Here is a 72,089-nt window from a genome sequence, read left to right as displayed (position 1 = left end):
CTTCAATTTGTTTGTGCAATAAACGAGAAAGAAAATTCGAGTTGGAGTGCAGCATAAAATCTTTCAGATCTCATAAAGAAGATATCATAAAGAAATGCGTGTTAATTTAGTCTCAATGAGGAGTATTAGGATAGCATGCCATGGGAAAAAATGAAACTGCTCTTTTTTAGCGCATAAAAACAGTGGCAGAGAAATGAGTGGTAACAATATTTATATTTTGTTATTGCTGATCCGAAACAAACTTCAATTTGTTTGAGCAATAAACGAGAGAGGAAATTCTAGCTTGAATGCAGCATAACATCTTCCACGATCTCATAAAGAAGATATCATAAAGAAAGGCGTGTTAATTTAGTCTTAATGAGGAGTATTAGGATAGCAATGTAGTCTTTCTTGCCCATCCAGGAATACCCTTCTTGCGGTAATCAATTCAATATGAAATACTGTAAACAGAAATTGAACAATTTCCGTCTAGCTTACATAAATATTTCAATAATGTTGAAATGTTTTATATATATTTTTTAATATATGCCTACTTTAAATCATAATTTTACTGCATAAGAATTATCCCACTCATGACAAATGGTAGAAGCATAACTGGAAATCGCCGAACCGAAAAAATTGTATGGCAATACGCCATTTAGATATATGCTCATAATTGTGTATAGAGTAAAAAATGATTGATAACCCATTTTAGTATCTAATGGATCGTATTTCAAGCAATTCTTCAAATTTCAACTTATATTACGCAACCATTCATTTAAATTTCTGAGTGTGGTCGCCTCAAAGAGAAATAAATCAGTTTGTATGACTCTAAAAGCATTAATTTCTGTATACTCTAAATGGTAACGAAATAAATTGCATCTGAAGAGAGTTGAACCTTCTACTGAAGCTCCAAACGCATGCCAAAGCTCCCTCTCTGTGAGAGGCAGAAGCGTAAACTGGTAAGAGCATTACTGTCTCAGAGCATTGAGGTCCACGTATTTCTAGAAAGCGTGCGTAGGCGGATCCTATACCATTTTCTGGTATTCTGGTATTGATCAAGTTTTGCTATAGGCCTAATTACCGCGGCGACATCAATCGTGCAATTTGGTTGACTCGCGAGCACAAACCTTTGAAGAGAAATTTGATGCCAATGATAACGTTATATTTTGAAGAGCTTCAATTATAGCCAGCAAGATAAAAATTTAAAAAAGGTGTTTATCATATAAATAAGCTGCGTTCACTTACAGTCTTTGAATGAAAGGTAAAATTAACGTAACGGACTGAAAGAAACCTAGCTTCTTCCACTGTTTATTTTTAAACTGTGAAATTCTTTGGTGGTGCAATGAAATAAAATGGCAATTCATTCATTGGAGAGCAGTGCAGTTAAATCCAAAGATGTTGATGAAGCATTACGGTAATAGAGTAAGAAATTATTATGATTGGCAGTACAGTAAAACTCAGAAACATTCTTTAATGTTGCAGAATAGTAAAACAATTTTAATTCTAGCTCCAAAATGAATACGTAAGACGTTCTCTATTACAACAGTGCACCGTAATGCAATAAAAATATATAATAATAAAATAATAATAAAAATAATAGCGCATTTTCTCGTCGACGAAAACATGAAGTCACGGGCGGGTAGACGGACAGACAGACAGATGGACATGGCGAGCACAAAAGTGAATTTTTTTCCATAAATGAGAAAATGCGCTAAAAATTACTTCATGCAGACTTGACCGCTGTAAACAATGAAAGCCTTGTGGCTTGACTCTAAACTACTTATAGACGGCTTTTTGCACGCTGGTGCACCTCTCGGTATTGTGGATTAATAATTACTGAACAATTACAATGAAATGTAAGTTTGCAATAAAGTTACTTCTTTATGATAGACGAGGTTGTGATGTTATTTAATTTTACTGTAATTAACGGGATAATTGGTGTCCGATAGATTAATGTTTCAAATATATTCATCAACAGACAAATTATTGTCATTAATTTATTGTAGTTGACATTGTCAATTTATTTAAAGCATTGATACGGAGAAAAATATCACTCTAATTTACCAGATGAAAATTACGCTTGACCAAAAAAATCACGCAGGAATCTCAATGGGTGACTTGAATAAATAATTATAGGAAACTACGAGTAGAACATTTCAAGACAGCAAGCCGGTATCAGTATTGAAGCTTTTGCTTCATTCTAGAACAGGCCTTAATTTTCTGCTTCGAGTATCCATCAAAGCCTAAATTATTCGTGCGTTTTTTCCGCCTTCCGCGCCGACTAACTGAGATCCGCGTTTCAGGAGAAGGAGGGACAGCTCCGTATGCAAATATGAAGGCCCGGTAATGACTTGAGAACACCGATGGTTGCGTTGCTTAATGAACTGAAAACCATTTGGCGGTGGCCTCAGATGGAAGCGCAAGCTTTTCTCCAAACTTGGTGAGACCGAAGATTCCTTTCAGAGCTCAACGTTGGCTTGAGGCAGAAATTGTACAGGCTGGGCTTGGAATCTGAAATGTATGAACCTTCGTCCCGGTTAAGTTTGATTCCATCGGCTAGGCAAGTGCTACGGAAAGCAGTCCTTCGCGTCAGGGTTAGTCGGGCTCATCGATGTAATCGAACTCATGGAAATATAACATTTCTTCACAAAAGAGCCTGCATGTGTAATTTTAAATGGAGAATGAAAAATAATATTTGCGTTGAATGATCATTCATCGGCTAAGAACTAAGATTTTATGTGAACAACCTGTAGAAAGATTTTTCATTCCAAAGAAACGCACGCTGTCAATATTAAAGAAGGAGATTCTGCATCCTAATAGTAAATAATTACATGCGTTATCATTGAGTAGTAGTGAATGAAATTCCGAATAGAATAGGACCTAAGATTAAAATCGCGTCCGGTAAAGCCTTATCATACAAACCAATTATTTTCAAATCATTCTGTCAGCAACAGCATTATTCTGTTGACTAAATATTTCAATTTCCTTTTATTGGAGATATTCTTCACAACACTGCATTTGACAGAATTTAATTCTTTATTCAGTCCTAGCTAGGAATGGAAATTCAGCCGCATAATGGCTTCGGATGCATTGCGCAGGTGTATCTTTGTTTTACTGCGGTCCGATTGCATGAAAGGATTTGGTGGCGACACTAAGAGGATTTGCTGCCGCGATTCATTCCTGATTCCAGCCCATGAGAGCTGGTGCAATCCATTCCTGATTCCAAATCATGAGAGCTGGTGTAATAACTTGTCGCTTCTGTAGAATAAATCAAGATCATGGAGGAATCTCACTTTACATAACCTGCTAAATGCTGCAGGGCGAATTTCTTTCCTGATCTACAGTCCATGGAAGAGGCAGTGTAATCATAATATGAATTAATGTTCTACCTCCAGAACGTCACGCATTACGTTACATAACCATTAATTAGAGTGGAATAGAAGTCTAAAACTTGTTGTAAATTTAGCTTGCACTCAAGTTCTAACTTGCCATCCAATAGATACTGGCCAATATGTAATTGAAAGTATAGAAAATTTCGGAAGCCTTAGTTAATAATGAATTACCAAGGAAATTTGTGAAGTTACGTGATAAATTCTAGAGACAATTTGTTTCGGTGGAAAATGCAGGAGAGAATATAATTATTACCTGTTGTAATAGGGTTTAACATTTTAGAGCTTAACATTTCATGTAGCGGTTATTGAGTGAGTAATTTACTGAATTACAATTAATCGGACAATTAATGTCTTAATAAATTACTGATTGCGTAAATAAATAATAACAATGAGATGATGATAATAATCAATGATAATAATCGAAAATGTGAATAAGTCCTTCTTGAGTCATATTATGTCTTATCCTGCGTATAATACACACATCACAAATCCATTATTTATCATCGTTTTATAGATGTTGAAATCAGCAACATAGTTCTCACTATTAGGTTAGGGTTACGATGTATATAACGCCAAATAATCACAGTTCTCATATATGCCTCAATTTTACGAACAATTTTGAATGGGCATTGAAATTTATTTGCAGGTTCTTCGTTCGAAAACAACAGCGATTTCAGAAGCAACTCTTCTTTTATTCGGAATAATATTTTTTGTGGCTCAGTGCAATCCAACTTTTAGATTGATTCAGCCTCGCTGTTTTTATGTCGAGCGATCGTAGTGAACTGCGTTGCCACAACACGCAAAAGTGCTACGGGATTGCACTCCTAGCGTGCGCTATTGCCTATGTATTCTTCCAATCTAGCCTAATTTTTCATGGGAACTCTGACATACTACGTCCATGAAAGTTCAACAATACACCATAATAAAAAATTTTTTGAGCAGTACTACTACAAATCATGAATTCTACATTTTTCACTGCATTTCCAAAGTATTATCCCGATCTATTGCATACATATATGTCACGGCAAATTATGATGTATATGACGTGATGAAATAGAGACCATCAGTATTAAATTGATAAATTATATATTATTCGATTCATATTATTTGTTTCAACCCAGTTAAACATATTTGCTATGATTCGCAAACACACACTTCGCTAACACACGCTAACACTTCGACTACGGTGAATTTCAACTATAATTATAGAATATTGAAACCGTGACGCAAACAACAATCAGTAACAAACATTACCAAAACTTTGCAAATAAATCGGCTGCTCTCTCGGACAATTTGTTTGTCCTTGGAATATACGTCACATTATAGTCTGCTGCGTTCTCATAATAATAATGGCCTACTAACTATTATATTATTATTAATAATAATAATTGTTATTACATGACTAAAATAATTAGAAATTTACGATTTGATCTGATTCCTAGCAAACGTAGTTCACATAAAAATTTGACAAGCACAAAATTCATTCAAACTGTTTAAAAAATTTACATGGCCGAGTAGTTAATAACCTTATTTGTAGCACGGTTATATATTTTGAATTAATATTTTTATTATGTAATTTCAAACTATTTCCTTTGAACAATTGTTGCCGTTTTATTGTCTAATAGACTACATTAAATAAAAGATGAAGCAAATACTTAAATTATTAATCAATATTTCAATATTAATCAAATATTATAATCAATGTTTCAATATTAATCACTTGGCGTGGCTGACAATTTTGGAAAATCTGCTTTAACGTATTTTAATGAATGGTGAAAAACAACCGATTAAGCAAAAATTCCTAAATACAAATTTCCACTCAGAAATTCACGATGTGTATAACATAGCCAAGCTTTGTTAACTAATTTCTAACCTATGAGAGAGCATATTTGCCCTCAGCTTTATTGGAAAAATGAACGTATCATTTTAATACACAGTTCAATTCAGTAATTCGGACAGAATTTGGAAGCATTCCTTTTGACAAGTTTAGTATTTTAAGTACAAAATTAGATCGTGCGTTCCAAAAAGTCTCGCATAACACGGTCACTGGTGTGAAAGTTGAGCTAAGTTATAGAGAAACTTGAGCTTTAATCTGCAAGAAAACATTCAACGACAACATCTTAATCCAAAGATTTTTTATTAATTTAAGACTTGGAGGAGGCTTTTGCCGTCACTTCATTGCAATGCAGCCCGCGTTCAAGCTCTCTCAAACTACTTAAGAAAGGCAATACACGGTCGACTTCGAAACTTCCGAAACTCCGCCGCAGTCGCGGCAAACACATCGCATCCGAAAAAAATGTCACTTTTTTACCTTCAAATACGCCTTCTCGCCCCTGCTTGTATAATGCATGCTTCTAAGGCACTGCACGCGCAATTTCCATGTAGGAGCAAAAAATCAAACCATTAATACTCTTCATTCCATCCAGTATGCGTTTTTGGCTCATATATGTGAAATGCTGCCAAGCTACTGCATGCACAATTTCCCTGTAGGAAAAAAATCGACCGCTTTTCTCTTTCATATTTTGAAATACTTGTTTTCGTTCCTGCTTGTATAATACAATTTAATGCATTACATTGAAGTATTGTACGCGCAATTTCTTTTTAGGACCAAGAAATCAAACTTTAATGTCATCCATAGTTTTTAAAAGGATTTATATTTAATTTATCATATTATATATATTCTTTTTCCTCGCAATATCTTGCAATACGATTTTTTAGCTGCTTCCATAAAATTCACTCTATTAGGGAACGCGGGCAACTGCGCGGACAACTTCTGTATGCATGGAAGCGAAAAGTCGACCCATAATTCTTCCTATGATTAAACGTTTTATATTCATCCTCATACAAAGCCAGTTGTTAAGGTATAACATTCGCGAATTTTAAATAAAAACAAATAATTGAGTTAAAATTTACATCTGCTGAGCCACGTCAACTGTGTAGACTGAATTTTATCAACATGGATTCTAAAAATTAACAATTACGAGTGATATGATTTAATTGTTATGGCTATTTTACAGGGATTCGTCTGATGACATTTGTAATTAGGCAGGTTGTGTTGAACTAAAACCAGCTTGAATGGCTAACAATCTGAAATTGAAGAAATTTTTGTGCATGCTGTCTTTTTGAGAATATGTGCCGAGTTTTTGTAATATAAGTGATAATTTTATGTACGGAGACACGTCACAAATTGCAGCGGGACTGAAATTAGAGAGGTAGTAAAATTTCAAAAATGCACCGTTATCTCAAGCTATCATGTACAAAAGTGAGAGGCAGCAAGCAAGAAAACAAAGTTGTTAGGTGATGCAGTGCAATAGTGTTTTATAAAAGTTTGACATTCTGATTAGTGGTTTTTAATAACCTCTGATGTGACCTCGTACAGATACGCTCTGCACTTGTACATTGCTGTGTGATCCACCACGGAGGAAGGTGTTACTATGTCATTTACATGGTCTGTTTATTTTGTAATAATTTTCTGTTTCAATTCAGTGTGTAGAAATATACGAAACGTTCGTACTAAACTAACTAGCTTCAATAATCAGGCGTTCTTGAATGTAGACTGCATTCAGCGTTGCAACGTAAACTTGCATGCCTATCATTCTACTCAAATCTACTGCCAATCTTGCATTTCGTTTCTATTCCCTCCTGAACCATGAATTTCAGTGGCGCCAGCACGCTTCAGAACCTGCATTACTTTAGAGTGATGACATTTTGAGGGGTTCATGATTATGATTATCAGTCTATTATTTATTATCTTATTTGTAAATATTCTGCTTATCTTGATAAATTATTGCTAGTTCTAATAGATGTCTTTGGTTAGAAAAGTGAGCTTTTAGGAAACTCTTTCATGCAGTCTTAGTATCCCAACTCGTGGCTTTGATGTCCGTGCGAAGGGCAGTGGGTTTAGGGAGATCATTGGTGTCTATATTGACTTCATATAGCGCGAGTGTCTTCAACAACGAGCTTCTTTAAAAGGGGCTTTCCATAAACGATGCTCAATATAATCACACATCGTCTCCGCATAAAAGCAGCGATATTCCAGTTTAATGGCTTTGAAAGCTGCCGGGGATTAAATTCTTTTCATCTTCATGAAGGACAAAGGTAATGCCGACGCATGCATCGCATTTAATTTATCTTAAAGTGTGCTTATACCTTTCTTGAGAAGATTTTTTAAGATTATGCTTTTATAAAAAGATAATTCCCTGACCGCCAGCTTTTACCAACTGATAAAGTTCAGTTGCAAGATGAAAATCATACATGAACAACCCTGTAATTTTGATAAAAAAAAGTTGTTGTTGTTGTGCTATCTCATCTGATTATCGGTTTTCCTACACTGCACAGTTAGTGCGATTGAAATTATTCATCTGAAAACACTGCCAATTGTTCAATAACAAAATATTATTTGGCAGAAAAAGCAGCAATAGAAATTCTTGAAGCAAACTCGTCTAGTTTCTAAACATTCTCGGTCCTCTTGGCTCCTAAATTTTTGCGAGTGTCCGTGTCGTTAACTTTTCTAAAACTCAAGTATCTTATGAAATAGTTCCTGAGAGGCCTCTGTTGTTGGCAATATTATGAACTTTGTTCAAAAGTTGTCGTCCTTCCGTAAGACCAAGGCTTGAATGAGGCCACATGTTGCCGTGGCATTTGACATCATAACTACACCCTGCCCTCGTTATGCTGAAACACAAGAGTTCATAAAATGTACAATAGTCTTCTCTTAATTTTCTCAAATGACTAAAATGTTCATAATTCTTCTCTTAATTTTCTCAAATGACTAAAATGTACAAAAGACTTCTCTTAATTTTCTCAAATGACTCAGTTTTTCGTGTGTCTCAATTGCTAGATGGCCGTCATATGCCTGCTTTCTCAATCTTCAAAAATCAGCTTACGTGGATTTTTGATCATTTGATGCCTTGAAACTCCGTGCTGCATTACTGTACCTTACTGTATAGGTAAAAAAATGAAATTTCTTGAATTAATTTCTTGAAATATTTATGTAGGAAAGATTTCCAGCAATTTACCGTTATTTTATTCGTATCTACCGATGGAGGCTTTGTCTCCATAAAATTGATCGAAAGCCGTGAAAATTTCACAGCCAATCATGATTCGCTTTACGGTTTTTGGCGATCCCCTTAAATGTGATTGCATTTGCTAAGGCTTGAAGGTCAACTTTTCATACCCTACCTCTTCATACCTCTAGCTGATCCTCTTTACGCTCTCCGAAGAGGCTTGTAACATAAATGGAAATATGCTGTTGGGTTGGAATTTGCTTGAATTTCTTTAAAATGATTGAATAAATCATTTTAAAAAAACTTAGTTTTCGGCGTAAATAATTTACCAAACTGTGACTGATTCGGCCTGTATTGCAATGCTGCGTTTACGATTTCTGCCATTCGTAATATTTTCTGTTCTTAATGGAACTGATTTTGCTTACTGATGCCTAATTTTATTTTGTGTAGCTTGTTTGTGATAATCTCTACTTTGTATTTATTTATCAGCTACATGAATCAGACGGAATGTTTTTGTTCGATTAGTTCAATTGTCATGACGATTTGCTGACAATTATCTTGTCAAGTTTGTTCTTGAAGTATTCGATCTTTCTCCGCCTGCATATTTTTTAAATATAACAATATATATATATATTTCCTCTTCTTAAAATGTCTCGATCTACTCCGTGTGATTCATTGGCTTATTTTTTTTTAATTCTTCGCTGATGATGCGCAGTCGTGTTTCAGCTATACCCTTCTTCTCATATTAATAAACCCTTCTTCCCTGATATTTCTCCCAAGTGTTATATTCTGATACTTGCACATTTTAGTTCCATGTAACAATTATAATAATAATCATAATTAATGTAAGAAATCACATTTAGTTTCATGTAATAATTATAATAATAATAGTAATAATAACTTGTAGGAAGGTCAGTCAGCTGTTCATTTGTTATATACTCTTCTTTTTCGCAGCTATGGTATTCTAGAACACACGTTCCGACACCAGCAATTTGTTATATACTCTTATTTTTCGCAGCTATGGTACACTGGAACACACGTTCCAACACCAGCAATTTGTTATATACTCTTCTTTTTCGCAGCTATGGTACTCTAGAACACACGTTCCAATACCAGCAATTTGTTATATACTCTTCTTTTTCGCAGCTATGGTACACTGGAACACACGTTCAGACACCAGCAATTACCGGTACAGTGAGAACGATGTTTACTCGAGTCAACACTTCTCTTGATAAAACCAACACCAACGACCTCTGAGTCCAGCCATCGCTACCATGTATCAACTGACAACCCTTTGCACTGTTTCAGAAATACAGACTTTTACGCACTAACTTAAATACTGACATGATTTTACACTCTAACTTTTAAATATAAACAGGCTTTTACGCTCAAAATTAATTACTAATTATATACTAAAACGTTTTACACACTAACATATATACTAAAACGTTTTACACACTAACATATATACTAAAACGTTTTACACACTAACATATATACTGAAACGTTTTACACACTAACATATATACTTACACGTTTTACACACTAACATAAATACTAACACGTTTTTACACACTAACATAAATACTAACACGCTAGCGCTGTTACTTACCAGCCGCGATACTAATAATTTTTTTCGCAGCAGCACCTATTTTTAGCGCATTTTCTCATTTATGGAAAAAAGGCGATATTGTGCTCGTCATGTTCGTCTGTCTGTCTGTCTGTCCGTCCGTGACCTCAAGTTTTCGTCGACGAGAAAATGCGCTCTCTGTCACTCACTGCAGTGAGTACTGAGTTATATATTTTTTTTAAATTCATAGATTGATTCACCTGTGATTTCCATATAATTTTCAGATACGATCACCTCTCCGAGGTCACATTTAAAAATACTGAAACTATCCATAATATATTACGTTGTGCGTTAGACGTCGGATCCAACACACAGGTATTCTAAGTTTAATTTTAAGCGAAAAAAATTACTCTTTATATGACCGTTCTTTATTTACTCTCACTCGCACGTATATTTCCAATCACTTGTTTGTGTTTTTCTTATTTTCCCAGTTATTTAGAGGTCTAGCAAACATTTGTTTCAAATGAACAGAGGGAAAATGGAATTTATTTTAGAAATTTAGTTATAAATTTTTTATTAATATAATTTGACGCTAATTTAACCGTAAATCTAGGAATTTTACGCGGACTATTCTCAACTAACTCATCTTGCATAAATGAAATTTTGGATAATTCCATATGAATACGAATTATTTGTATGTTAATAATAATTTGCGTTAATTCATGAACAAATTACACCTGCTTGGAAGCAATACGATGAATGCTGTGAATTTTCAGAGCGATGTTATCTGGAGAACATTTATCGGGGTAGCGTGACGTTGAGCACACGTTAATGTTCCCTGCGATGAAGGCTGGTAAAAGTGAAATACGGAGGCCATATTGCTGGCCGTATNCGGAGGCCATTTCACTGGCCGTATAGAGGTCACGTAAAGGGGAATACGGAGGCCATTTCACTGGCCGTATAGAGGTCACGTAAAGGGGAATACGGAGGCCATTTCACTGGCCGTATAGAGGTCACGTAAAGGGGAATACGGAGGCCATATCACTGACCGTATAGAGGTCACGTAAAGTGGAATACGGAGGCCATATCCCTGGCCGTATACAGGTCACGTAAAGGGGAATACGGAGGCCATATAACTGGCCGTATAGAGGTCACGTAAAGGGGAATACGGAGGCCATATCACTGGCCGTATTGAGGTCACGTAAAGGGAAATACGGAGGACATATCGCTGGCCGTATAGAGGTCACGTAAAGGGGAATACGGAGGCCATATCACTGGCCGTATAGAGGTCACGTAAAGGGAAATACGGAGGCCATATCACTGGCCGTATAGAGGTCACGTCAGGCATGAAACTCGTAGAATGGAATTCGTATCAACACAGGTTTGCGTAGATCCTTAGAATGAATATTCAGTTAATTTATACGACCATAATAAGGTTTGCTATACATATATATTTTTTGGTCAGTTCGATAAGAAATTATACGGGGGAATTAAGTAAATATTTGAGACTTAAAACAGCCTCAACAAGCATTTAAATATTTAATCAATTTACACATGATTTATTCGATATTATTTAACCCCTAGGACAACATAAGAATGAAAACACGATACTAAATGACGGAGAACGTATCTAGTGAATATTTGCGTAAGTTATTTGCGTCAAATAAAACAAAAGCAAGAATGATGTTGAAATGAACAGCAGCAGCAAAATGAGATATCGCGCGAGAACTGGAAGGCATGTAAACGCCATGGAACACATATGGAAAATATGCCGTTCGGTTCAAGTTTACGGGAATTCCAATAAAATAATCGAATATCATTTGAAATAGATATGACTTCAACGTAATTAATTTGTTTTAACTGTGAATGGTAGGACATGTATTGTAAGGTTACGTTTAAAATTTCTTTATGCTATTAGGAAGCTAATTTTGATAAATTTTTATTTTTTTGTAGCTGGTCTTTGGAAATTTCAAATGTTTATTTATTTACCTGCTTATAACAAGTTTAATTGCCCGTTTTAAACTTAATTAATCGTGATTAGATTAAATAGAATGCAGGTGTATACAATTTACAATCTTATTGGTCTAGTTTCGAATAAAGCCGATAATAGTTTATAGTTTTCAATAAAGCCGAAATTCCTAACATATCGAAACTCAATATGAAACTAAAATTGCTAAATCCTTTTTAATTTGAAATAACATTTGATCCAAACAACGCAGATTCATTTCATATCATACAAAGTGAAAAGAAACACAAAAACCCCAAATTTTGCGTTTTTAGCGCATTTTCTCATTTATGGAAAAAAGCACTATTCTGCTCGCCATGTCCGTCCGTCCGTCTGTCAGTCTGTCTGTCCGTCCGTCTGTCCATGACCTCAAGTTTTCGTCGACGAGAAAATGCGCGCTGTCACTCACTGCAGTGAGTACTGAGTTATAATTTTTTTTCTTTTTGGCTAGACAATGCTGATGCCTTCCAGCAGATTATAATTCCTTGGATAAATTTATGGTTCCTCCGCACACCACAATTCGCCATGGCACACCTACAGTGAGTGTGTTGAAGAAAGTCATGAATTCAGAGAGCAGATATTTGAATGCTGGTTTCAATTCCCGTAGACTATTTGTCAGGTAAAAAGAAAATTGTATGCAAGCCCTAACCATAAATTTTATATGTTGCATGGTGTCTGTACATGCAAGAAATAAAGTGTTAGGGAAACTGTGCGTAAACTTCATGTATTTAAGTTTGACTAGAAATTACCATGTACTGCATTGCATTGCTACTTGTGAAAAATATTCAAATGAATAACGGTGACTTCGAAAGTCTATTTTTCAAAATAGTTTAAAGACATGATTTCAGATTTCGATTTTACCTGAAATTTATTTTAATTTGATGGTGTTCTACATTTTAATTTTCCTGTTAGTTACCGTTTAACTTAGCTTAACTTAACTTAACTTATCTTAGCTTAGTATAATGTAAAATTTAACGCCCGTAACTGCATTTCTACTCTCGTGTATAACGAACAAAAGACGACGAATAAAAATGTATTAAAAAATATGAATTAATTTTTGATGTATAAATGGAGATGCCGCTCTAGGCGAATATAGAAATCAAGAGAAAATTTTTTAATATCAACAACACTCAGAAATTTGGCACACAATTCAGATCTATATTTCCACACCACAGCGCTCGATGTTTGATATAAAAGAAATTATTGCAGACGCGGGTGATTGACGTCGTCGTCAAAGATTTTATGACGGTAAAATTATGTTCTTGCGCAGAATCTTGGGCTACATTATTTTTCTGCTGAAATTCACAAACTCCACAAAAAGCTATCCATGTTTATGAAAAAATTTAGTGAGCGCCTTTTGGCCTTTTAGCTTGCAAAATTTCGTTTGTTAGAGCACGGGTGCAAGGTTTGGAGCCTTAAGCATGGCAGGGCATTTTTAAGGCGATGTTTTGGACGGGACTGCGATTAATCAGGCTCAGAGAGCGGCTCGCTGCCACCCTGTTTCTCGAAAATTTGAACCGGCCTTAGAAATTATCGGAACAATTTGGCCACAAGAATACTAGCCTCGGCACAAAGCTTCAGAATTTCACAGCCATTTGATGTTTCGATGTTTTCTTTATTTGATTAGATCTAATTATAATCAATCAGGATAATCTGAAAAATTTATAAAAGCTGATGAATAATATCTGATTTTGTATAATACATAACTTACATGAATGACTTGCCTTAATCAACCCTTACTTTAATTCAATTCCGAATTTTTCTCATATGGTTCAAAAACTAAATGCTCAAATTGTGCACAGTAAAAGATGTAGAAGGGCCCAGGCAAATACTTTATATAAATAAGCAAGATGATTTTATTTCATGCCAAATTTTACTCATTTCGTTTATGCATTCTATTCATGATGACTATAATTGAAGACGTAAACAATTAACATCAATATTGTTGCTGGTGATTTTGGCTCCCAACAGACGGAGTGTCAGTGAAACTAAGTGTTTCCTGTCAACGCCGACAGAAGAAAACTTGCGTGTCATGTCACTCGCTCCAGAAAACTATGTAATTTTTATCTTGCTGTTCGTGTAGCGTAAGACGGATAACTGTTTAACTTTCATCTTTGTGTTCGTGTGGCATGAGAACTGTTTAGGTTTCATCTTTGTGTTCATGTAGCATGAGAAGGATAACTATTTACATTTCATCTTTGTGTTCATGTTGCATAGGAAGGATAACTGTTTAGCTTTCATCGTTCTGTTCGTGTATCATAAGAAGGATAAATGTTTAGCTTTTGTAGCTTTTCTGTTCTTTTAGCATAAGATAAATAACTGTGTAGCGTTCATCGTTATGTTCGTGTTGTACGAGTTAGGATAACTGCACGATAGTTCAGTGAACGTAACAGAGCGAAGTTGACCGAGGTCTGGATTTTAAAAATAGTATCGAGACCGTCATGAATTCCATGCTAAACCTGAATTCTGTTATCTCTCAGCAGATAACATAATTTCTAAAGCTGTTCAAAGTGATCAGTTGTTTTATTAAAAACAATGCTTTTAGAGGTTAAATAGATAGTAGGGAAGGAAACATCTAAATCGTTTTTTATTACAATAAATGCAGGTCACCTATAATAGACTAATAATGGTGAATTGTTTGACGTTTGACCAAATGTCATAATGAAAATTTAGCTGAGTTCCCGTTCGTCAAATAGTTTGAAGCTTGATTGAGTATTATTTGACTTTGCCTTTGATGTTAGTCCGCCAGTTTAGAACCTTATTTCTACGGAAATTACAACTGGTTTTAAGTTATTTCTCATTTCCAACTCATAGGTTTATTGTTGCTCTATTCCTTTATTAATGGATTCCATTTCTTTTGATACTTTTTTCTTGTATCGTTATTGTAATGATTTTCAAAAACCTTAATTGAAAACCTGTAATTTATGAATCACGGAAACATTCTCTACGATGTGGGTTCTGGTGCAGGTGTTTGCTAAGTGGTGAGTAGGATTTCAAACTTATCATTTTCTTGGATCATTCAAATTCTTGTTGGAATAGGGTCATGTTGGAATAGGGTCATGTTGGAATAGGGTCATAGGGTCATCTACTGGGACCATCGGGTCATGTCTTATAGGGAGAATGGGGTCATGTATCTATAGGTCATGTCTTATAGGGACAATAGGGTCATGTACCTGTAGGTAATGTCTATAGGGACAATAGGGTCATGTATCTATAGGTCATATCTTATTGGCACAATAGGGTCATGTATCTATAGGTCAGGTCTTATAGGGACAATAGGGTCATATATCTATAGGTCATGTCCTATAGGGTCAATAGGGTCATGTATCTCTAGGTCATATCTTATTGGCACAATAGGGTCATGTATCTATATAGGTCATGTCTTATAGGGACAATAGGGTCATGTATCTATAGGTCATATCTTATTGGCACAATGGGGTCATGTATCTATAGGTCATGTCTTATAGGGACAATGGGGTCATGTATCTATAGGTCATGTCTTATAGGGACAATAGGGTCATGTATCTATCATGATGTCCATTGGGCATTTTCAAAGTCAAGTTGTAATATAGAAATTCAGTTTGAAGATTGAACGAACTTCTGGGAATTATTTCATTATTACATAACTCACCACACAAAAGATTCAATGTGCCGTCTATGAATAACTATATCCGAACCTCTAAATTCGTTTTTGTTTCGCATAATATATCTTTTAATGATCGAACAGTGCTCGAATATGAATGAAAATTCCCAATAGAATACAAATCTCACAAATAAAATAGCTGTGAACAATAGACCATTTTAATTAGCCTCATAACTGATGAGACTACAGGCTAACATCGATAAGAAGGTTGGCTTATGTTAACGATTGGCCCCTATAGAGTCAAATTCAATCGCTTTAAAACAGTTGAATTATTTCATCGAAAGTGTTGATGATTATTTATTATTAGAAAGAAGCGATCATAAAGAATGCTTTCCGACGTAACTTATACGCAGCTTATTGCAATGGGTGCTTTCTTGAAATGTTTTCGAATGACAATAAGCTGAAAAACATTTTAAAATATTCAGAGTACCTTTTATTTAAATTTGGGGCTAATTTTGGGGCCAACTTCCTTGTAGAAATTGTTTTAAAATGATTACAATCTGGTATAAAAAACACTAAAAAACGACAGGCATAAAAGAAGAACAATAAGAATAGAAACTTAAAGCAGTAATGAATCGCTACGACGAACTTTCAGTAATTTATGAGCATGAAGATTGTGATAAGAAAAAATATTCTGGTCATTTCTGAAAACAGAAATGTTCGAAATTGCTCCTTGCGTCTCGTGAAAGCAATCAATTCCCTCCTGAACCATGAATTTCAGTCGCTCCAGCACGCTTCAGAACCTGCATTACTTTAGAGTGATGTTATTTTGAGGGGTTCATGATTATGATTATCAGTTTATTATTTATTTATCTTATTCGTAAATATTCTGCTTATCTTGATAAATTATTGCTAGTTCTAAATTCTTGTTTATTTGCAGATTTCAGACTACCTAATCTGGTGTCCAAAGTAAGAACTAGAACAAAGAGAACACACGGTTATATTCTTGTACATATTTGTTTGTAGTTTAAGTTTGACTTTTTTATAGCCTTTTATCTATCATTCAGTGTTTTTCATCCTTCTTTCAATGGCGATAACTTTTATTACACGATTATACGCAAATGTCTGGGGCCACTACCAGCTTTATTTTCGTATTATTCATTTATAATCCACGTTAAAGCCATTTTGAATTTTTGGTATAATATCCCTGGATAATTATCCAGGGATATTATATTATTAGGGGGGATATATCCCTGGGATATTAGGGGGATATATCACTGGATATTAAATCTGGGAATAATCCAGGGATATTATGCCTGGATTATTTGGGATAATTTCCCAGCATAATCTAGGAACGTCATGTCATGGCGTTACCGCAGTCAAAGGTATGAACGCCTTCAAATTTCTTCACGGCGGAGATGTCTTTGGTTAGAAAAGTGAGCTTTTAGGAAACTCTTTCATGCAGTCTTAGTATCCCAACTCGTGGCTTTGATGTCCGTGCGAAGGGCAGTGGGTTTAGGGAGATCATTGGTGTCTATATTGACTTCATATAGCGCGAGTGTCTTCAACAACGAGCTTCTTTAAAAGGGGCTTTCCATAAACGATGCTCAATATAATCACACATCGTCTCCGCATAAAAGCAGCGATATTCCAGTTTAATGGCTTTGAAAGCTGCCGGGGATTAAATTCTTTTCATCTTCATGAAGGACAAAGGTAATGCCGACGCATGCATCGCATTTAATTTATCTTAAAGTGTGCTTATACCTTTCTTGAGAAGATTTTTTAAGATTATGCTTTTATAAAAAGATAATTCCCTGACCGCCAGCTTTTACCAACTGATAAAGTTCAGTTGCAAGATGAAAATCATACATGAACAACCCTGTAATTTTGATAAAAAAAAGTTGTTGTTGTTGTGCTATCTCATCTGATTATCGGTTTTCCTACACTGCACAGTTAGTGCGATTGAAATTATTCATCTGAAAACACTGCCAATTGTTCAATAACAAAATATTATTTGGCAGAAAAAGCAGCAATAGAAATTCTTGAAGCAAACTCGTCTAGTTTCTAAACATTCTCGGTCCTCTTGGCTCCTAAATTTTTGCGAGTGTCCGTGTCGTTAACTTTTCTAAAACTCAAGTATCTTATGAAATAGTTCCTGAGAGGCCTCTGTTGTTGGCAATATTATGAACTTTGTTCAAAAGTTGTCGTCCTTCCGTAAGACCAAGGCTTGAATGAGGCCACATGTTGCCGTGGCATTTGACATCATAACTACACCCTGCCCTCGTTATGCTGAAACACAAGAGTTCATAAAATGTTCCAACTGTAGGACCGATCTTGAACCCCGCGCCTTTATTGAACAACAGAACAAAATTGCAACAAATTTTGGTAGATACTTACAGAGAAGCGGTTACGTTAATAAAGTATGTGCTTCTCCGTACTTTTTGAAATAAGTATTCTCCCATTATGTTAAAGTTAGTACTTTTTCGTAATTCTTAAAGTTAGTACATTTCGAACTTCTTGAAGTGAGTACTTCTCAGAGTAATTTTGTCATCATTTACAGGATGATTTACTCTAGAAAACAGCTAGAATAAGGAAGTTATTCTCCAGAGAAAAAAAGTCATATGAATAGGTTTAGGAATGTTAGGAATAATTTTTTTAAGTTAATAGGCCTCAAACTGATTGGAATTGCTACTTCATTCATTTTAATAATCTAATAATTCTTTAACAAGATAAACTAATTTAATTATATGAAATTTTAAAAATCGTTGAAATCATTTCCTTTCAACAATTCTATTTCTATGAGCATGAAGATTGTGATAAGAAAAAATATTCTGGTCATTTCTGAAAACAGAAATGTTCGAAATTGCTCCTTGCGTCTCGTGAAAGCAATCAAGAAGTTGTTGAAACGCTTTCATCAAATCGAATGTACTGAGTATTACCCGACTCAGAAAAATGTTGAGTAGCAGACGCATGTCATACTCTCATCAAGACCTCAATAAGTTCCTTCTCAAAGTCTCATAAAGTTCCTATACTCTCACGAAGACAAATTTGAGCACACAGACTCGAAGAATATTGCTCCGACTGAAGCTCATTCCTTGAAAGTTGCGACAGAACATTTCACTTGGCTTGCTTTCGGCGTTCACAAGTCAAGCCATTACCGAAGTCCCTTCAGTAATACGGACATGTCCATGCGTTACGTTGGGCTTCGTCACGGAGAAAAATTTCCCCTGACATTGAGTCTCTTGAGGAGCCAAGAAAAGGCTTCCTCTCAGGAGGATGCTGGCTATCAGCCCAGTATGATGACTAAAGTGATGAGGTTCTCCTGTGAGGCACTTCTGAAACCTGGCGCTTTTATTGTTCCTTGTATAAATCCTTTGCGCCAGATTCCACTTGGACGATTATTATAAGGATTGAATTGAGGGCGGTAAATTAGGTATGAGTTATTTGATTTACTGTGTTCTCTGAGTAGAACCATTATTATACAGATTGCATGAGGGCGGTAAATTTAGTTTGAGTTGTTTGATTCACTGTGGTCTTTGAGTAGAATTATTTTAAGGGATTTCTTATGATGAAAATTCTCATTGTTCACTCCTCTGAAGCTGTATTTTAATGTAATTTTTATATTACTCACTCGTGCTATTCATTTCATTGGGACCGAATAAATGCCCCCAAATAATTATTTTAGTTTAAATATCGGATATGTGATGTTCATTTTTCTATAGCATCTCTAATGTTTATATCGTTCTGAACTCTTTAGAAGTACAATATTGGAGGTTCAATAATCGACGAGTGGCATCGAATTTCATAAGCCAACCCTACATTAATATTCATTGTAAGCAACCTATCATTTATCAACATAAGACGTAACGTATATTAAATAAAAAATTATACATAAAAACAATCCTAAATTTGATTCAATTGATTTAGAAAAAAAAATACTATTAGAAGTCAAGCTTTCATGTGACCATTGTATTAAAACTTCTGGCATCAACCTATATAACTGAATGAAATGTGACTTTGTGTTCTCAAGCCTAGCTGCTTTTTTAATAAAAAACATATTTAAGAGTGGCAATCAGAAGGTCGGAAAAAGCTCGAAATTCCGCATCAGTTAAAATTTTTTTAAGATAGTACTCGTATAAAATTAATGCATGAATGTATTTGATATCTGATTGCTGATAATTTAACTTAATGGATATGCCGTCTGAGTCTGACATCCAATGTATTGCATGACATAATTTATTTCTGCGGGTTTTGTGACATTTAAACTGAAGTTGATACTAATGATCGAATACATTAATTTTTAAACGACGATCATATCCCCGAAAGCTGTTGAGAACCAAAATATAATTCATACCTGTAAACAACTCTTTAATAAATGTTTCTTAAGCGTCAAAAATAGATGAATAGCAAAAATATATTTGGAGCAGCATTAATCTACAGGAAACAATTCTATACTAAATGTTTCTTAAGCATCTAAAATAACAGCATCGTAAAAATATGTCAGAAACAGCATTCATCTACTAGATTCTTTACTTGTAAATATCACGGTTCACTTAATAAGCGACAAGGCAGAGCAAGCAGATTAGTATAAAGCTGCCGCCCTCTAAAGCCCCGTCCAAATGCCCTGACTTGAAGGGACAAAAGTGCTGATGTTGCACGATTTTTTAGAAGCTGCTCAGCTTCTGTAAACTTTTGCTGCGCCCAATTTGCCCCTCTAACTCTCGTACCTGAAATGTCGATAAAGAGATCTGCTTCCTTGAGAAATAAGAAGATATTTTCTAGAAATATAAAAGGCCTCTTCTGCTCCAGACGGCAGGCAGCTGCACAGGAATAACTTAAAAAGCTTCTCGGGTAGCCAGCTTCAGAGTGGTTGTGTGATATTGACAGTCTTTAGCTGTTCGAGACCACCTTCTTATGAATCAATTTCATTCACAAATTTTTACCAGGAAGTGACTTCAATGAAAAAATTTCAGGGGATATTTTAAATTCAACAGGATAATTAATAACTGAATTTAACCTTTATTCTTAAAATTTAAAGCCATATTTATCTGTTATTTTTGTGATGCAAAAGAAACATGCTTTTCTAATTCATAAGCACAGATAAAAAGACTTGAATGCTACATACCCAGAAATTATAAGCATTTTATTTATTTTAACTCAAGCGCTGTCAAACGGGCGCCTCAGTGCTACGTGATACTATCTGTATCCACGTGAAAAAATAAATAGTGACACGTAGCGTGTTGCTATAGTGACAAAAAACACGTGTCACTATATAAAATAGTGACCCGTAGTGTTACCAACACTACGTGTTAGTAACAATTAGGAAAATATAAGAAATTAATTATTTTGCCCCCAACTATTAGTATTTGGCTTGCGGCCTAGTGAACCGCGCGGCCCGGAAGCGGCTTATGTCGTGATCGAGCTCCTCTCCATGGAGCAGCTGGCGCAGCAGACGTCCAACTGTAGGACCGATCTTGAACCCCGCGCCTTTATTGAACAAGAGGACAAAATTACAACCAATTTTGGTAGATACTTGCGGAGAAGAACTTAGGTTAAAGTATGTGCTTCTCCGTTCTACTTGAAATAAGTATTCTCCGATCATGTTAAAGTTAATACTTTTTTTACTTGTTAAAGTAAGTACTTCTCCGTACTTCATAAAATAAGTACTTCTCCGTACTTCCTAAATTAAATACTTCTTAAAGTAAGTACTTCTCCGTATTTCTTAAAGTAAGTACTACTCCGTATTTCTTAAATTAGTAGTTATCCGTTTCCTTAGAGTAAGTATTTCGCAAAGTACTTTTGGCATCCCTTACGGGATGACTCACTCTGGAAAATAGCCTGAATTTTAAAGGCAGAGGCCAATTATTTCTCGAAGTTATTAAGAAGAATAAAGAAGTTATTTTCCCCAGAGAAACATGTCACTTAATAATCTAATACTCTATTTCATTCACAAGATAAATTAATTTAGTTGCATGAAATTTCTTTAGATTTAAACAATTCTATTTAGAGGTAGAAATTTTTGTAAAACTTTTATAAATATAATCAATGATGATTCTGAAGCATGTGTGTTGGAAATGAAGAATTTAAATAGTGTAGCATAGATGAGAAGTGAATTTTCATGAAAGTTATCTTAAATTTCAGGGATCAATCATGTATAAGCAAGTAAATCATTCAGATTACTTACAGTGTGAAAATTTACTTTATAAATTTACAAATTATAATTCTCCTAATGGTCATTCCATAATGTTATATAGTAATCAGCATAATTTTGCACGACAAATTTTGAGGGACTCATGAGAAAATTTATTTCAAAATATGTACATTGTTTATGGCACGAATAATATTAAGAAATGCTACAAGTTTTAATTGGACAAGTTACGAGCTCACGCTGCTCAGATTTTGCAAGCCTTAAAATACATCGAATAATTAAGCAAACAAGATCCACTCAAAAAAAAAAAAGTACATTTTATCAAAAATAAAACATGGACTTTTTCCCTTGTGTAAGCCGTCCTGACCCAGTTTTACTCAGCATGATAGCTTATCTGTGCTACGTTCGTTCTTAACTCTAGCTGTTGGTGAGAAATTGAGCAACACTTTGTACAATATAACCCTTTCATTCGTCTGAGCATGGGGCTGTAATTTAGTATGTACGTCGTAGCAAGGTAATAAATAAATTGATACTACAGACTTGTTGTAACTTCCATGCCCGTGAACCGAACGAACCTACAGAACAAGACGTCTTAACAAACCGGGATCGCGGAAATTCTGTAGCTGCTATCCTTAGCCAGTCCGATGTGAATGTATAGTGTAGCGATCGTTGCCTAATGCTCAGCTATCTTTGATTAGATTCAAACTTTTCACAATTCTGAATGATGAACTACCAAAAATAATGGCTTCTCGTTGTGCTTTACTACCATAAAATAAAATGTTATTTGGTCATTTATATAATTCGTTGCCTTTCGCGGAACTTTCGAATGTAAAGAATCCCAGCGACAAATGCCGTCTCCAATGAGTTGAAATTTATTCGCTATAATTCAGACAAGGCGGGTATTTTCCTAGACGTCTTTTTGTTCTACTGCAATTACGATGTGGTTCATGACACACTTCAAAAGGGAATACATTATTGCTGACAAAGATCATTAACATGAGTTCACTATGATATTTCATATTATTTTCAGAACAATATCTTCAGCTTGAACATACTCAAACTGACCATATATCATAAAACTTAGAGTAGACCATATACCATATACCAAAAAATAACATTACCATCAAACAATACTTATTTTCTCCCTAAAACTGGCATTGAAATTACGTTAACCCTTTCATCGTCTTGTTGAAATGAGATTTGGATTTTACAGCGCTGGGTTATCTGGTCACTGCCCGGTAAATCCAGGGCTTACCTGAAAATCCGCAAGCGAATGCAATGTTGGGATGGCCTGGAACGACGTCCAGGATCATTTCTTGATCAGGCGTCAGCTGGCGCATAGGGACATGAGATGGAAACATTGATATATTATATTCAGCTTTGAATTAAGCAATAATTGCATTAAATGTAATTGCATAAACCGTTGAAAACGTTAGCGAATAATTTCGACATCGTGCCAATTTCACAGATCTTTCCACACAGTTTGCGCAATGTTACAATAAAAAAATAAAGCTTCTAACAAGTAAAAATACGTCATATAGCGGATATCATTTTGTTTTCCCTATAAGAATTCTACGATTTAATGATCTATTATAAATGCAAAAAAAAAATAATAAAACTTCTATCAGTAAAATTACGTCATTTAGCAGATATCATTTTGTTTTCCATATAAGAATTCTACGATTTAATGATCTATTATAAATGTACCAAAAAAATAATAAAGCTTCTATCAGTAAAACTACGTCATATAGCAGATGTATTATTTTGTTTTCCATATAAGAATTCTACGATTTAATGATCTATTATAAATGTTACAAAAAATAATAAAGCTTCTATCAGTAATATTACGTAATATAGCAGATATCCTTTGTTTTCCATTAAACAATTCTAAGATTTAATGATCTATTATAAATGTTAAAAAATAATAAAACTTTTATCATTAATATTACGTCATATAGCAGATATCATTTTGTTTTCCATATAGGAATTCGAAGATTTAATGATCTATTATAAATGAAAAAAAATAAAATAAAACTTCTATCAGTAATATTACATCATATAGCAGATATCCTTTGTTTTCCATGTTACAATATTCTACGATTAATTGATCTATTAAAACATATGGTTGTTATAACTCACCGTTATAGAAGAATAGAATAGAATAACTCACAGTCCATAGAAGAATTCTGAGATTTAATGATCTATTATAAATATTACAAAAAAATAATAAAGTTTCTATCAGTAATATTACATCATATAGCAGATAGCATTTTTTTCATGTTACAATTCTACGATTTAATGATCTATTAAAACATATGGTTGTTATAACTCACGGTATACATGCATGCTTCTTTTATAACAGGCTGAGCATGCAAGCACGGGAAGACCTCTGCCACGAACTGCTGTCCCTTCACCAGCAGGGCGTCCGTGGCTACGATGTCACGGTGGTCGGGGTCACAGGGAACGCCCGCGTGAACACACAGCTGGACGAAGAAAAAATTGATGTATGAAGCATTACTGAATCTGTTCGCAATTGAGTCTAGGCTTGTTCATGTGTAAAGTTTAATTAGAAAGTTCTTCAATTATAATAATAAGCATTAAGTAATTAATAATAAATTAAATTATTAAGTAATTAAATTTAAATTAAATTAAATTATATTATTAAGTAATTAAATTAAGTAATAAAAATATGTAATAAGTAATTTCTAATATGTAATTAGAAATTCATTGTAGATGTGTAACATCGGAGTCAATGGCGACTTTAGAAGTATTGTTTTTAAAACATATATTTTATACGCATATTATTTCAAATAATAATGCACTCAAACGAACCGAGTAAAAGAATTATTATTTGAGTTCAAACTCCATTGTAATATTATATTAGATAACTGTCTCACTGCTGTCTCAATACCTTTAAATTAAACTTACTGAAGAATTTCTTTAAAATATTCTTGAATTAATATTTTATAATTCAGAAATAAGTAACACTGTTTTAACATAAAAGAAATACTTGCGTGTGGAGGCTGGGCCTCATGGCTTCAATTTTGCTTTACAAGTCCAATAACCCAAAGAATGTCGGCCAAGAATTAAGAGTGGTATTTTCTCATCAATGGAAAGTTAGAAAGTAAACAAGTTATTGATTAAAACTTGAAACTATGCACCTGATGTTATGTGAAAGAGTTGCAACAGGAATTAGAAACGAATAATTTGTAAATACAACAAATAACAGTTGTAAGTACGTGGATCCAAATACCTTTTATACCTAATACAGTAATACATAGTATATTATAGGTGCCATTCTGTTATCTGAATTCATGTTTAATTACCAAATTAATTATCTGCAATGGCATCTTTTCAGTCATTGAGTTTCCATAAAACTAATAACATTTTTGTAATTGTTTCATTGTTATTGAAACAATTGTTTCAATAACAATGGTTGAAAATAACAGATTAAATCTTGAAACTGTGCTGCTGATGTTTCCTGGAAAGGTTACTAAATGAATTTGAAACGGAATACAACAATAAAAAAACATAACTCAGTACTCACTGCAGTGAGTGACAAAGAGCGCATTTTCTCGTCGACAAAAACGTGAAGTTACGGACGGACGGACGGACAGACGGACATGGCGAGCACAATAGTGCATTTTTTCCATAAATGAGAAAATGCGCTAAAAAGTTGAAAATACGTGGATCCAAATACTTTTTATGCCTATTACAAAATGTAAAGCATCCACTGCGTAATCTAAACTTATATTCAATTACCAAACTAATGATCGACGATGGTATTTCATAAATTTTTGAGTTTGCTTAAAAGAAATAAATACAATTGCTGCCGTTAAATTTCTCTTTTTGTTAAATTATGACAACAACTCTCAACAACAAATTTGCTTCCAGCGCACAATTTTGCTGGAACCTATTATAATAAACTCCAGTTTTTCCATTTGAACTTCAAATGCCGTTATAATACATGCAAGGATGGCCGTATATCGGCAACCGAGCGATCACCAATAATCTTCTTATGATTTGTAAGAGGGTTATGATGCATAATTGACTACCTACCCGGCGCATTACAGCCCCCTGCCAACAAACCCAATCTCCTCAAATTAGAATTCTAATGTCAGACGCACCTGAGTTATGAAATCAATGGATGGTAGAGGATTGATAACAATTGCTGCTCACTTTGATCAGGCCAGGATATTCTACGGAACGTAGGCCGTAGTAGAAGTCATGAGTGGGTACATCAGAGTCCATGTACATGAACGAGTGCCCTTTGAAGTCATCCCGCTTTGGCTTCCAATACCAAACAGATGTGCGCACCGACCTACGATGTGTAGGTATTATTCAATAAAACATGTTTTATTAGAATTTTCTGTATTTTTAAGTTTTGTTTTTGATACGTGTTTTTTGACTGTATTCATACCGTTATAACAGTTATTAAATTCATTAACGAAAACCGAAGATTACAACAAATTCTCCCACGAAGTGGCTTCGAGATCGAGTCACATGACGTTTGTCATCAAGGATCTCTCTGGATTGACAAGGATCTCTCTCTCTCTAGATTGACATTTTTCCCAAATGTATTAAACTCTTCTCTAAGTTGGATACCTTTAAAATAGATTAAAAAATGTAATTAAACAATATTGAGAAGGAGAAGAAGTTAGCCATCCAAGAATCTCAAATATTCATTTTAGCATCGCTTAATGGCAAAAATTTTAGTCGCGCGTATTGTTGCTATGTTTAATTTTAAATTCTTAGGTATTAATTATGATTGTTTATTTGCTGGTAATATTCATGTTAAGCGGTAACACATCTATATGTAATGTGTTACTCACGTTATATTGAGCGTATTGTTGCTATGTTTAATTTTATTTTTTATTTTTGGAAAATAATTCTTTTGGTAATAAATATTTTGGTAAATATTTTTATTTGCTGGTAATATTCATGTTAGGAGGTAACGCATCTATATGTAATGTGTTACTCACGTCAAGGGAAGATCAATACCAAGGCTTTTCATCAACGGGCCCGTCCAAGGGCCGGCGCAAATGGCCACCTTCGAAGCGATTATGTGGCTATCATCTGGCCCGCTTATCTTAACTTTATTGTCCACCAACGGCGTCACGGCGGACACCGGCCACCGGTCGCGGACAGTTCCTCCATAACGGATGAATAACTCCTGCAAAAAGAAGGAACTAATTCGCGATTTACCATGGGTATATTTTTCTAAACTACTATTAAATTGCATTTACGCGTGATTTTAGTGTACACTAATTTTTTACACGTGATTTGAGTTTACACTAATTTTTTACACGTGATTTTAGTTTACACTAATTTTTACACGTGACCTTCAGGTGACACTCAAATTATTCCTTCATTTGGGCTTTATTTAGTGACTAAACAAATGTGATGTGTTAAAATTATTACGTAATAATTCGCATTGACTATGCCATATTAGCAAAATAAGTACCTATTTTTGGTACGCATATACGACACTTAAATAGCCCCTGTAATTTATTCAAACGACTCTGATTACTATTAAATGTCAGGATGAATTAAAAACAAGTCTGTATTTTTATTCAAGTCTTCTTGGTGTTAGTTGTAGATGTTTATTGTCTCGATGCTCTGACGAAGGGCGCAGACTCGAAAGAATTAATTTTTATGCAAAATAAATTATTTTTGTACTGTACTATAGTTTGGTTGTAGTGCAATGTAAGCAATAATTTTGATGCTAATTAGGGAGCAATTTCGCATTAATACTATCGTCCATGTCTTCATTGTGATATGAAAATCTGAATAATATTCATTCATTAAGCAAAACATTCGCCAGCGTCTCTCAAGTTCATCTATGATGTGCATCCTGTACGAAAGTATTATAAGAAGTAATTTGCGGCATCGTAAACCACTGTAAAATGCATCAACGTGATAAAATTTGAGTCAAAAAAGTTAAATTTTTTAATCTTGCTTTTCTTTATCATATTCATATTGATGGAAGTCAATATCGTCGTTAAAATTACGCTTAATGTATTGCAGCGGGAACATATTATGTGAATTATAACTTTTTATATTTTGTAGTAGTGCGGGGTAAGTTATTTCAAGAAACTGTGGTCAGTGCTAAATATTAGTTTTGATGCGCAATTTCAAAGGAAAAAAATGTGTAGTTAATCGTCGCCGACCCGGCAACATTGCAGGGTTCTTTTGAGGCAACAATCGAAGTTACGTCTTGTGTTTCATTTTCATTTACTTGTCATTTTGATTCAATTGTGAAGCTCTTAGCATAAAAAATTATTCGTCAATATTTTTCAGCTTAATGAACTCTTTCAATTTGAAGGTTTGTTGGTAGTCGAAATGATCATTTATCAATCCATTTTTAAAGCCGTTCATCTGAACACCATTTTTTATATCATTATCTATGGCTAGCTCAATTTGAGAATGATGAGTTGAAGCATACTTAACTCATACTAGCATTCTACTTCAGAATTGTTCATTTTATATTTATTTATACTCCAATGCAGTCCAGTCAAATTCTTTGCACAGACAAATTTTGACAATTGTATAAGATCACATCTACTGTATATTAAGACACTCGTTTAAATTAAAAACACTGAACATGGCGCCTGAGACCTACAAAGGTCTTATGAATGCTAAATTAATCGAAAAATTGCATATAAGCTCACCCAAACTGCTGGCGTAGCTCCTGTACAGTCGTGGGCAAAGGCTGACCTCCCGCCTCTACGATGGATCGTCTCATGTTGGCCATTATAGGGTCATGTATCTCTAGGTCAGGTCTTATTGGCACAATAGGGTCATGTATCTATAGGTCATATCTTATTGGCACAATAGGGTCATGTATCTATAGGTCATGTCTTATAGGGGCAATGGGGTCATGTATCTATCAAGATGTCCATTGGGTATTTTCAAAGTCAAGTTGTAATACAGAAGTTCAGTTTGAAGATTGAACGAATTTCTGGGAATTATTTCATTATTATTCAGCTCACCCCACATACTTTCAATGTGCCGTCTATGTACACGTAACTATACTCTATGTCTATGTACATAGTGTATTTGTACATGTATGTATGTACACTATGTAACGTAACTATGTCCAAACCTCTAAATTCGTTTTTGTTTCGCATAATATATCTTTTAATGATCCAACAGTGCTCGAATATGAATAAAATTTCCCAATAGAATACAAATCTCATAAATAAATTAGCTGCGAACAATAGACCATTTTAATTAGCCCCATGACTGATGAGACTACAGGCTAACATCGATAAGAAGGTTGGTTTATGTTAACGATTGGCCCCTATAGAGTCAAATTCAATCGCTTGAAAGCAATTGAATTATTTCATCGAAAGTGTTGATGACTATTTTTTATTAGAAAGAAGCGATCATAAAAGATGCATTCAGACTTAACTTATACGTAGTTTGTAACACTTGGTGCTTTCTTGAAATGTTTTCGAATGACAATACGTTAAAAAACATTTGAAAATATTCAGAGTACGTTTTATTTAAACTTTGAGGCTAATTTTGGGACCAACTTCCTTGTAGAAATTGTTTAAAATGATTACAATCTGGTAACTTTCAGTAATTTATGCATGATGAGCATGAAGATTGTGATAAGAAAAAATATTCTGGTCATTTCTGAAAACAGAAATGTTCGAAATTGCTCCTTGCGTCTCGTGAAAGCAATCAAGAAGTTGTTGAAACGCTTTCATCAAATCGAATGTACTGAGTATTACCCGACTCAGAAAAATGTTAAGTAGCAGACGTATCTCATACTCTCATCAAGACCTCAATAAGNTGATACGTGTTTTTTGACTGTATTCATACCGTTATAACAGTTATTAAATTCATTAACGAAAACCGAAGATTACAACTATTTCTCCCACGAAGTGGCTTCGAGATCGAGTCACATGACGTTTGTCATCAAGGATCTCTCTGGATTGACAAGGATCTCTCTCTCTCTAGATTGACATTTTTCCCAAATGTATTAAACTCTTCTCTAAGTTGGATACCTTTAAAATAGATTAAAAAATGTATTTAAACAATATTGAGAAGGAAAAGAAGTTAGTCATCCAAGACTCTCAAATATTCATTGTAGCATCGCTTAATGACAAAAATTTTAGTCGCGCTTATTGTTGCTATGTTATTTCAAATTCTTAGGTATTAATTATGATTGATTATTTCCTGGTAATATTCATGTTAAGCGGTAAAGCATCTATATGTATGTAATGTGTTACTCACGTTAAGGGAAGATCAATACCAAGGCTTTTCATCAACGGGCCCGTCCAAGGGCCGGCGCAAATGGCCACCTTCGACGCTATTATGTGGCCATCATTTGGCCCGCTTATCTTAACTTTATTGTCCTCCAACGGCGTCACGGTGGACACCGGCCACCGGTCGCGGACAGTTCCTCCATAACGGATGAATAACTCCTGCAAAAAGAAAGAACTTATTCGCGATTTACCATGGGTATATTTTCCTAAACTACTATTAAATTGCATTTACACGTGATTTAAGTATACAATAGTTTTTTACACGTTATTTGAGTTTACACTAATTTTTTACACGTGATTTTAGTTTACACTAATTTTTTACACGTGATTTGAGTTTACACTAATTTTTCACACGTGATTTTAGTTTACACTAATTTTTACATGTGACCTTCAAGTGACACGCGAAATATTCCTTCATTTTGGCGTTATTTTAGTCACCAAACAAATGTGATGTGTTCTAATTGTTATGTAATAATTTGCATTGACTAAAACGTAATAACAAAATACATATTTTTGGTACGCATCTATGACACCTAAACTACCCCTGTTATTTATTAAAACGAATCTGAATACTATTCAAGCTCAGGATGAATTAAAAACACGTCTTCATTTTTATCCTAGTCTTTTGGTGTTAGTTGTGGATGTTTATTATCTCGATGCTCTGTCGACTAGCGCAGACTCGAAAAAATTCATTTTGAATGCAAAATATATGATTTTTCCTAGCACTGTAGTTTGGCTAGGTAAATTGTAAACGAAGTAAGTTACCATGAAACAATGAAATAAATAATTTTGATGCTAATTAGGGAGCAATTACGCATTATTACATCCGTCCATGTCTTCATTGTGATATGAAAATCTGAATAATGTTCATTCATTAAGCAAAATATTTGCCAGCGTCTCTCAAGCTCATCTATGATGAGTAGCCTGTACGAAAGTATTATGAGAAGTAGTTTGCGGAGCATAAATCAAGATCTTAGTTTAAATTAAATATGTATAAAACCTTGAACTTCGCATCGCAAACCACTGTAAAATGCATCACCGTGATGAAATTTGAGTCAAAAAAGTTAAATTTTTTAATCTTGCTTTTCTTTATCATATTCATATTGATGGAAGTCAATATCGTCGTTAAAATTACGCTTAAAATTTATTATTTATGCAAGATGTATGTTTTTAAAATGAAGTTTACTTGATGAACTCGCATTAAAAATGTAAGACCCGTAATGGCTCTATTTAGATCTTAATATTGTTACAACATTGGGTGCTGCTTAATTTTAAATGAGCCTCGAGTCGAAATAAACTTGAACGAGCAAAGCCTTCAACTTTAATGAGTAAATAACTAAAAAATTTAACGGGCGGTGCCCAAATTAACATGGAATAATTTCTTCTTCAATAAATTAAAAATTTAATTTAAATTTTCGCTCACACTTTGTAATCTCAAAGATTAACAAAGTTCCTTCAAAAGGCACGTCTTACTTTGAAAGTTTGGCCCATGTTAAGGAAACTTTATGCGTGAGAATTGCTCCAAAGTTTAATATTCTACCTAAATTAACGCGAACAAAGTCTTGCGTTAGCTCAGAACTTGTTTGAAAAAATATTTTTAACTGGCCATATTTTCGAAGAACTTTACTTAAATGCCGCTTAGTGAACTGCTTTTCTCGCCACATGATTTTTTATGAAATACCAGTGCTCGCCCCATGATTTTATGTGAAAAATACCAGTGCTGGTATTTTTCACAAATCTGGTTTTTCCTTTGGATTTCATTTCTCACTTTTTAGTGCTTGACCTTGGCTATGCTTCTTTCTTTTTAATGTCATTAAAACTGTCACGGTCGCGATCAAAGATATCTTTGCGTGTGGTTTTAAGATATCCATATTTCTGATCTTCTAGCGCAAATAAAAGCTGGGAAGAATTGCATGTGAATTCAAAGCAAATTCATCAAACTAACAAAATTTGTTGAAACTCTATAAAACGAAACGTTGTTTGAATCATCGTTGAAATATTGATATATATTAAATTTCACAAAATGTTTCTGTACCAAAAAAAAATTATTGTAACACTAAAACTATATTTACATATAATGCGCTTCACACACAATTTCGAAAAACGAATTTATTTCTGCACGCAATGCTTGGATTGCATCTTAAATAAACACTACAGTACCTTGAGTGCGAGGATACACTGATCAGCAAGCATCACTGCGGCCTTAGTGTCAAAGAAAGTTTCGAGGTCTGCCGGAAAGTTGTAGCTGAAATGAGATAGAAATTTTATCATTCAGGAAAGTCCACAGCATCTTCTTCTGTCGGAATTGCAAAGTAGGAAACTTCTTCCTGTATCCCATCTAAGTTACTTATAGGCTTCGATTTTAAGCCAAGGGTGTATTGCAGCGGGAGCATATTATGTGAATTATAACTTTTTATATTTTGCAGTAGTGCGGGGTAAGTTATTTCAAGAAACTGTGGTCAGTGCTAAACATTAGCTTTGATGCGAAATTTCAATGGAAATAAATGTGTACTTTTTCGTCGCCGACCTGGCTACATTGCAGGGTTCTTTTGAGATAGCAATTGAAGTTGCCTCTTTTATTTAATTTTAATTACTTGTCGTTGATTTTAATTTAATTATAAAGCACATAACATCGAAAATTATTCTCAATTAAGCACATAACATCGAAAATATTTTTCAGCTCAACTCATCCAATTTGAAGGTTTGTTGGTAGGGGCAATTATCATTTATCAGTCCACTTCTAGAGCTGTTCATCTGAACACCATTTTTTACCGCATTTTCTCATTTATGGAAAAAAGGCGCTATTGTGCTCGTCATGTCCGTCCGTCCGTCCGTCCGTCCGTCTGTCTGTCCGTCTGTTCGTGACTTCACGTTTTCGTCGGCGAGAAAATGCGCTCTCTGTCACTCACTGCAGTGAGTACTGATCTTTATATCATTACCTATGGCTAACTCAATTTAAGAATGATGAGTTTGATCTTACATAACTCTTTATACTAGCATTCTCCTTGAGAAATGTTTATATATTATCTATTTATACTCTAATTTAGTGCAGTCAATTTCGTTGCACAGACAAATTGAGGCAAGTGTTTTGAGATCAACAACTATATGAAGACACTCATTAGAATTAAGAACACCGAGCATGGTGCCAGAGACCTACAAATGTACGATGAATCCTAAGTTATAGCGAGCCTGGCTGTAATATGAATGGAATTATGTGTGGCATGAAATAACTCCAATATCTATTATTTTGTTTGAATTCGGAACCCCAGAAAAAAGACTAAGGACAAGCGGTTACTTTTTTACTTGAAATGATGCGTTTTTCGTTATACTTCAGCCCCAAAATTCGGGCCGCAACTCTAGAGTTATCAGACAATCATATACAAACAGCCATCGATACATTTAATACACCCGCAAAGAGAGGTTTCAACGGAAAGATATTTGTACTTCTTCACATGCAACCCGGCAACATTGCAGGTCGCATATTTGTCAGATAAATTAATACAAACAGTCATCGATACATTTAATACACCCGCAAAGAGAGGTTAAAATTAAAAGCTAATGCATTCAGTTGGCGAAAAATGTATATAAGCTCACCCAAACTGCTGGCGTAGCTCCTGTACAGTCGTGGGCAAAGGCTGACCTCCCGCCTCTACGATGGATCGTCTCATGTTGGCCATGTAGCGCGCGGTGCCCACGCATAACAGCGGGGCTGGGCTGTCATTATTTTCATTATTTCATTATTTACATGGATTTAAATGGAACATTGGAAGAATTTTGCATTTTATTTACTACTATACGATACAATGCTACTCTTAGTACACTATAGTGCTTCCAGGGTAGAATGGTTGTGCTGAAATTATGCGTTTTTCTAAACGAATGTCAACGGTTAAATGATTGCAGAAATTGTATAGGGTTGAACACCTCCATTATTTGAAATAAAGATAAGAGAATGCCTGCACATGAAAGGAAATATACGAATGACCGTAGTATAGAAATGGGAGCTCACGGATTGAGAGAGCCCAAAAAAAAGATGATAATTGTGATATAACAAAATATTTATCAGATTGTTCTTTGTAAAAGCCTAAAGCTATTGCTCACAAAAGAAAGAGAACAGTTTTATGAGGAGCATTTGCGTGACGTACCATTGACCTGCTAGACTAACAAGAGTGCGGCACTCTGCGCAGTTTAGCAATGTTTTGTGTTTGTTTGATATCATGCAGTGAAGAATGCAAGACGATGCCTTTTGTGAAATGTAGTGGTTAAAATTAGAAACCAGGCAATTATTTTTCGGTGTTGTTTTTTGTTTTGTGTAACAATCCGCACTATCAACAGATACGCTACGTACTGATTGAGATTTGAATGTTTCGTTTTCTCAAATCTGATAGTACATTTTTTTTAATAATCACCGAAACCCTCTCACTATAGACCAAATAATGACAAATAAATTCCTTGGAAGGCTTTTCTGCTACTAAAATCATAGGCTTCCTACTGATTTAATCTACTTACCTCTCATTTAACAAATTAATTATGTGTGAATTCCAATCAAGTCATTTTCGTTTTCAATACCAAAAGCTTCTTATTGATTGATATTTAGTAAAATTATTGGAAGAAAGGCAGTCAATGATATTTGCCACTCACATCAAAAGCTCCTTGTTTATTTCTTTCTCGATATTTCTCCAAGCCATATTTCTTTCTTTATGTTTCTCTCTCGATATTTCCCCTAACCATATTTCTTTCTCGATGTTTCTCTCTCGATATTTCTCATATATTTGCCACTCACATCAAAAGCTCCTTGTTTATTTCTTTCTCGATATTTCTCCACGCCTCGAGAGCAGCGGCCATGATGGCATTCATTTCTTGGGCGCCGCAGTTTGCGATCCTAGTGATCCTGCTCTGTCCTGTGCTCGATCCCCGCGTGTGGGGGGATGGAAACTGTCGCAGTGTCACATATATCATAGTTAAAATATTCAATATAATAAATATATAATTGTTGATATATTTCAAATATCATTGTTACTATATTTCATATATAATTTTTGCTATATTTCATATATCATTGTTACTATATACCATATATCATTGATACTATATTTCAAATATCATTGTTACTTTATTTCATATATCATTGTTGCTATATTTCATATATCACTGTAGTTATATTTCATATATTAAATGTTCTTTATACAGAAAATGATCAACCATGATAAGGCGCACTCGATTCTCATAAAATGTCGGTATGTAAACAACAGCAAGGGGACACTTATAATTGTAATTATATTTCATAAAATTTCTGATAAAAATATTTCAGCAATGATAACACGCACTTCATACCCACGCAAATTAGGAATGAAAATTGCAGCAGGTAATTATTTCTCCATATTGAATTAATTTTTAGCAACAAACTCAATTTCAATTGTTTTCTAGCAATATCACAAGTTTTATTTAAATTTCTTTGCTTGTTAAATGTTTTTTCTTCAATTTCATAGTTTTCATTTAAAAAGAGAATATGAGACCTATATTTTCTGCCTATCCTGACATTTGTTAAAATATCATTTCAATTATCCTTTCATAATGCCATCACTTTGGTCAAACAAAAATTTTTTATGAAGTTATAAACTTGTAAGTAACTAATTTTTTTCAGAAGACGTATAAAACTTATCAACTATGTACTATGGAGAAAGATTATTATTCCATTGCTTATTCACAATCGAAACAGCCACGATAATCGTGAACCACATCATCAGAACTGATGTCAATTTATCGTGAGTCGACACACAACCAAGACATATTATTCCGTGAAAGTTTTTACCGTCTGCCAACATTTTGACGATAATAGAACACCGTCGTACAATAATTTTGCCATAGAACATGCACAAGCTTAAAATTACGTCGAAGCAATCTTATAGTTCCAGTAAAAATTTTCATGAATGCATATTTTCAAGAAGATTTTTCGCGAGTTTTTAAATCATATATCTAAAAGTTTAATTAGCCGGACATGTTTAATTAAGACACCTGCTCAAGTAGGACAGTTCGGGCGCCGTGCCGCGCCAGTTCCAGTGCTGTGCTGTAGCCCATTACACCCCCGCCCACCACTGCAGCATCGTACTCCATCTGCATAAAAGAAATGAAATCGGCAATTTCATTCGAGTTGTTGTGATAGTTTGTGAGTAAAGTAGCGCTGAAAATTGACTCTATTGAAATGAAAATTGTTGGACTTTCGTGGTACATTTGCCACATTTGAAATTTGACAAGCATCGTCTTTCATCAAAAAACTTTCACTCATGGTTTAAACATCGTTCTCCAATGCGAAAAAACTCTAAAAGTATATCTAGGTGCCGAATATCATTTGAATATCAACTGTTGTGTCTTGGAACAACTCTTTAAATTATATATTCTAACACCTAATTGTTACACCTCGTACACAATAATAATAAAAAACTTTCTGAATATTAATCCCAACTTAAGCTCATTATTTCAATGGCAACACCGCCTTAATATTAACATGTTTCCCTCGTAGCAGGATAAACTGCATACGACCCCTGGAAATACATTAGTCCGACGAATCACATGCATTTCGCTTCTATCCGCTCTGAATTTTTTTCTCACGAAAACTTCATGGTCAAATGGACCGAACGGAAGCGCCCATATACATATAATACTGCAGCTCCGCTTTCATATTAACCACAAATATATTCCGGGAATTTTGGAATATTGTATCGCAAAATGCGGCACATTCCAACTAGATAATGGAAATTTTTTTATCTGTTCACTCCTTTTATAATTGTGGTATAAATCATGAAAGATCTACAAGAAGTCAATTAAACGCATTCTTTGGATCTTCGGACTAAACCAAATAATGTAAGCTCAATCTTATGCTTACATTAAATATGAGTAAATGTTATGTTTCGATAAATGTAAATTTATTGGAGTATATTGCATCCTGAGAAAGTATAAACAATCGGAAAATCTTTTCATGAAACCATTGTCGTTTGCCACGATCAGATTAATTTCGCATTTCGTGGAACATAACGAACACAATTCCGAACATTAGAATATTCTATCAACGGACATAATGCATTCAAGACCGCTGCCCCTCTCGAGAGTATCTCAGTCGTAAAATAAATCTCCGGCAGCAGCACACCACATTACGCAACAGCACAGGCAGGACCTCACAACATGTTGCGTTAGGCATAGCCTCTGCGTAAAAGCATGTGCAGAACTTTTAACTGGTCGTAGCTGAAAATTTGTTAAACAAGCTAGTTCAGTTGCTCCTTTGATAGAATGAAACTATATTGTTTTCCCATTATATATAGTTCTCACTTATCAGAAAGTCCGAGTGAATATTCTTTTTAGTTTTAGTGTTTTAGTTTTTTTCTTTTTAGTTTTCTTTAGTGTTTAGTTTAGAATTAATTAGATTAGAAAGAGAAATAACTGGAAGGAGATAATTAATTAGAACAATTATGAAACTCGCAAGTGATCCCGCGAAACAAATTCGCTCAACTAAATATATGAGATCACCAATTATGTTGAATTGTCAAGAGTCAAAGTGTTTAAAGCATGATCATTGCTCACCTTCAGTAATTAATTATATATAAGGCACCACGCAGTCTGGAGAAACAAGATCAAAATAAGAACCCAATTAAATATAAATATCTGAGAGTGCTCTCTCACTCCCCGACTACACTGGAGTGTTGTCGCGTTCAAACTAAACAAGGTGTAGCTCAGGTTCGGCTCGAAATATTTACAATCATCGGCAGCAGCAGAGATCTAGTCAGCTATCTGAGATAAGAGATACTGTTAGGACCTGAATTATAATTCCTTAATCATTATGAATTGAAAAATTGTATGCTTCGATTACAGTCGTAGTGAACAAATGAGAGAGATATGTATTTTAGAAGTTACATCAACTTTTGGTTGAGTGATAAGCATCTTATGATATCTGGTTCATTCTTGTTTGGCCGTTGAACAGGTTTATCTTTGACCTTGGATTCAGGTTCTTATAGCCAGTCATGGGGTTGACTTAGAGGCATGCTCGGTAACTCGCTATTGCTATTCCAACTTACAATGATAGTGCTTCTCAGCTACAGTTAATCAAGCATGAATATTAAATACCCATATTACGAATTTTTAATTGTAAAAGATTAGAAATTAATATTTATATAATTTTTTTCAGCGTGATCAAGAATCCATATCGCGTTCAAGTACGCATATTGTCTGCAGGTCAACTGTAACAGTAAGTGAAAAAATTAAACAAAGGCGCGAAAGGAGAATTGATGAATTCCCTCAAAGTCTTATGTTATACGCATTAAAAATATCCAAAATTTGGAGCATGAAGCTGGAAGTCAACTTCCATCGTCTACTGAGGCTAATAGCAGTCAAAAATAGCTTAATTGTTCCCTATTCCCAATCGCAGTAAAATGGATTGTTAACAATTTTCTCACTTGATACCGAAATAGCTTTAGGCTCCAATGCCTATACACTATTTAATCTTTTTGTGTTGATCAGATCTCCATCGTCAATAACAAATATTAAGCCGCGACCTTCCCGAAGTAAAGGAGCATCAGTAGCTATAAGAGACAATATTGATATTTCCAGTAAACAATATCGAATGAAATTTTACTACAAAAGTTTCATTGTCTTTTACTTCTTTTTTTTTGAAAACGAAGTAAACAATGTTTTTTGCAAAAACTTTTTTTGCAAAATGAAGTAAAGAAATTTTGTCCAATTGATGCGTTATGTCATTTGAATCATAAGTTCATTGCGAATTATAAAATGAGAGAAATGCCCTCAAAGAATAGAAAATGGGAGCCTTAGCACAATAGTTTCACATTTGTTAAACTACCGTTATAAGGTATTTGGTTTCCACAACGTTTCCACTAATTTAGTCTGCATCAATATTATAGAATTTTAACGGCCCCCAACTTTTCAAGATCTACAAAAATCGACGGCTATATTTATGTGCTATTGAAGATTTAAAGTATATATTTAGGACCAGAAGACCGCCTTTGCCTAGCCTGGTCAATAAGAACTTCCATTCGCGATTCATAGTTTCACATTTGTTAAACTACCGTTATAAGGTATTTGGTTTCCACAACGTTTCCAATTTAGTCTGCATCAATATTATAGAATTTTAACGGCCCCCAACTCTTCAAGGTCTACAAAAATAGACGGCTATATTTATGTGCTATTGAAGATTTAAAGTATCTATTAAGGACCATATGACCGCCTTTGCCTAGCCTGGTCAATAAGAACTTCCATTCGCGATTCAAAGTGCTGGTGATTAGTCACGCGAACGCGCGAACTGCTCCTTGCGTTGCCCTGAATCGCGACACGGTATTTTGTTGTTAATTGTAAATTGTTGAAATAAAATGTTTAATTGATGACCGTGGAATGCTGAGTGAAAGTTTTAGGGATATATAAATATATTATATGAATATATATATATATATAATTATGGATATGGATATATTTAGTAAATATGTAGTTATGGATATGGATTTAGTTAATATATAGTTAAGGATTAGACACTCCTTCCAAATAAGATGTAGCGCATTTAGCAAATGTGAACTAAACTTAAAGCGAGAAAAACTACTGTAATACGATTGACAGAATATCTAGGAAGCTATTTTATAGTCAATGCACAACAATAGGAACTTGAATAAAATTAGGGGATTTATATATGTATTTCTTAAGCTAAATTAAATAACTCGTATCAATAGACTTCTCCATGACTTTGAATAAAACATTTTAAGAGATCTCGTCTTGTTATAGTTTCATTATCGACTGAGGTCTGGCATTTTTCACCAACATTGTCATTTACAAATTCTCGATCTTTCGTGTATCGCGAATGCCATCTCAAGTTAGAACATTGTATTGTCTATTTTTTAAATATCACTTATAAAAAATATCCCCTCTCACCTGGATGTTCCTCTCACATGAATAATAAAAAATAATAAGTCCCTCTCACCTGAATGTAAAAAATTTCGCACTTAATTTGGATCGACCTTGAATCATTCATAGTCGTATTCATTGTCGCCAACAAGCCGGCCATAGCTGCTGTGTGGTCGTGATGGCGAGCTGTCAATTCTGCTTTTTTCTTTCGCTTGTTTAGGAAAGCGTCGGGCGCCAGCGGCTGACCGCCGGCCGGTCTGGGAGACTAAAGCAATTGTTGGCTTGGCACTCAGCATATCTGATAAACTGGTCTCGTCTAGTGCAATCTGATGGGCAAATGGCCTATGCTGTTGGAATTATGCTCTCATATCGCATGATTTCACATTCATTTAGAATTACTTATTGTGAGTTTTTTAAATCTCTTTATTCTGCCAGTTCTGTCGTCAATGAACTCGAGCAGTCGTAGTCATCTCATATCTCATTGCTATCTCTATGCTGTTGGAATTATGCTCTCGTAACGCATGATTTCACATTCATTTAGAATAACTTATTGTGATTTATTTAAATCTATTTATTCTGCCAGTTCTGTCGTCAATGAACTCGTGCAGTCGTCGTCATCTCATATCTCATTGCTATCTCTATGCTGTTGGAATTATGCTCTCGTAACGCATGATTTTACATTCATTTAGAATAACTTATTGTGAGTTTTAAATCTCTTTATTCTGCCAGTTCTGTCGTCAATGAACTCGTGCAGTCGTCGTCATCTCATATCTCATTGCTATCTCTGAAAGTAGTTAAGGAGTATAAATGTTATTATCTTCACAGAGGCGACGACGCGGTATTTTATCTACGTGCCTATGATGAGCTGAAGTTTCATGTTGCGTCAGCCAACATAACTAACAATATGAATAAATTTTACTTGTAGCTTCATTTAATAGAGGAAAAATGTAATAAACAAAAGATGCGTCGACGGACGGTTTCTCTGCAAATGAGCTTACAAATTTTAAATCTGTGCAAATATAAAATAGAGCTTACAAATTTGAAATCAAATAGAGCTTACAAATTTCTATGATTACCTATGATATGATTGGAACAAATGCGTTACGTGCATAACATGGCCGTAAAAAAAGAAATGGGGACGAAGAAAATGATAATTATTCTCAAGGGACATAAACTAATGTAAATAATAAAAAAAATAAGCAAGTAATAGTCCAACATTTTCAAGACCATTTTTATTTCGTTGTTCACGTCCACTTTCTATCACAAGAAACAAAAATTAATTGAAAAACTGTTATGTTCCGTTTGTTTTTAGAGCACAAAGACTCAAAAATAAAAATAGTGACTCCTGGAATTGAATCCCTGGTAATCCCACAAAATAGAACATTTCGTCCAAAATTTTCAGATATTCGGCAAAAAGTTTTGCTGAACATAGTAAACTTCCGTTATTTTCTATTACGCTGAGGAAACCTATGATAAAACGAAGACATTATGCAAGTGAGGCCAGCACATCGGTTGAACATGAGTGGCCAAAAGTGAGCACATCAGATGGTCATGAGTGGCCAGCCGTAAGCACATCAGATGGTCATGAGTGGCCAGCCGTAAGCACATCAGATGGTCATGAGTGGCCAGCCGTAAGCACATCAGATGGTCACGAGTGGCAAGCCGTAAGTACATCGACCCGCGATGGGTGGCCAGCCGTAAGCACATTGTTCGACCAAGCATGACAGCCGTTAGCACATCGTACGACCCAGCATGGCAGCCGTTAGCACATCGGTTGGCCGTTGGTTGCCCGACGTATGCACATCGGTTGGCACATCGTATGCACATCGGGCGACCAGTCGTAAGCACCTGTCATGTTAGCGACCATCATGAGTCGGGCGGCACAAGTCAGGGGCTAACCGCAGAGCTTGCACCACACATGCCGCGGCTGTGAATCTGTTAACACGTGTAACCTGTGCGGCCCTATAACGGCCCTAACTGTGAAATATTGACACTATTAACGGCAAAAAGTTTAAAGTTTTTTTTTGTAATCACAATTCGACAATCTCATGAATTTTAAATGATTTATTGAAACATATTCATTTTCATCTCAATTTTCAACTTTTCAGTCGTGGAGTACAAGTTCTGGAACGACAGTGGTTGATTGGAAAAAAGTTTTTTCGTGAATTTCTTGAAGTGTCAGCATTGTTAGTGAAATTCCTTTGAAATTTTCTTTCATTATTTACTTTTTTCTTTTCCCCCAAGTTCCACATTTTACGTGCGCAGATAGCGAAAATTTCAATAAACGTCATCAATACTGATCCCTGAAAAACATTTTTTTTAACCTTTGCTAGCTACCCTAAAAATGTGGAAGGCAGTGCACAATGTATCATGTATTGTAGTAATGACATACTTCATGTGTCTCTTGGACACTTTTATAAGCGCATCTCCAAGAAGAAGAGTCACAGTAGACCAAGAAACTCCATTAGAAGATCCAGTAATTATTTACTCCTTGGAGCACCCGAACTCCACGCTTCCTCCATGGGGTGACGTGCCATATGTTGACGTTAATCCTTCTGTCCTGCAATCAGACCTCAAGCAAGTAAAGGAAGACCTCGTATCCAGGATAAGTGAGCTCAAAGAAGATGGTGAGAAACTCCGCACGTCTATAGAAGACTCCAAGGGAGCAACCCAAACTCAAATTACGTCGCTGAAGACTCAGGTCTTTGAAAAAATGAACGAAATGCAGAATGAGGTAAGCATGTATGGTTATAGCTGCTCATCTATTATTTTTTACGCATGTTCGTTGCATAGTTGTGTGGATGTTAAGTTCTCCGGGTAAGAGATTTTCTTAGTTTCTGTGACTCATATTTATTTATGAAGAGTTGTTTGAAGTTTAACATTATGGGGAAAAATTTATTCCTAGAATTTATACGAATTTACGAACCTTATGTACGTACGCGGCAGACATTTGTATGCTCAAAGATTTGAATGAGCTCTATTTTCAACCAAAGTATCAACGAGAAGCGTCCCGTCTTAATTCCAGACACTTCACAATGAACCAGAAACGATTCCATCAAAGCCAAGCACGAACTACAAGTCTAAGAAAGAGAGAGTTCCAAGTTCCTAGCTGTCAGGCCTATCGTTTGTTTTATCCTTTGTTGACTCAGGGAAAAAGTTTCTGGTCTTCCTTGCGAAATTCTACCGCTGTAAAACTTTGCGCTCTGCCGTAATCTCGAGTCTTGCTGAACTTCCGGCAGTGGTGGGGCGTCTTGTCAGGTTGTTCTTCTTTGTCGGCCGCTCCATGGTTTGCTGGAGCAATAACTTTACTCTTTGTTGTAGTGCACGAGAATTCATTTTTAATTTTTACCAGGCTAATTTGAAGCTATTACTTTTGCAAGAATTTTTTGTAGCTACTTATAGTTATATAATAAATTATTACATAAAGATTATTTCTCTTGAGGGATACTAATGAAGAATTAATTTCTAAGTTGATATGAGAAATTTGTAGCAAATTGCCAGATTTCACTTGCAATGATTAGTTTAGAACTTGGCTTCTCTGCATGCAGGTCTCGAGACTGGGTCTCACTGTCATGGCTGAGGACTGTCAAGATCTCTTTGAACTCGGATATAATGCCACAGGTGAGGGGACATTTTTCCATGCATTTGAAACAACTTTGTTCTTTGTGCATATTTATTTTTGGGTGTGATTTTCCTCGATTTTGTAAAATATATTTGGGCGTTATCCCAATTCCATACATTTTTTCGGTATGAATCTAATCATTTTGAGCGAGAATTATGTAGGATAATGTATATCATTATTAATTATTTCTGAGCTCATCCATGTCAAGTTTTTTCTATTTACGTGTATATGTAATTGAAGGAGCTGAAGCGCTTATATATATCCTGCTAGCAAATGCAACAGCTGGTTTCTTACTAATCACCAAGCCGAGCAGATAGATGATAAACTAATTCTATTTCATTAATCATAATAATATGCACACTAATTAATAAAGCGTAAAACAAATGTTGGGGGATTTTTTTCAGGAGTTTACTACCTGCAGAAATTTGGACGACAGGTTCACTGCGACATGGAAATCGACAGCGGCGGCTGGCTGGTGATACAGAGAAGAGTGCGAGTCGATCCTCAGGTAATTAACTAAATTACTAACTACTAATAACTAACATTTCTAAAATACTAATTACATTTGGATAACTCAATATAGACTAATCCACTGATGCCATTAATTCTGAACTCTTTTCAGGTGTTCAGCATTCGAGACTTTAAAAGATGGAATTTTTAGAATTGTATGAATTTATAATTATATTTATAATTATGCATAGAATTATTATATTAATACTTGTTATTATATAGTGAATATAATTTTCGTAGAGAATTTGGTTAAACAGCAATTCGGTAAAAAGAACCAACAGGAGAAATCTAAAACTTACCAGCTGTAACTTAATAACCGAACTCCACTCAATAGGAAATTTTTCTTCCGTATGCAAAAAAAAACATAATAAGATGGGGTTTTCAATTTAAAATAGGAAATTGTTAGTTATAACCTAAAACAATGAAAAATGTTGATTTTTGTATCTGTTGGGATCCATAATATGCTTTGTTGTTTTTCGTATCTATGCGCGATGTTAATTAGGAGCCAAAGTTAATTAGGAGCCAAAAGTGTACCGTTTAAAGGTTATTTTATTGAGGCTACCTTACACTAGATGCTTTATTGAGGCTACCTTACAGAACAAGGAGTTATTGCTGTTCCAAGCCTTCACGTGGCCTCGCTTGATCCTGGCAAATGAGAACAATGATTTTATCGAAGTTCAATCAATCGAAAGTGATGAAATATTATGACTCAATTATTTAGGGTGAAATTTGGTAAAAATGGGCTGCTCTGAAAGGAAATCTTAGTTCATATTTAAACGATATATTCATCGAAATTTCATTCATCAAAAACCATTAAATATCATGTCACATTACTCAAGGATAAAATTTTGTTTAAAAATTGTTACATTGAAAGTTAGTCCTCATTCAAATATACTCGCAATAAATTGTTCTAAATTTGCTAAGCAAACGCAATTATAATTCAATGCACCGTCTATTAATATTTATTCGTGGAAATACCTTAAAATAAATTTTTACTAATTCCGAATCCTTGTTGAACCGAAATAAGAATGCTCGGTTAAATTGATTCATCACATTCAATAAACTACTACACCGTTTAAGAAAAATAGTATAAAATTTTAATATAACGGAGTTGAACGGTGTCGAAAATTGGGCATAGTTGATTAAAATAGCCTCGCTTTAAAATAAACATTTTCATTAATGTTTCAGTTAATGTTTCAGTACAATTAGTACAATTCACATGTACGATATACAGGCTTCCTTTTGGCTGTACTCCTCATAGGACGCGCAAGGTGGTGAAATGGTGCGGGTGAAGAATGACGTGTGGGGGGTGAAGGGTGATGTGTTGGGGGGTGGAGAATGACGTGCTGGGGGTAAGGGGTGAACTGGTGCTATTGGAGAATGACGTGCTGAGGGTGAGGGGTGAAATGGTGCTATTGGAGAATGACGTGCTGGGGGTGAGGGGTGAAATGGTGCGGGTGAGGAATGACGTGTGGGGGTGAAGGGTGAAGTGTTGGGGGGTGAAGAATGACGTGCTTGGGATGAGGGTGAAGTGTTGGGGGGTGGAGAATGACGTGTTGGGGGTAAGGGGTGAAGTGTTGGGGGGTGGAGAATGACGTGTTGGGGGTAAGGGGTGAAGTGTTGGGAGGTGAAGAATGACGTGTTAGGGGTGAGGGGTGAAGTGCTGTGGCGTATGAAGATCATCTCGGCGTCAGAGATAAGCTGCGCCGCGCCAAGGCCGGCATTGTGCGTCGCCAGGGCGTCAGCGTATGAGCGTATGGCGTACGAGTGATCATTGGCCGATGGCGTACGAGTGATCATCGGCGTATGGCGTACGAGTGATCATTGGCCGATGGCGTACGAGTGATCATTGGCCGATGGCGTACGATTGATCATTGGTCGAAGGGCTTGATGCTCGTGCGTTATAACGGCTCCACGTTTGACGCCAAATTTCCTCAAAGTCATTCCCTTGTGGCGTCAAATGTTTCGAGCTATTATTGTCTTTTTTTCTAATATATCGGGATATTTCTGTTAAATCATTCGTGAGAGGTCCGTTGAAGTTTATCCCAATGATACTTGTCGAAGTAAGAACAAAAATTGTGCAGACGATTTTTTTATATTTGGCAGCGATATCATCTAATGTTAACACAAAAATCTTTCAAATAATGTTTCATGTTTTAATAATTCATGATAATTCAAATAAATTCACAGCCAAACACCACTCGGTAGATGGACTCTAAATTATGTATTCGTCCAAGTCAAAAGATTTTAACTGCTATTTGTTACTCGAGGTTTCGATCACCATGAAGCTCCTCTTGCCTCACTGACGATGAGCGACGTTGCCTTTGAGACTGGCATTAAAGGACTAATTGATTATGCGCTTTAATTGACGGCTGACGTCCCCCTTTAATCAGTCATGGTCTCAGGGTTAATATTGAACTTCTAAAAGCGAGATATTATGAAACATTGGCTATCGTGCTCCGCCAATTGGGTGATCTGTTATATCACAGCGTTGCACGCGCAGCTTAATTAAAGTGCTGTAGCAACGTCCCGTCAGGGCGGACACAGAACAGGCTGTTTGACATAAATTCCTGGAATTTATTTTAAAAAATTTTTACTGTCGAATGTGATGTTCTGGTGCGTCGAAGATTGTAGTTATTGATAAATTTTAGCTCTAGCAGCCCGCACAATTGGCTGGTTTAAAATTTCATGCATAACCATTTAATGAACAAGAACGTAGAGCAATACCAGGACAACTACACATTTATACATTATATATTAAATATTAAATGTATTAAAAATCCGGAGAAACAAGTATTGTCATAGTAATATCATCCATTGACTGCTCTTGATTGAAGCCACTTAACGGCCTACTATCCCGATGCTCTTTTTTAAGCTTAATTTTAAGTGGTCTCATGCCATAGTTAAATTAAAATCTATCGTTTCTCTGAAGATTGGATAAAGCTCCACCTCGCCAAGCCGATTTGATCGGATTACGGTGCGGCAAACGAGAGCCTAGCCTTGGCTATCTCTTGTTCATACTCGTGACGCGATCGCGTGATAATATATTATATTTCTTTATAATTTATTCCATAATCACGTCTACTTTATAGCCCTGGTCACTCAACTCTTCCTTTAAGCATATAGACGTTCTATTAACGAAATTGTCCGTCGCCAAATCAAAGCTTTATATGGTTTCTACTATATTATGCCAGAATGAATTATTCTCATCGAGGCAGAGGAAACTTTCATTGCACAGCCTGCTGATTATACTAGATATCGTTACTTTGAAGGAAAGTCGATGATTTTGTATTTGAATATTGAAATTTTTCCAGCAGGAAAATTGAAAAAGTATACCATAATTCCCAACCATAAATATTTTTAGCTTATGAGATCTAGCTTTACGAATGAATATTACTCTCAAATTTTCTCCTGATTCACGTCGTGATTCAGTATTTACCTATATGCATGCAATCGTTACTCAGGTAACTAAGTCAAGATTATCAAATCATCGATCATTCCCCTATTCATGTAATCCTTCCTCTGATATTTATCTGTGTCACGCTTAGATGATTTTTGTCTCAATTTATTATTCCAATATTACGACGTCCAGCGAGAGAGCTTAACATTGCCGTTATAGTGAGCACCAAAAGCACAATTCCTGGACTCGGATATCGACTAAGATTGTGAACAGAGAACACGAAATATATGGGAAGAGCAGAGCGTGTTTGGTGAGACTGCGTGGTGTGTTTGAACAGCTTATATTGGATCCCCAAATTGTGTATACAGCTCTGGGTGGTGGCACGCATCGTTGATGGACTTCAGGCTTATTCGCTACGGCTTGGATGCAGCTTAGATCAAAACTTGCCTTCCATTGTGTCTGCAAGTTAATAGCCTTAGTAGCCTCTCAGACTAATGGGCGGCATTGATTACTGGCAGCTATGCGCATGAAAAACAAACACTCTCCAGAATTTAATAAGTTTACTTATTTAACAAAATATGATGTTTTCATATAGCACATGCATCAAGATGCCTCGTCAATTTTCAGGAAGCAGTTTCAATTTTAGAATTCAACTTCCAATTAGTCGCTTATTTCTTTGATTTATATGGGACTTTCCTTGCAGGTTGTATGTTTTTTTACGACATGTTTCAAAAATTTGCTTTAAACATGTTTTTGCAAATTTTCGATTTTTTGCACTGTAATGTTAAATTATTTTCATGAAACAGGTTAATTTCGACCAATCGTGGCACACGTACAAGAAAGGATTCGGTGACTTGGAATCTGAGTTCTGGATCGGGAACGAATTTCTCCACGTACTCACTAACCAAAAGGCCTACAGACTTGCCGTCGACATGGTGGATTTTGAAAAAGGGGCTTTCGCCGCATCATACAGGTAAGTAAAACCGTTCAGAAACGCCGGTATGGCTGCAAAACTCCTTTACTGTTCATACAGGTAAGTAAAACCGTTCAGAAACACCGGTATGGCTGCAAAAATCCTTTACGGTTCATACAGGTAAGTAAAACCGTTCAGAAACACCGGTATGGCTGCAAAAATCCTTTACGGTTCATACAGGTAAGTAAAACCGTTCAGAAACACCGGTATGGCTGCAAAAATCCTTTACGGTTCATACAGGTAAGTAAAACCGTTCAGAAACACCGGTATGGCTGCAAAAATCCTTTACGATTCATACAGGTAAGTAAAATTCCTACAGGTGAGTGGAACTGTGGAGAAAGTAAAATTCCTACAGGTGAGTAGAACTGTGGAGAAAGTAAAATTCCTACAGGTGAGAATTCATCCCTTCAGAAACATTTGGTATGGCTGCAAAATTTATTTACGGCTCATAAGGGTCAGTAACAGGGCTCAGAAACCTTGGGTACGTCCCTTAAATTCATATACGGCACCGAATATAGAACATTTTTTGCTTCCCATCAGACTCAGGCTACGGGGCATTTTATTTTCAATGTCATTGAGTCATTGGGAAGAGCCAAAGACTTTCCAATGAGTCACTGGGAAGGCCAGTCTATTTCATTTTTAGCTTATCAGTTTCAGGATGTAAGAAATAAAACCTTGCCAAATCATCTGCACCTCAATACACTGCCAGACAGACATCAGTTCTGAACTTGAGACAAGTCAGATCGGAACCTAAAAATAAAGCGAGCTAATGTAATTTCGTCAGACACGTATAGACTGTCGCGTTTGTCACAGACCACTTCTTTATCAGTTCCGTTTCACTGACATAAGCGAATCTAGTGAACTTAAACTCGTGTTTCGTCTAGAGAACTTGAATAAAAAAGTGCCTCTAACGAAAAATGTTTCTATTTATTTTCATTATTTTGCAATAACTTATCTTCGAACTTTTTGAACTCTGTTAAAGGTCTATATAATTCAAGTTGAAATAAAAGCAAGGAGAGGATTGTCAAGTAGATTTTTTTGAACCCTGTACCCTGTACAAATGGTTAAAATCCTAAAGTATTTGAGACCACGATATTCGCTTGCCTGATTTGTTTTGATAAATGCATAGAGTTGGCTTTCGCAAGAGTTCCATTTCACGCTTGTCCAGAGATTGACAGAGAACTATTAGGTCTGAGATATTACTAGAGCTGGTGTGGATTGGTATATTAAGAAAATTATTTAGATCTGAGAGACAGGATGAGCTAGTGGAGCATTATCACGAGAACCTCTCTTACAAAGCTGCCGACGTTATCTACAAGGCACATGCATCAATACTCTTGCCCGGCTCTCAAGCCCCCACACTCTGGGTCCTTGTGACACGGAGCTTCCTGTTGAGGTTGTGCGCCACCAAATCAGCGCGATGGCGGTCCGTCAGAAAGACCGAGCATAGACACCCATATGGAGGTCTTGACTCTGCTTTTGGTGAGGCTTCAGATAATGGCACTGAGCCAGATAAACATCCGTCTCACCTCATACTGATTACAAGTTAAATATAAATCATACATCATTTTTTGAGTCTGCTCGGCCGGATCTTTAAGAATGAATCGATGGTAAAATATAAAGCAGGATGTGAGAAGCAAAGCCAAGGGCGCTGAGGGACAAGCAAGTTGGACAAAGGGCTCACATGTCGGATTGCACGCTTCGTATGAAATTCGTTTCGATTTAAAATAACTAGAAATTTCTTCACGCCCATTTCATAAATGTTCGTTAATAGTGGGCCGAGATTCCCATTTTAATATAATAAAACTACGAAAACGACAAATTTGATTATGAAATGTTTCAACTATGATACGTTTCAGCATTATTGCCTTATCCTTCGTATTAAAATAGCTCAACTATATTTGCTTTGATATCAACATTTCCACCACGTTGCAAACTAATTTGGTCCTGCGAGCAGCTCCTTTCGGGTAGGCAACGAAGCTTCATTCTACGCACTGGACTTGGGCGAATTCAAGGGCAACACAACGGACGCGTTCAGCTACCACCACGGCCGACCCTTTACCTCTAACGACAGAGACAACGACCTTTATGGAGCGGGCAACTGTGCATCTTATTTCAGCGGCGGATGGTGGTATGAGAAGTGAGTGACTTTTTTCTTGTGGATGCCCTAAAGAAAGAAACTCTTGTCGTCAGAGAAAGTATTTGTGCTGTATCAAAAAATTCATTTCGTTTTTAAATTGTAACTCGTGCCGACGATACAGCGATTTTCCGACAAAAAATTCAACCAACAGTGCAAACGATAATACAAGAGATGCTTTTCTCTGAATCTAACGAAAATATTCTTGCATCGATCATTTTGGTTATGTTTTGAAACTATGATAATAAAAATAAAAATAAGTTTTCAAGAATTAAATGATAAATGGCGGGAAATGCAATTCCATCTTCGAAATATCTCAAGCAAATAACTGAAAGATTCATAATCGAGGTAGATAATCTACAAATACATATTGTAATTTGAGCGGGGAGACACTGCATGATTTCATGCAGTGTATTGCAGTATTCATTCTTGTAGTATTCTCTGTACAACCCGCGAGTATTAAATGACCTTTCTGAGATCAAGTTGTATATGACAACATTTTCCTATAACAGTACTGCTTCCCAACTGGTCCCAACGGAACAAAAAAAAAAAAGATTTCCAATCACCCATCAATGGATGCCTTTCTTCCTGTTAAATTCAATAAAAATGTTTTCCTCGTTTTAATGAATATCCTACTTCAGTGCAACTTAATCAGTGATTAATTCAGAAAAACCTACAACCTCATTTTTAAGATTAATCTTAAAATTTGCAATTAAAATTTTCTTGCTAAATACCTATAAGTGCAAAGGCATCTGCTGCCTACAGAATTCTCAGCATTAAATTTCATTGTATTTCGTTCAGCGCATTAATCCATATGATCTTTCATCGCTATCTCTCGCTGTTTCTTATAACTCAGTATATTATATTATACTATATTACTCAACATTATATTTTGTAATATGTATATACATATTTATTATACATACATTATGTATATACATATTAACACGAAGTGTTAATATGTGTACCGAAGTGGTACATATGCGTATACCACGAAATGTATTTCTCCAGGACGTAGTGGTACATAATTCAGGTTGCTTAAAATCGGCCAAATCCGAGAACAAAAAAGACCAAAAAAGGCCGATAACTCAATATATACTAGTTTATTTGTAGGTTTCGCTATGAAAATTCCATTTATTTTCTTTTTGCAGTATTTAAAATTTAACTAGGAAGTACCCCTATCATAAATTTTAGCCGGCGAACGCAATTGAGAAAAACTAAATCACGGAATTTTTCCGGGAAAAATGACCGCTTGGCAACCCTGTTTAAAAATAGTCCAAAAATTGAATAATAGGACAAGATGAAGTAATCGGAGTCAAAGTGTTAAGATATATTGGTTTCTGTCTTGCAGCTGCTACGATGCCCACCTAAACGGTGTGTACCCGGAGCCGCCCGACAGGTTGAACGCTTCGTTCATCACGTGGTGGGCGCTGGAGAACAACACGCGTGTTCCGTTGGTCCTGACCAGCGTAACCGTGCGCGTCAAGCCTTCTCCTTGAGCGTTAAAACGGCAATAATGAATTCTTGGCTGTTAAATTTAGGTCCCTTTAATATTTTTAAAGCTAATTCAAGACTTCAGTGATACTTTGGGCTTCTAGATAAATCACGAGTGTAGTATATAGAGCCAAATGAAAGATACCTGCAAAACTCGGTTAAAAATTCTCGCTGCTAGAAATACGCATTGACTTGCGCTTGGGCTTTGACGTTATAAATTTGATCTGGGAGGAAGTATTCATTCATTCGATTCCAGAAGAACTCGTATAGATAATTTAGGACTTAATTGTACCCATCACATCCCAAATTAATCATTCATAATCATTTAGTTATTTCTGGAATATATGCGCTGTTATATATATGCAACTGAACTTTTCTTTATAATTCAGAGGCAAGAATTTAGTCTCTATTTAAACCTTACCGTGGTAACTCTGGGAATCTTGTATAGGCTGTTCATTCTGACAGCATATTTAGCTTAGTTTTGAAGTTCATCGTCGGGTTAGACATGATCTTGAGATGGTGTGTAACCGAAAAGTGTCAAAGGAGTTTCAAGAGGCTCTCGAATCGATTTTTCTTGGTTTTCTCGTCAAAAGTCGGGACAAGTTCAAAGAAAGTTAGGTAAGAGCTTTCCCGACCCTTGACAAAAAGCACAGCTCCATCTTTGAGCAGTTTTTTAGACTTGTACCGAAGTAACTTTCAGCTTCCTGATTTTAATCTCTATGTAAATATGAAGGCTAGAAGTAAGTGCACGGATTCGGCTAGGTTTCATTTTATTTTTGCGTTGATTTAAAGCTAAGTTCATAGCTTTTCACAATAATCTAAAAATAGCTTTAAAATCAATGTTGTTGAATGGATTTAGATAACAGTGTTTACTTAGTAGCTTATTTTATACAATTAGTCAGCTCGTAACTTATAATCCGTACCAGTCATAAGTCTTATTCGTGAGGAATCGCATAAGCTTATTGTGAAGTGGTTTGTAAAAAAATTCTACCAGTACTTTGAATGCTCCTGCGCTTTTCCAATGTAATGTATTGCACGCTATTCGTAGAGTGAATGAATTGTATATTTCCTGTACAGCTAATCAGTTTTGTAGTGAGTTGAAATTATGCCTCATTTTGAGAACTAAGTATTCTAAACTTATTAAATTTAGTGAAAATTAGTGACAATTTTTTGAAGGGTTCTTGTAGCGTGCATTTATTGTCAGCTTTCGCAATAACTGATATAACTTTCCTTATCCATTAATAAACTGCTTTGTTGAGACCCTAGATGCATTTTTTCAATCGCTTATTTTTCAAAAGATTTTTTTCTTGTTTATTTTTTTTTCAGACATTTAGTGGTCTCGACAAGGAAAAGAGCTATTTAGTGATATAAAATTTTTAACATGATACTAGTTTTATATCCCTCCTAGTGGCAATTGGAATTTCTGGTTAAAATGATATATTCATACACTTTTAATATCAGTTCCCAAAGTGGACTGTACCCCCCCCCCTGGGGGCGGTGTAAAGACCTGGGGGGCGGTGAGGTAGAAAGGGCGGTACGGGGGCAGCAGTCCGAGCTCGAAGTCAGAAGTTCATACGTTTGTTTGACGATTTGTACGCAACACCTGCAGCACATGGCTTCCAGCGATGGGTTTTTCAATCCAGATCTGTTTTTTTTGGTTGTCTCCTGCGTCTCTATAGTAAATTTTTGAAAATATTCGAAATCTGGTGGGCGCTAGAAATTCAAATGTTTCTGTTGGGGGGGGGGCGCTAGAAATTAACTGGAAAGCCAAGGGGGCGCCAGCCTGCAAAAGTTTGAGAACCACTGCTTAAAATAATCGTTCAAAAATCGTTTTCGATTCTTGCATTGCTATTAAAGAAAGGAATTTCGGACTGAAAAAGTAATAATGTAGTGATCGTACTGAACAATTTAGCAAAATCGACTGATGAAGTGAGATTTTAAAAACAAACTTATAATAGAAAATAGGAAAATAAGTACACATAATAAAATAATAGAATAATCTTTGTGTGTATACTATGAGTAAGTTTCTTCAAAATCCAAGACACGGAAGTTACGGATTGTATATACAAGTATGTACATTGTACATTAGATGAAGCCCTGAATAACAGAAATGCTATTTTTGCTCAATTTTTCCAGAGGCCAAGAATTTAACGAGTAAAAATGAACCATATTTTAGAAAAAAATCACTCGACTAAAATTAAGAATTTAAATTTGTAATTACTTGATAGAAATCGTAAGATATGACGTTTATGCCAGAAAATTTGAAATTTAAAAACTTCTGCATAATATTAGAAGCGTGACAATTTTTGAAGCAGATTTTATACAAAACTGATTTCTGTCCTAAAATAAGTCAAAATATAGTCATGAATACAGAAAAAAACTTCTTTTAGCAGATTATGGAATAAAAAATAACATCAGCTCTTGAATTTGAAAAAAATATTATGCATACAGGATTCTCATAAATAATTTAGTTTAACATCAGGGGTGTTACTCATGTTCGTAAGTTGGCGTAACAAAACAATGTTATTCCGTTTAACTTTTCTTCGTGGAAAATCATATTAGTTCGTTGCGGTCATTTCAAGCAAATTCAGCGGCAAACCTTTAACTATTTGTTTGAATTCCTGCAGCCTCAATAAAATTTATCATACTTTAGATGGGACAATTGCCGTTTAATTATTTTCTAGCATCATGATCATACTCTTAAAATTAAAGATAATCTGAGCATCTCATCCATCGCAATACACTCATTCTCATGTTTGCTTTGACATAAACTGGTTTATAAGTAAAGTTAGTGAACGAATTTTTCACATGAAGAAAGTGAAGTCTTAGGAAAATTTCAGACACGACACTTGTATTTGCCAATAAAATCGTATTTTGTCACGCTATATAATAATATAATAATGGAGCAAAAACGTCAATAAACGTGTCGGTCATTAGAATTTATTCTTTTTTAAGAAATTAAATTTAAAAAAGTATAAGTTGTTTCTATCTTTTGGTTTGGAATCTCGTACAGAGGGATGAAACTTATTGTGCATAAGCACAACAGAAAACTTCTGGTACCAACGATTTTCTTCAATCCGGGTCCGGGAAAATGTGTAAACATAAAACGTTCAAAAAAATTACTCAATTGTGCTCAATTTTTTAAATTCAAAAACGTTGCTTTCAATCAAATCTTCACTTTGACATTCACGCCACTTTTCACGTGTCTTAAAAATAAGGAGTGAGGAGAATCTGCTGAGTATCAACGAGAGAAATCAACCTGCTGGAAACGGCATCCCTTGGAAAGGGAACCCGCCGAAGAGTGGAGGTGCTGTCGCGGTCACTGTGGTAGATTCGTAAGTCGTAAGCGTCGTTCGAACCACTTCGGTACTAGTCAAAGTCGTATAAATTGGGCGAGCATTGAAGATGACACGCAGTACTCTTGTTGTAGTCGTAGTTACGTCTGTAGTGATAGTCACAGGTGACGATGTCACAGACACCTGAGGCTGTAGAGCAGCAGGAAAGCCTCCAAAGGCGTATGGGTTCATAAGTTGTAGGTAGGCAAGTTGCTGGAGTTGCTCCGGAGAAAGTTGAGGCGTGGCTTTAGTGACTGACTCTGGTGCTAGAGTCTGACCAGATTGCAGTTGAGGAGTACCCTTGAGTGCCGCAGAAAATTGAGGGTTCAATTTCTCATCTAAAGCATCTGTATCGACTTCATCGCCGACAAGTTCAGCAAGAGATGCATCTTTTTGGCGGAAGCCGGAAGGAGGCTTGATACGAGTTTCGCTGTTCTCATCATACTCTAACTCTCCTGGTAGAAGCGATTCGTCATTTTCAGTGCCCTCAGCTAGCAGTTTGTCATTAAATTCATTCAATGAATTTTCAGGGATGAAATCAAAAGCCTCCACTGGAGGAATGGTTTTGATTGCCGTAACGATCCTTGTAATGAAATATGTCTGAGTGAGGGTGTGTTGCATAGTCAGATGTTCTTTTCGTACTGGTAGCACTGATGTCTTGAGAACTGTTTCGGTTGTACTGAATGACTCTGTAACTGTTTGGAGAATTGCGTTCAAATTACCCTCTCCGATATCGACAGGAGGTAGCGTTGCGAACGATTTAGATGATGCAAGAATATTTTCGAACAGTGGGGAAGACTGAAAATTTTCTTCGAGGTAAGATTTTGTATTGATATCATCCCTTCTGACATTGGATGTTCGGGGATAGAAAGCTGTAGGCTCAACTTCGTGGGTGTATGTTTTGGTAAAGGTCACGAAGCGAGTATTCTTCTTAGCACCCACCTTGAACGTATGCATTGATCTGATGGTGGCTATTTCAATCCACTTATCACCAACTTTACTCTTTTGTACGTTGAGCGTTTCATCACCGTCGTTCTCAGTAGGAGGAAGTGTAGGGGTAGGCTGGACGAGTGGCTCGTTCACAACTTGGGTGGCCTCTTCTTCAACTAGTTCTTCTACTGGTCTGCGATTAGTTATAATTTTAGGGCGATTAACACCATTAGGTCTACGACGTTCGAATGGTCTCTTGCCATTTCGATCTCTCGGAGGAGTAGTTCGGTGAGAGGCAGTTTTAGTATCACCAAATCTAAAAGATGAAGCTGGCGTGAACCGAGGACGGAATGTTGTTGGACTATCATTTTCCTGAACTTTAGGGCGATTGATATTACTTTTAAACGAGGCACCCACTGGCTTAAATACAGGACGGTTATCGGTACCAGATCGCTGCAGGTCATCTTCATCTTCATTCAACCCGTCAACGTACGGGTCATCCTTTGATTCGGTTCGTGGCGGACCTCTTCTCTTGAGGAAGACAGGTTGGTCGTCTAGTCTCCCATCCCGAGAAGCGCTTGAAGCCGTAAAAAGCGCCTCTAAGGGCAGTGCTACGCTGGAGGCGGGATTAATGAACTGAGTTGCAGAACCCTTTATTACAGATTTTACAGTCTCGACACCAGCATCAAACAAACCAGCTGATGTTGATGTCTGGAAGATACGGGATGTACTGAGAAGCACCTGAGCGTACTGGCCTTTGATGTACGTTCCAATTACTGAAGTTTCGTGTACTGTTGTCAATCCTCCGGCGATCAAAGTACCACCAAGTGTAGTTACGAGTCCAGTGGGAGGCAAACCGCTGTCTCCGATGATAGGATCCGGATTGATTTTAAATTCCTGCTGCCGGCTAGGCGAATCCTCATTGTCGTTATTCTTCGTCGGCTTACCACCGATGGCGTTCGTGAATCGGTCAATGATGCTCAAAGATGCAAAGTTTTGTTTCGCTGTAACTACAACTTCAGATGGTGTAACGCGGAGAGTCTGAGCCGCACTGGGCAACGGAACTCTAGTTCCAGTAACTGTGATAGGAGAAATAGTAGATCCTCCTTCAGAATTTGTATTTCTAAAGCCTGAAAAATCTAATCGCCTTCTGTCGCCATTACTTGAATGACGTCGAGGTGGCTTAGGGTCACGTCGTTTAGCGTCCCCGATTTGACCAAACCTAAATGGTCTTGGGCCTGGCTTTTTGGCAGGTTCAGGAATTGCAGTGATCACGTTCGTGGGCTGCGACGACTTCACTACAGATGGACTGGCGATCTCTGTCATGGATGACTGGAGTATCACTGGGGACGCAATGACGGTTTTCTGATTGACGGCTGCGACCACACGCGGCTGTTGAGGGGTCGGAGTTGCTTCGACGATGAATCGACTGGGCGATGGCTTCACTTCCTTTTCACCTTTCGACTCTGAAAAATTCATATACTGTATAGATACAAAATATATTTTCTTAACTAAAAGTTTCTGCTAAAATTTTATTATCTAAAATTTTGGTAGCAGTGGCATTTTTTAAAAATATTATGGGATCACCTTAAATTCCTGCAAAGTGGTAGCAATATCGATAATGTCTGACACCTGAGAGAGACTATTAGCAGCTTGTTGTTATTTCGATATAAAACAAAAAAAAATTAATGTTCCTATGCGATATTCGAAAGCACAAGTACAGATCACGTTTCAAAGCTATGCAATTTGACAATACTTGAAAATAATTACCAACATCAACGAAGATTTGACCCGTTGATACAAATTATCTCTGCATCAGAATATCTGACTATCACTAGCTCGCCTCACCAGATTTCGGTGAGAAGACCATGATAGTAGACCCAACAGTCGTTGTGAAGTCCAGAAACCCGTAGACCGTTTTTGTCACGAATTTACTGGGCCCTCCTGTCTTTAGTTCGCGAGCTTCAGGCTTCGCTTTCTGCTCTTGAGCAGGCGTCGGCTTGTCATCCTTGCTACCGCCGAATGGATTGTAAACAGGTGCCAGCTGAGCTGCTCCCAGCAACGCTGCTCGACATAAAGAGAGATTTTACAAATCGGTTTACGAGACGAGAATTTCGGGGCCGAGTCCTTCCCTTTAGCCACACGTGCCAAAATACGGCAAGTATATATATGTGAAGTTTTCAGTGCGTCAGCTCTCCTCCAATGATAAGATATATCTTTTTGTTTATTGATAATTTACATGAATTTATACGTGAGGGCGGACATAAGTATAGGCGAGAAACAAAACACACAATGAAGACAAAGAGCCAATCCTGGCACCTGTAAACTGGAAATTAGAGGAAGTTGCTAGGGCTAGTCACACGTAATTGAATCGAATTCTGGGTGAAACCTGTTAAATTTTGTATTTCGAATAATGTTAATTAAGAAAACGAGAGCAAATTTTCGTAGACATGAATGCTGGTCAACCTCCTAAATGTCATCTGTGAAATAAATCAGACAAATGCAGAAAAAAATGAAATTTAAGGACGGCGTCACCGCTACCTCTGAAAATTGCGTTAATTCCATCGAAAATACCCATGAAAAATGTCACAAGTTTTTCACTAAGAATGAAGATTTGTTCACATTTTTAATAGACAAAATGGCCCAAAAAATTCTAACGAATTAGTTTAATGACATGCGCAAATATTGATGAACTACGTCATATTTATGAGGCAACAACTCTACAGGAATTTAGGCAAAAAAATCTCAAAATGTACAATATTTCAGCAACCCCATAGCGTTCGAAGGAATCCTAGCAATTTTTAATTTACTCCATGTTGGATTCGATGAGGCGAGCGATGCAAATTTGAGATTCTGGGAAGAAAATCAAATTTTAATTTCATGAATTCGATGCTGAGACCTGCACGCGGGCGTTGAATTTCCAAGTCAAAACTATTTCCATGCAACCCTCGTATGAGACTCCAGCTGTACAGCCCAATCGAATGACCCGTGCCAGGCTGTAGGTATGTATATGAATTGATATTGCATCTTTAACACGTATTCTATATGTGAATTGGGCAGAAAATAGGGAAATTTTAAAATAATACATTGGAAATGGAAGCAGAAGTTGAGAACAAACTGATATAAGTAAAAATATAAGTAAAAACGGTAAGTGTAAATTGGGTTTTCACCGTTATTTTAATTATTCAACATTTTTTTATTTACATAACTCTTTTCGACATTTGCATTATGTGAATTTCGGCTGACGCACTAGAAGCAGAGAGATTAATTTATCTTGTCATCAGGTGCCTCAGAGTCAGAGTTGTGAATAATTGAATCATGTGAATGAACAGACGTGAGTGCTAATTCAGCGTAAACTTGATTGTGTTTATTTCAGATCTTTAGCGAAAGTATTCGTAAATTTCATTCTGGTGTGTTAGCTATTTGCGTGTGAAAATTAATTTGCATTGAAATGAATTCAACTTTTCGACATTCACATTCACACTTCCTACGGAACCTACCCCAGTATTAATAAACATACATGAATTCATTGAGCTCAGAGTGTTTTCAGTTGAGAATTTTCGTTTAAAATATTGAATGCAAGGAATGTATGGGTAATTAAAATTATTAGACAGACATTTTTTATTAAAAATTACCTGTTAACCGATAACTTTCGTCTTGTTGAGCAGCATCGTCGAGGAATCAAGTGAGAAAAACACGCATATTCGAATGGCAATGAAGACGAATTACCTTATAAAAACGTGCATATTTGCAAGACATTTTTGACGCTGATGGCTTACCGGTGCTGTGGTACAGGAGAGCGTCTCCTCTCACCGTATACGTGCTCAGCCTGAACTGAGCTGATGTGACCACGGCTGAAGAGGATCGGTCTGCAATGAGCACCAAGTTCAACGCTCACAATGAGCACCAAGTTCAACGCTCACAATGAGCACCAAGTTCATCGCTCACAATGAGCACCAAGTTCAACGCTCACAATGAAGTCTCAGACAAAAATTCTGCTACTCACTGAACCGTCAAACGCTAAGATTTCCAAATATTAAAAGACCCACGTGAATAAAACTCCGCCAACTTCCCTTTTGTTTGGTGTTGGCGTTCATTTCAAAGACAAACGAACCTTAATGAAAACTCATGAAAAGTTTCACGTCTTTGTCTTCTTTGAAGGCTTTCTTGAGACTAGGAAAGATGTTGTCCTTATAGAACAAACAAGCTTGCATGCCAGTCACTGGCTTGATTAAAGACGTTTCATGCAAATATTTTATCAAATCAGACTTGCCTTTGACGCTTTGGGCCTTAATTTCTTATCAACAATAAATAAATTAAATGCCCGTAAAACTTTAATTCTATAATAATTTCATGCACGTGTGCATCTGAGGATGTTATATGCCCACTGAATTATCATTCAAAAATATATATGAACTATTGATATTCATTATTATAGAATTGATGCATAACGATCTAATATAGCTTAAAAGCTGAAGAACTATGATCATGTTAAATGAGCATATTTGAATTAATATTATTCAGCATTTGAATGATAAATCATCCAACAGCCCACTAAACTTTTCGTATTTATTTATTTAGTCAATGCTTAATTAGTTAACTAATTGGGTATTTCAGTTTTGACTGATATTTAATAATAAATAGAATTTTATGATTGTAAATTAATCAATTAAATATTTCATGCCGCAAGTTAGAATAACTTTTATGAAAGAATTCCGAAACTAAACTATATAAAATTTACAATTAATACCAAATTAGTTTTCCAAACGCTAAATATTAAAACAAACACTGCGCAGGTTAATGAAAAATGCACAAAACTCATAACATTCATCAAACAAAAACTAAACAACGAGTTAGAATTTTCTGACAAGCGAATTCAGTCAAATTTCTTAATTTAACAGAAAATAAACGTTGCGAACAATTAAAAAATACTTCAGTTAAGAATAGTATTCTATTCATTGGCCAAATGTGTCATACTGATTAATAAATTAATAAGTATTTTTTACCCAAGCATCATTTTCACAGGCATGTGAAGGACGTCAAACTTGCACGTGCTGTTCAATGCAAAATCAGTCAGTGTCTGTAATTCAGTTCTTGTATTTTATTTTGTCACATTATGAGGAACAGTCGGAAAAAAGTACGTGAAAGTCAAATTTGAGCAATAATAGGATTTATAAACGAAAATGGGCCTTACATTCGGTGCTGCACCCTACGCTAATTTTACTAATTATTAATAATAATTAAGGATAGGATAATTACTTAGGAAGGTTAATTACTTAACTTGAGTTACTCCTTTACTTAACTCAGATTCGATGTTCAAAATTTATTTCTACGTGTGTGGAAACCTGAATAAAGAAGTACTAACAAAAAATATAATATCTTGAGATTATATTTTTACGTGTTGCATATTTACTTATGAATCCAATTCATCCATGACATAGAATTCCTAACACGTCTGAGTGAACTGAATCGATAATAAGCATTACCGAATAAGTGCATGTATGACATAACATATAATAAGTGTATGAATATATAGTTAAATTACGTTAAATATTTTCGTCTCACTTGAAACAAAGAGTGCAGCACAGCTGATTAGAGCTCGTAGAAATCAAGGGTGTTCAAGGTTATTGGTGGTCTTTTGACGACTGAGAAGCCCAATTACGCCATTGATGTTTTAATTGGTACTCCACTAGTACTACTTCAGACCCTTAATGAGTCTAATTAAAGTATTCAACTTGAAACAACAGTGATCTGTATCACTCAACACAAAGAGCACCGCATTTGATGCTGAATTGATCTACTTAAACTCGTGTTCACTAGGCTCCGTATTCCGTTTTAAAGAATTTGTAGCGCACACGTGGCGGCAAAACCACTCACAAATTTTTAACAGTTCATTGCCCTATCGATCAAAATGTTGGATATCGGCCTTAAGTCATTTATTTAATTTTCAGCATTAATGAAAAATATTCGAAATTAAGGTCAGATATTTTAAAACGCGAGTTTGATCAATTCAATTTATTTCCGAAGAATTAACTGACGGGCCTACATGTAAAGTCAGGTGCAAATGCGCTATATAATTTATTCTTCCACACATTGTTAATACCAACGCAATATAAAGTATAATGTACGGAAATGGAGCTATATAATTATATATTATTTGCTTTTAATATACCAGAAATTATTAGCCATGACAATGGTGCTTCGGATCGCTGCCGGCTATTGTCCGCGAATTCTATCCTCTCCATTAGTTCGATTAAATTTAATTAGGAGCACTTCATTTAATTCTTTTTCGTTAAATAATTTCCAGGAAGAGCGTGTAACAATGTTTTATTAGGATAATATGAGCGTCACTATTTCCGAATTAACTTTAAACATTATTAGAAGTTTCAATCTAAATTTTCTTTAAGATTATTTGTGGTATAGATTCTTCATTTTTCATCACGACCTGTCGATATTTATTCTTCAATTATGTACGCAATACTGAACTCTGAAATTTTCGAAAAGGTAACTTATGTTCTCTCAAGTTAAGATGTTTTAGTTTCTAATTTATAATGTATTATGAGAATATAAGGAGCAGCGCTTTACGTCATTTTTAATCTTGCGTCCCGTCTTCAGTCAAGGGTTGAAGATTCGTTATTCAGGTTCAGTCGTAAGAAGATTAATAATTGGCACATGCATAAAATTATTAGTCATCAATACATGCAGATAATAATCAGTAAGGTGCTTACTGTTCTTTTTAATAGGTAAAAACTTACTTAAGAATATATATGTATCTCAGTACATGCAGAAAAAAAATCAATATCGTACTCACCGTTTCTTTCAGCAGACACGTGGAAGAGCCAAAGTCTTTCACAAAGGCTAGAAAACACTTTTAAATTAAAATAGCTTGAACCTCCTGGGGAAAAAGTTGATTCTCTTTAGCAAAATCAGTCGGTAAATAAAGTCCTGTGCAGCGTAGCTTTATACCGGGAAAAACAGATCCCAATATGCAAAGGTTGTCACCTAAATCACATGTAAGTGAATAGCCTCGAAAGTTCGATGCGAAAATGAAACTTACTCCGAAACTCGAGTTAGAAGTTAAAACAGGTCAAGTAAAGTAATATGGTCGTTGCAAATTAATGTTAATGTGGAATTTTTTTCATGTATTATTATTCACGATGCCTTTGAATATAAGGAATTTAAAAGCAAAGAAAACGCCAAGAAAATTCACCATATCGATATTGAAAACGTTTCGGAGTCCAGCTCCATCATCAGTTCGACTAAACTAAAAATGAATAAAATCACTTTAAAAGTCAAAATTCAAAGACAGACATAAAACCTNACTAAGTTGTACATAACTAGTCCTGTTTATTTCGATATAATGTTAGGTCTTGTTTAGGTTTTATGTCTGTCTTTGAATTTTGACTTTTAAAGTGATTTTATTCATTTTTAGTTTAGTCGAACTGATGATGGAGCTGGACTCCGAAACGTTTTCAATATCGATATGGTGAATTTTCTTGGCGTTTTCTTTGCTTTTAAATTCCTTGTGAACTTGCGATATAAGCAGACTAATGATATATGCCTTTGAATATTTAAGTGACTTGAATAACCAAGAAAGGTTAAGCTCTGCCAGCCTAGACATAAGCAGTTCAAATCATTCTTCTAGATAGCAAACGAATTTTTTTTCAAAATAATTTGATACTCTGCGCATAAAAACACGTGAAAGAAATTACAGTGAACCGAAATTGAAGATATTTTGTATGGAAATTCAGAATGAATTCGCCGCATTTAAAGTTTTATGTTATGTATTTTATTATATGTTAACATATAACTTGTATTATATAACTTGTATTATGTGTATATATATATTATATATTATGATTACAAATATGTCCTGTATACAGAATACAATTCATGGGATAACAGAAATGCAAACGTCGTCGAGAATTCGATTGCGTGAGCTCATCGAACGTGCTGCAATTTCTATAGAAGCTTCAAAAGGTTAGATCACAATCTAATGCAATTCCGGAAGTTCCTGTAAACCAACACAGTCTCTGGAAGCGAACAATGGCGAGAGATCATTTGGTAAATGAACGAACGAACGATGTCACGTGTAACTGCATCGTTTACTGAGACAAACAACCTCAACAAACAGCGATCGTCAAACTAGGAAGCAAGACAAGAACAAATCCAGCCGCATGACTGACTGCGCTAAGCAAACCTAAACCTCTCACTTCAACGATTGGAAAAAACATGTCATGATTGTTATGTTTTGAAATCGGTCTAAAGACGTAATCGGTATATATTACACCAGCACATTGCATTAGTCCACGCAGAGGGAACGATCGTTCCTTTAATCAGCTCCTATAACAACAATCATTTTTTAAGTAAACAGGATTAACATGATTTTTAATTAAATTTGATGTACCTTAGCTGCAAACGCCCATTATAAACGATTATTATAAATAAATATTCAAAACAAATTATCCCAGCAACATTTACGGCATTGTAGGATAAATTTCCGAGATGCGGTATTACCTCTTCTTTAGATCGCAAGGAAGCTTTTGTTAAACCTTAGACGACGACACGGAGCGACGTTGCAAACGCAGTTCTGCGATATATATATTGCAAATAAATCGACAGTATAAGATCATTCTCTGAATCAAACTAAAAAATAATCTAACTCAGTACTCACTGCAGTGAGTGACAGAGAGCGCATTTNGGTGATAATGAATATTTATATTAGGTTATTATTCATGTGTTGTATATTATTTTGTTAGCGTTACGTTAATTCAAGTCTTTAATTTGTATTTATTCTTGTTTTTCAGCGAGGCTCCGATGTTAGGACATGATCAGGAATTAATAGGCAAGGGCTAGAAAGACACGCGGTTTATAGTTTTGATATTTGTTTTCTTGTATTTGTCTTTCATTTGTTATTATATTTCTTGATTTATCAGTTTTTCTTCATCCTTTAATTGCGATCATTGGCCACGTGTTTGGGGTTAGAAAGCTTATTTATTGAATAGTCCCCAACAATATTCAAAACAAGTTATCCCAGCAACATTTACGGCATTGTAGGATAAATTTCCGAGATGCGGTAGGACCTCTTCTTTAGATCGCGAGGAAGTTTCTGTTGAACCTAAAACGACGACACAGAGCGACGTTGCAAACGCAGTTTTGAAATATATATTGCAAATAAATCGACAGTATAAGATGATTTTCTGAATCAAACTAAAAAATAATATAACTCAGTACTCACTGCAGTGAGTGACAGAGAGCGCATTTTCTCGTCGACGAAAACTTGAGGTCACGGACGGACGGACAGATAGACCTACAGACGGACATGGCGAGCACAATAGTGCATTTTTTCCATAAATGAGAAAATGCGCTAATAATGCTGGTTGTTAAAAAAAAGTAATGAAATAATGCTAGTGCTCCTGCCGATGCAGTCACCACTATCCACATCATGGTTGAAATAATACATGTATTATTTATTATTTCTATTTATTTATTATTTCATTTATTCTGTATTTTATTATATTATTTCAACCATGGTTGAAATAATACATGTATTATTTCAACCATGATCCACACGATCCACTTTCACATCTTGACATGACACTGGGATCACTGTCATGGCCTTCAGCGTTGCAAGTGTCTTCGAACAAGAGGAAGATGGCAAGTCCAAAATTGCAACAAAAGAAGGTCATGGACAAGCAGAGAAACTGTCGCCCCAAACTCGATTTATTCCACCCGGATCGTGACGTTACGAAACGAGATCATCGTTGACATACTCGACTTGAGCTGCTATATCCTCTGAAACTCAAGTTTGTTTCGTCTTGATTAGGAAGATGAACAATTCGTAGAAAGATCGGATAAAATCGTATGAAATATATTGCTTTGTCATATTTAATGTTTAATAATTGCGTTTTAAATACAATTTATTCAGCATTCAGACGCCAACATTAAATTTAGAACAATGTCATCTTATTTCGTGGATTCGGTGAAAAAGTTTTGCTATTTTTTCTGTTGGGTTTTGAAGAGTGAATAATTAGTACGAACGAATTATTAGTGATTCATAAGGAATGAATAAGTAGTATAATTAGTGCTTAAATGATCTTTAACCAAACGAATCTGTTTCCAAATAAGTTTTATACTGATTGTTTGGAAATCACTTATAATGTTGATGTGAAATAATTCAAAGGATTTAATGTACCTATAATGTACCTTTGCAGAGCGAGAAGGAGACTCCATCCTAGGAACTCTATTGTTTCCGTGCAGGAGCTCAACTGGAAATTTAATGAGCGACGCAACTAACAACAATAAATCTGCGGAGAATTCTTGAAATCTCTGGAAGAACCTCGAGGAACAACTGCGATCTTAGAAATAATATGAAACTGTAACGCAATATTCTTCCTTTGCACCCGCAGCCTCGCCGAAAATGTGAAAATTTAATTTCAGTGCCTGTCCTAGAAGTCCGCACGACTTCCAGAAAGTTGGTCTTTAGAAATGACATTTTTCGTCCATGGAACAGTGAAGCTATTCATCGGAAAGTCCTATTTGCATTGGAAAAACGGAAGTTTTCCGTGGCAAGACCTAGCAATAGAACAGCAACAAATCTCGCTTGACAGAATCCCAGCATCTGCTCCAGGCACAAAGGCAGCATCTTGAGCTGTCGCGGCCAAATTTGTGTTTTATATAATGTTTATAGAAAAAAATCTGGCCCGTATAAATATCTGTACAGAGGGTATTCTAAAAAGCCATTGAGGCATCGGATTTATCGTCATTACTCTGACATTTTAGCAAGTGGATCGGGCTCCCATGATATAAAATCACGAACATTTGAAGGTGGCACAAAACATTCAAGAGTCTGTAAACGTATGCATAGGCGACCAATGTCGAGTAATGTAGCCATGCCATGTTATTTTATTGGTCTTTAATTGAAGATAATCACAGAAAAATAATCCAACCATCTTCATTATTTCAACCAATGATCAGCATTAATACGTGTTGATTTTCACTTCTGACCATTCTTAAATTTTGCACGAGTCAAAAAATGTCTTCAGAAATTTTATATAATCCACGGAAGTATTTATTAAGAGGAAAATATATAATTCGTGCGAGCTTTCTCCCCTCAAGGAACGTTTTATATTTTGAAATAATAAATAAGGTAAGTTTGGTCACGCTGTCTCATCAGTTAGCCAGAGTGACACGCGCCTGTCGTCAGCAGACTTCCGGCGCCCGCCGTCGAAAATCTGACAGTTTTCTCTCGTTAATTTCATCGATGATTAACTTCCTCATTTCCGAGAAAAGAGTCCCGAAATTATCCCGCATCCTTTTGCAGTTTCTTTGGGAAGGTTGCGTGGAAATACCGGCCGACTCAAAAATTAGCTCGGCAAAGTTGTACTCAAAAGAAGAATTCAATTAAAGGATTTATTTTTTTTTTTGTGGAGAGCCCCGGTGCAATTAAGTTGAAGAAATAAACTTAATACAGTTCAAATCATCTACTCGGGAGGCTCTCTACGCAGAATTCAATTTGATATATGATACATCTCAATCCCAAATATTGTATATTGACGTTTGTTATATCAGATTCTCAAATGCATGTGACATCGTTGCTGTTTTTTTGCAAAGACATCTCTACAGGCAAAAGTATGCATGATACTCAATTATTTGCAACTACTCTCGAGAAGTAAACTAATTTGAAAGCATACACATTACTTAGAAGAACCTAAAATACAATAAAATTCAATTGTCACTAATTTCGAATTTTTCGAAATCAGTTTCGTCATTCTTCAGAGGCAGCGTCATTCTTTCAGTGCTCGCTAATGAAGCCCGCACTAATTTTCTGCTGACTCATCAACTTAGTTCGGTGCTAGTTTGTCAGGTTTGTGCGTAAATATTCCATGATAAATGAACGTGTTTGCTGGAAGCACCAGCATCCTGTTATTTCGTCATCGCTAATTTAAACGAGTCGTTCATCATTATCGCTTGTCATGAGCAAAGAAATCTGATCCTGCATTAAATAATTTCGTAAGCATTTAGAAAATTGACCGGCAGCGATGTATGACGCACCTGTCCAAGAAAGTGTTTGTGTTTACCGCTCGCATGCCTCAGCAACATTTTCGTGACATTCAAACAGTATTTTTTACCCGGTTAAATAAAACATCTATCATTTGAAAACATTTCCTAACGCTCTGTATGCTTTTGATTTAGCTTTGGCTTACCTGAGTCGAACGCTTCCGATATGTGTGTACCTTATTTGATCAGTTAAAATTTAAAAATTTTTGTGAATCTGTCTTTTCGCGTGCTATTGAAAAATCCTTAGCAAGTTCATATGAATGAAATCTTTCTGTAATGACGAAACTTTCAAACTGAAATATTACATAGAATGAAATAACTGACCATTTTTGAAAATCAGTTTTTTGCAAGCACAACGTGAATGAAATCACATGAAATCACATTTTCGGAAGAATTTTTTGCAAGCACAAAGTTCGCAGATCTCTCTTTTGAACTATGAGCCACTAATAAAAATGAATTCGTTACCAAACATAAATAATGCTTAAAACATAAAAAGATATATATAAAATATTGGTATCTTGGCACAGTCGTAACCGCGTGAAGTCAAATTCAATAGGCATATAACGAAAAAAGTAGCCCTTCGACCGGGACGAGCTATAAAGCACAGAGCAATGATAAATTTCTGTTATACGTCGTAATTAATCTACGTCGTAAATATATTTGTCGTTATGCGAATATTAAATTTGAGCTACACGTCGTATAGGAGGAAATTTAATAGATAACGTATGGATGAATAGGCTGACAGAATATCTAATAATTTGAATTTATGAGTTATACGTCCATAGATACCAGAGGATAGTATTTATAGATACCTCCATATTGCCAAGAGGAAATGAACGCCTCCCAGTCGAGGTATGCAGTGAGGGCAGAGCATGGCATTTGTGGGCACGTCTTGGCCTTCAGTGCCCGGACTCCCCTGATGCCCCGTGGGTGCAGGGCAAGGACAGGTGAAGGCGGAGGATACCTCCGGGCAGCTCAACACTGAGGCCCGTTTAATAAATTATCGGTAGAATATTTACGGCGATTTGAAATTAACGAGACTCAACGTCGGCACCTTGGCGCATTTTTATTTATTTTTTTTTTTTGCGAGCCACCGAACAATGTATAATTCCAACACCCACCTCCTTAAGTAAAATAAACTGATGCCCGTTTAGTAAATTATCGGTAGAATATTTACACGATTTTAAATTAACGAGACTCAACGTCGACACCGTGGCTTATTTTTTTTTTCATGCCAGCCACCAAACAATGTAGTATTCCAACACCCACCCCCCAGTAAAATAACTTTTATTCCGTACATGTCCGCTAGAGATCTCAAATAATTATTTTTTTCGTATTCACGTTAACTGATTCCGGGTTTACTACGACCATGAAATCCATGGGTTTGTAAATTATAATAAACAGTTTTAAATTTTATGGAATTCGTCATCGCCAGAAAGTTTGTGTTGCTACTTTGTTACTGAAACTACGAGGTCCATATTAAAAATACGAAATTATTTATTGAGGACAGCCCACAAATTATTCCAATTCAGAGCGGCAGCACAATGCCCGGCACTGCTGCGCATAAATTTAATTTGAAATTGGTTCAGTAGCGGAGTTTTAATTGGTCCATTAGGAGCGACAAAAAATGCTGATTCAAGTACAGCGGTATCAAAGATTTCATAAGTTTCTAGTATTGGTTTCCGATGGAAATTGTATTGAGCTTCCTAATGGAAACCGTTATTGTACGGCTAAATATTTCCATGAGAAATTCCTTTACTAGAATAAAAACACCAATTAAAATGCCTTTGTATTAGCATTGCGGTGTAAACATAAAAAAATACAACTCAGTACTCACTGCAGTGAGTGACAGAGAGCGCATTTTCTCGTCGACAAAAACGTGAAGTCACGGACGGACGGACGGACGGACGGACAGACAGACGGACATGACGAGCACAATAGTGCATTTTTTTCCATAAATGAGAGAATGCGCTAAAAACGAGATCGGAATTTTTTTCGTGATTACATTTTTTATGCACAGCCGCACAAGGTCTAATGATTCAGTCATTCATCTAACGATCATAAAAGGGCAACATTCCAGAGCCGGGGAGTAATTACTTCACAGATATTCGCACCGAGGTAAGAAAAAAGCCGAGGGTTCATGTTGTGGTCAACGCACGACGGTCTCTTATTCCAACCTTATCTGACCTTTGAATTTACTAGTCAAATCTACGTTCATTTGTGCCACAGTCCTTCCTTAGGAGGCGTAGAAAAAGGTTAAAGTTGCATAGCAACGCAATGGAAGCGTCACTTTTTTGCTGCGTACGCGAAAAAATCTGACCAAATCATATGGACGTCCGCATTGCTGAGGGTTGAAATTCGTCTATTTTAAATAGTTCCGTTAAACTATTGCATCAATTTTATTAAGTTTCAATTACTGCTCATCTTCGAAGGGAATTAAGAGGAACTTTATTGATGAATATAATATGAGTTATGTAATAAATTATCACTTTCAATATCAGTAAATTTTTTAGTCTATAATTTCTCAATTTTCTTCTCAATTCCAACTGAATGTTCTTAATGCAGGAATTCTGGTACTAAAATATAGTGTACATTTTACATACAGATTGCAGTTTTCCATTGTAAATTACTGTATGCTCAGATTTCGATAACGGTACAATAAACAAATCAGAAGTATCGTATCGCTGTGTGGCCGGACCATTCATTAAAAGAACACTGGTAATAAGTCGCACTGTACGACACCGGTATGCTGTTTACATCAGTTGGGGTCCACATAAAATATTGAATTTATTTGCAGACAATGCAGATTTGATCACAGGAGGAAGGTCTGCTGCAGGCCGCGGTGTTATATCTAGGAGTTATTTACGTGCATAATTGTTTTCAAATAGACTTTAAATTCTCGTTTGCTTTGATTGGTATTCATAAGTTGAGGAGACGGAGAAAATTGGAGGGTAAAAGCTTTTCAAAAGTAACATCGATGGGGCGTCCAAGCAATAAATTATGGCATGAAATTATGTTTCAATTTGCATTCTATAATGAAGTATATTCATACCACAGGGTGAATTTAGTAAGCGCTTGAGCCAAACTAAAAAATTTGTCGGCTACTGAGTATATAGTCTTGCAATGTTGTTATTCGTTTTAAGCGCGTTTGCAAATTATTTTTTTAGAATAACGTTTTAGAAGCGAAAATTCTATTTAAACACACTTCCACCATCGTCAAATATGTCCTACATGGTGACTGTACATAATTGATATCGACCATCCAGTTCGGAATGAAGATAAATATCGTTTACTTAAATGCAATAGCATATTTTAAATGCTAAAAAATCCGTCAAATTATTTCATTGCATTCCTATGTGGATGTGATTATGTAGGACTCATCACATCCTCAATCTATCACATTTGTATCAAATGAAATGAATACAATTACAAAAACCTATCACGCGTCATGAGTACATTTTGACCATTCAATATAATCATAACTCTTCCAAAGAAATAAAATTTATAAGTAAAATAGCGTTTGATAGACAACGTAAGACAGACCTATGTTCGACCGTGTGCTACAGGTCTTGGAAGCAGCTTGAGTGTCAAGCGAACAATGGGTTAGCGATGAACTTCACAGCCCCTACAACCGTAGTGAATTATCTTCTTTTGATCCTCTGTTTGGTATCATCTTCATTGATTTATTAAAGAACCAATAACGGCAGGAAACATTATTTTGAGACGGATGCAAAACCCGAGCGCGATGGTCAAGTCGAATCAAGTTTTAAATCTC

General features: G+C 35.7%; 3 protein-coding genes across 3 annotated transcripts; 1 reads left to right on the top strand and 2 right to left on the bottom strand.

The window, feature by feature from the left end:
* Window positions 1-20,535: 20,535 nt before the first annotated feature.
* On the bottom strand, window positions 20,536-37,653 carry LOC108670895 (peroxisomal sarcosine oxidase-like). Its single transcript, XM_018158384.2, has 13 exons — window positions 37,535-37,653; window positions 35,975-36,073; window positions 34,743-34,894; window positions 34,601-34,708; window positions 33,557-33,676; window positions 32,123-32,207; window positions 29,931-30,121; window positions 28,358-28,430; window positions 26,669-26,859; window positions 25,866-26,007; window positions 24,020-24,169; window positions 22,942-23,017; window positions 20,536-21,025 (listed from the first exon to the last, which is right to left on the bottom strand). The coding sequence occupies exons 2-13, from the start codon at window positions 36,071-36,073 to the stop codon at window positions 20,898-20,900; spliced, it is 1,515 nt and encodes a 504-aa protein (XP_018013873.2). The 5' UTR covers window positions 37,535-37,653; the 3' UTR covers window positions 20,536-20,897.
* Window positions 37,654-42,092: 4,439 nt separating this feature from the next.
* Window positions 42,093-53,175, top strand: LOC108670894 (techylectin-5B). The gene is made up of 6 exons (XM_018158383.2): window positions 42,093-42,587; window positions 43,402-43,474; window positions 43,880-43,983; window positions 48,192-48,358; window positions 50,316-50,498; window positions 51,847-53,175. The coding sequence occupies exons 1-6, from the start codon at window positions 42,198-42,200 to the stop codon at window positions 51,992-51,994; spliced, it is 1,065 nt and encodes a 354-aa protein (XP_018013872.1). The 5' UTR covers window positions 42,093-42,197; the 3' UTR covers window positions 51,995-53,175.
* A 1,239-nt stretch (window positions 53,176-54,414) lies between these two features.
* On the bottom strand, window positions 54,415-60,123 carry LOC108670892 (the record flags this gene model as incomplete). The annotated part of the gene is made up of 3 exons (XM_018158380.2): window positions 54,415-57,720; window positions 58,103-58,318; window positions 60,034-60,123. Coding segments are annotated over 3 exons (2,783 nt in total), but the record flags the coding sequence as incomplete, so codon positions are not given.
* Between the last annotated feature and the right edge of the window lie 11,966 nt (window positions 60,124-72,089).

The sequence above is a fragment of the Hyalella azteca genome, unplaced genomic scaffold, assembly GCF_000764305.2.
Source record: "Hyalella azteca isolate HAZT.00-mixed unplaced genomic scaffold, Hazt_2.0.2 contig5424, whole genome shotgun sequence".
NCBI classification, from domain to species: domain Eukaryota; kingdom Metazoa; phylum Arthropoda; class Malacostraca; order Amphipoda; family Hyalellidae; genus Hyalella; species Hyalella azteca.
This window is presented reverse-complemented; position numbering and strand designations above follow the sequence as displayed.

Bases quoted from the DNA above. Each gene is read 5' to 3' on its own strand.
- LOC108670895 (XM_018158384.2), bottom strand. From the start codon at position 36,073: ATGGAGTACGATGCTGCAGTGGTGGGCGGGGGTGTAATGGGCTACAGC. The intron at 24,170-25,865 runs GTGAGCAGCAAT...TTCTTCGTCCAG, and splicing joins AATATCCTGGCCTGATCAAA to CTGTGTGTTCACGCGGGCGT. The intron at 23,018-24,019 runs GTGAGTTATAAC...CCTATGCGCCAG, and splicing joins AAGAAGCATGCATGTATACC to CTGACGCCTGATCAAGAAAT.
- LOC108670894 (XM_018158383.2), top strand. From the start codon at position 42,198: ATGTGGAAGGCAGTGCACAATGTATCATGTATTGTAGTAATGACATAC. The intron at 42,588-43,401 runs GTAAGCATGTAT...CTCTGCATGCAG, and splicing joins TGAACGAAATGCAGAATGAG to GTCTCGAGACTGGGTCTCAC. The intron at 50,499-51,846 runs GTGAGTGACTTT...TCTGTCTTGCAG, and splicing joins GGCGGATGGTGGTATGAGAA to CTGCTACGATGCCCACCTAA.